Here is a 72,089-nt window from a genome sequence, read left to right on the forward strand (position 1 = left end):
CAAAGTTCCTCTTCTAATCACCTCTCAAGTCATGCTTAATCTTGTTGTAATTCATAAGTTCTCATTCAACCCCTTTCTATTATTACTAGATATGTATTGATTTTATGTAGATTCTTTACATTTTAAAATAAGGAAGCTCTTGGACTCAAGCTATGGAGGAAGGAGTGAAGACAACACAAGTGATGATGGAGCTAATTGGTCAACAAATCACTTGGAAGGAGCTTCTTCATTGGTTGAATGTCCCTAATCAAGCTTCATTTGTACAAATTACACTTGGATCTTAACCTCACTCCTAATCACTCTCTTTCCTATATAAAGAGGCCTTCCCCTTTGTAATTTCAAGCCTCCCTCAGCCCCATTGAGTCTTTGTATCACTCACCATGAGCCCCTAAGCTCATTCATTCACTCTATTTTTCACATTCTAGAGTGCAAATTGTTTCATGCTAGTAACCTCTCCTCCTCTTACTTATTTTAATTAAGATAAATCTTTTATATGTGTGTGAGAGTGCTTCATGTGATCTTGGCTAATCCTTGAGTGGTTGTTTGGTAATCTACATGACTATTTGTGTTGAGAGTGTTTGAAGTCATCCATTCCTTGTACACACACTAAGGTTAATGCTTCATTCATAGTGATCTCTCTCTCTCTCTCTCTCTCTCTCTCTCTCTCTCTCTCTCTCTCTCTCTCTCTCTCTCTCTCTCGTTGTGTAGCGGTCCTAGCCCACGCTTCCAAGACTAGGTGGTGCCCTTATCTCATTTCCTTTGTGGCACAATGGAGTTTGTTTTGGTGTAGAGGCCGCCATTCCAAATTTCCTTCGTCAGCACTTTCAATTCAAAAATGGTGGAGACAACATCTATCTACAGAGAGCATCACAAGAGTGAGCAGATGGTTTAAATGGTGGGAGCAACGAATTTCAAATTGGGGAGGAAACAGATGTAAGTATTTTTATGACAATTGGGGAGGAAACAGATGTAAGTATTTTTATGAAAATTTATATTTTTAGCAAAATTTATAAACTTTGCATACATGAAATTTATAAATTTTAATTCATGTTTGTTTGAATTTCATAGGCTGGTCTAAGTCCGTGGGAGCGAGCACAAATTCCCAATGTTAATTTATTAGAAAGTGTGCATGCCAGTTGGTTAGCGAGTGAAGGTGGAAAGAGAAAAATATCCTTGTATGATGCCAGTGTAACAGATGATATAAACTCATATATTCAATGTGCAAAGCGTTTGGGATATACTAATGGGCGTTATATAGAAACGGGTCCCACAATGGAGACCTTGCTTTCTCGAGTTGAATCTCAAAAAACTCCAACTCCAACCAACGTGACCCATCTATTACATGAAGTTGTTGCAGGGACTCCAATGTATGTGTAACCAATTGTGGATGGAGACAAAGAAATAGTACAACGCAAAAAGAAAGGCAGAATAGGAACAAGTAGCTCCCATCGCCCGGAATATGTGTAACCATATACATGTGGTAGTGATGTGTGTGAACACACTAGGACCGTCGGGGCATTTTTTCCCTCTTTAGGAGGTTTTTTCCCCTGTGCATTGAATATACGCCCATCACTCTAGGGCTATCTATCTTTCCATTGCACACTAAGTAATACACTCTCTATTGTGTGCCTTGAGCTTCCTTCATCTTCTCCAAGCTGTATGTGTTTCCCTGCAACCCTAATTCAAACAATTGGTATCAGAGCAGGTTGCATCCTCCCGGGCTTAGTCGCCAACTACTCCAGTACACGCCTGCTCACTTTCTCCGGATGTACATCAATCAGACATTGTTACTGCTTTCTTGAATGGTGACATATTTGAGGAAGTTTATGTAACGCAGCCTCGCGGTTTTGTCATAAAAGGACAAGACGACAAAGTGTGCAAATGTAACAAGGCTTTGTATGGGTTGAAGCAATCTCCTCGTGCTTGGTATGAGAAAGCTGACACTCATTTGGTCAAACAAGGCTTTCGTAACAGTCCAATCGAAAGCACATTGTATGTAAGGCGTGAGGGTGATGTACTTCTCATTGTGGTTCTTTATGTCGATGATTTGCTGATCAGTGGACCAAATGAGAGACATATTGCTGAATTTAAGGCTGATTTGAATGCTACTTTCAAGATGAAAGATTTGGGGATGTTCCATCATTACTTGGGTATACAGTTTAAGCAGTGTGATGGTGGTATTGCCTTGTGTCAGAAAAGTTACATAGAGACATTACTATGTAAGTTTGGACTTGAGGATTGCAAACCTATTGCCACACCCATGGAAACAGGTTTGAAGTTGAGTCTACATGATGCTGGTGATCCTGCTGATGTCACTCTTTACCAAACTTCTGTTGGCTGCCTCATTTATGTATGCAACACGAGGACGGATATTCAGTTTGCAGTCTCACAGGTCAGCAGATTTATGAATAGCCCAGGGTCTAAGAATTGGCAGGCTGTCAAGAGAATTTTTCTCTACCTTAGTGGCACTTTACATCTTGGCTTGTTTTATCCCAAGGGGGGATCATTGCCGCCAGACTTACATGCTTTTTCGGACTCAGATTGGGCTGGTTGTTTTGACACGCGAGTGTCCACAAGTGGTTTTTGTTTCATGCTTGGCAGTTCATGTATATCATGGTTGAGCAAGAAGCAACCTACTGTGGCCACTTCGAGTTGTGAGGCTGAGTACAGGGCAGTCTTCACAGCTACGGTTGAGTGTGTATGGCTCAGACGCCTTATGGATGATTTGGGTGTTGGACAGGACACTGCCAACACTATCTACACTGACAGTCAGAGTGCATTGGCAGTTGCGAGGAACCCAGTTTTTCATGCTTGCACAAAGCACATTGAGGTGCATTACCACTATGTCAGGGAGAGGCTCTCAATAGGAGAGATCATCTTGGCTTATGTGCCAACACAGGACAACCTTGTAGATCTTTTCACAAAGGCATTGTCTCATGAGAAGCTTGACAAAGCTTTGGGCTTACTCCCCTTTGTGGACTGATCATGTCCTCAGGGCATGGCACTTCCCTTTACTCATGTGCAAGCTCTCGTTCACCGCATCACTCCAGGGGGGATTTGTTACCATATACATGTGGTAGTGATGTGTGTGAACACACTAGGACCGCCAGGGCATTTTTTCCCTCTTTAGGAGGTTTTTTCCCTCGTGCATTGAATATACGCCCATCACTCTAGGGCTATCTATCTTTCCATTGCACACTAAGTAATACACTCTCTATTGTGTGCCTTGAGCTTCCTTCGTCTTCTCCAAGCTGTGTGTTTCTCTACAACCCTAATTCCGACAATATGTAATGGAATCTAAGCAACGAAACCATCACGGTCGACCCAAAATAATCAGGTTTGATACCCAAGGACCAGGTATTCTAATATTCCACTACAAATTAGTGACAGTGATGATGATATTGGATCTCAAAAAGAAAAAACCACACCTTTTTCATCTCAAAGAAACAATGTGTTTGAGAGTGATGTTCCACGCACTCAATGGGCCCTCAGGAGAATGTCCATTCAAAGTCAAAGAAAATGTTTTAAAATAGTAGGGAGAAAAAATTGTGACAATATCTTGTACAGTCACTCAGTTGGTCTGTTGCTCCATGTATATGGTCCAAAAGAATGTTCAAGGGTAAAACAATTGAGCAATGGTTATGGTTTTGTAATCATGATGTTTTGCATACTTGATCAATCAAAAGACAAGTCAAAGATTTACCTCCTGCTCCGCATGTTTGGCTAGTAGCAAGAGGGACAGATATCTCCACACAGGAACTTGCACTGCTGCATCAGAGTGGATTTAGGACAGAGAATTCAATGGTAAATCCACAACCTTCGGCTGGCGACTGTGAAGAAAGTGGTGGCAGCTCAAGGAAGAAAAAGTGGAGGCATGGAATCTCTAAAGAGGCCATGAAGAAATTGGAAGCATGTAATAGTATGACAGTTTTATTTTTGGATGAAGTGAAAAGATATCAAGAGCATTGTAGTTTTCCGAGTTCTCACTGAAAAAAATTATGAGATTCATATAAAAGAGAGTCCAACATGCACATGTCCGGATTTTCAGAAGCGAGAGAATACCAACAAATCCTTTTTGGCATGCAAACATATGTACTGATAGCCGTTTTTTCGGCTATCTGTAATTGCCACAGTGAGTTACCTCACCCTACCAAAATCACCCAAACACTGTGGCTATCCCTACCATTTCACTGTACATAGGCGTGCGTGAGTCACGGGACTTTTCCCTTATCTTCTTAAAAACCCTCAGCTAGCTAGTCACTGGGCTAGGTGAGCCAAAAAAAATAAATAAATAAAATAAAATAAAAAATAAATAAAAGTATATTATGGCCTCTTTGTGTGTAAATATTTCATTGTATATATGGCCTAAATATAAGGATTTTTTATAATTATTTTGGTATTTTATTTAAATATTTCTACTTAGGTGTGTGTTTTATTAAACCTATGTACACCTTCTTTCATCCTCTTACACCATAATTTTTTTTTATTTTTTTTATTTTTTATTTTTGCCAATATGTACATACTCTAACCTCATATTTTTCCTTTATACAAATCACTCCTACATTTTCACCCTCACCCTCGTGAAAACAAAAAATTGATTTCTACTCAATTGTTACTTTTATTATATTATTTACTTGCATACCTTTTCCTCTTTCACCCAAAATAATTCAAGGAGGGACCATATCATATGATTCCAATATCTTTCCATATCCATAACTCCTCCATATTTTTATTATTATTTTTACTCATTATTCTAACACCATGTGCTCATTGAGCTAAAGTCCATGAATAGTCCATACACTAGTCCCACCATGTATATATTTCTTATTTCACCAATAATCCTCCTCCATGCATGGGTCAAGGGCAACTTGAATGCTTTGTATTATGATATGACAAAGGAGGGGCTCACTCTTGGATGCATTGTACAAATTCAACAAAGGAGGGGACCACTAAAAGACTTTTGCAGGCCTAAAAAACAGGCTTTTTGGTGAGAATTTTGGCACCTATCTCCACTCCGAATTTGGAGCGGTGGTCAAAAGAGAAAATGTAGCCCACGCTCTGAATAATCACCCCAACTTTTTTCATGATTTTTGGAGCTACCAACTGTGAGATATGATTTTTTTAGTGGACCCCAGTTTTCCCATGCTATGCAGCCACACTCTCTCTTCCACTTTATCATTTTCCTCTTTCACACACACTTCTCCACTCATCATCCCCATCTCTCTCACCACTCCTCTCTGCACACTACTCACCTTCTCCTCAACCTTGAAGAATAAGAGAAACCATGGTGAACTCATACCTCCCACACACAATTCCATTCCAAAATTGACCACCTAGTCTCATTTTTCCTCCTCCAAATTACCCATATCTATCAAAAAACCACAAAATTCAGCCTCTTCTCTTAAAAGACAGCATCATGGTGGTTGATTACTCAGCTTCAATTACCTTGTCTCTCAAGGAAGGTCAAGAGTGGAGAAAAAATGTACCGTCAAAGCTAGTGGACCCTCAACAAGCGTCAAAATTGGCCCTACTCAAGACACTTGGAGCATCAACCTTGTAAGAAATCCACCTTTTCTTACCTCTTAAAGAGTTTTTCTTCCTTATTTGTATCCTACATGGATACTCCCATTGTAAATATTCAATTCCATTTGTAAATTAATACTAACTCTACTAACACTAACCCACTATGGAAAGTCCTATCACCTCCATTTCTCTCCTCTCTCTTTCCCCACCAACTTCTTGATAATTCCAAGCAAAAGAAATTAGATAAATTGCTGAAAATCTAACCCAACCATGGTTAGAGGAGTAACCCTAGCCTTCAAAATTGCTATAAAAGGAGGGTGTAGCTAGCATAAAAGGGGGGAGCCATAAGCAAGAGCACTATGCTATAGCTTGAGAAGCCAAGCTCAACCTCTCTAGAAGGAGCTCTTGAGTGGAAGCTCATTGTCTTATGCATGTGCATGTGTTGTAATAGGGGATTAGCAAGGGAAATCTATGCCATTGTAAGAGAGAGAGTGATCATTCAATTGAGAGTAGGAAATCTATCATTTCTCCTACTAGTGTAAGCCCAACATTCGCTGAATCAAGGAGGGTGGATTTGGACTAATCTTGGATATTTTGTCTCCCTTCCAACGCGAAGTAATGGACAACAATGATGCGTAAGTGTCTTGGTTTTTTTTTTTTCTTGATATCTTGTCTCTGGTGTTGTCATCAATCTAGCTATAAATCCCACATACTGTAAGAGGGCGACAGGGTGGAGAGGACTCCCCTGGCCTTAAGACAGTGATTGGGGTGGCTTTTTTAGTGATGTGTTGTGGTGAAATTTACGCAAGCTATGTTGAACAAGTACTAATCTCACTTGGCTTTGTCATGACAGATTTGTAAGAAGGTAGTAATGCAACAAGCACCCCCTCCCCCTTTCTCTCTCTTTCTTAAATATATAGTTGTGTTTGCTTGATCATCGCCGATACGTTTCAAAGCAGCCTGAGCACTCTCTCTCTCTCTCTCTATCTATCTCTCTCTCTCTCTATCTATCTCTCTCTCTCTCTCGTGTTTAGTGTGTGAGAGTATTCCATTGGTGTTAGGGTTAGTGTAAATTCCTTGCTTGTTTGTGGGTTGCTCTAACGATTCTCCTCTTTTGCGTCCTAGTTCGCTCTTAAACTAGGTGGTGCCCCTTGTGTAGTTGGGATTTGGTGGTGGGTTTGTTGTTTTGGTTTGTGTTGTGTTGTGCCCCAGCCCCATTGAGCAGCACGGGAGCCTTGAAGGGTGTCTAGAGGCCACTCTTCTTGTTGCCCGCCCCGGACCGCCTCAAATTGGTGCCCCCACTGAGGACGGCTTGTGTATTTTTGTGTAGAATCAACCTTTAGCATAGTCAAGTAGTGTGCATGAATCACGAAGATTTGTATGATCCCTTCATTCCCATTGCAAGGCAAAAGGTACACATAATTGTTAGTACTAAGTTGCAATTTCAACGTGTCATTCGTAGAATTTTAGGTCCTCTTAGGTTGGCCGAGATAAACGCTTCAGTAAATCCTTTTATTTTGCCTCTCATTAGGTACGACCTTAGTTTGGACGTCTATATTTTTGTTTTGTTTTAAGCATTAGGACATGCATAGGCCATGGATAATGGCCCAGGAATAGAGGTTTTTCCCTTTCATTTTACTCCACACATTAGAATAAACGTTGCAATTAGTAGAAAGATCCATTTTCAACAACGAATGGTGTTCATGTTTGGTGCCCAAAGAGCAGGAGAAATTCTTGCATCACCAAACCCTGTCATTCTACCTCTCATCAACTACCACACTTCTTTTGATGTACACGTGTTCATTTTATTTTAAAATGAAGTGCAGCCCGGCAAAGTAGTGTGTATGTTTGTTTTTTCTTTGTCCAAGTTGTTACAAGAAACAAAAAAACGATCATTTGTTCTAACTGGGAATGTGTGTGCAGTGAAAGTTCAATCCTTAGAGATCTAGCTCTATTACCAATTGAGTTGCAGGAGCAAGTAGTAAGGCGTCTCCCTCATAACAAGAGGGTGGTGAAGTTAAGTCGGAAGGTCCTACGCGTTGATTCCATTTTCCTCTTGTTGTTGGGCACTAAGGAAGACCGCGCATTCATCCAACTAGTGTGTGCCCTAAGATTGGTAAATAGAGTGAAATTTGGCGTTTGGCGAGTGCATTTCACCATTGAGGAAGACTCTTCAGGAAACTTGCGGCCAGAGTTCATGCTTCATAGACTCACATTTGGTGAATTTTTCCCTCATTTGCATCTTATTAATAGTCTTCCTTTCGCTTTCAACAAAGGAGATAGGGAGCTATTCAGAGCTTGTCTTAATAAAGAGAGCATAGAGAAGATTGCAAATTTGTATAAATTCTCATCCTTCTCTACTTTCTATGACACTTTGTTCATAGAGACATTGTAAATCTCTTTATGCTTTTGAATGATTTAACCATAATCCTAAGGAGTTTTTGTCCAGGAACTTTGTAGCACAAGTGGAGTCTTTAAATCTTGCAAACTTGATTGGACTTGATGAGGATGTTCTTTATGAAATTGTGAGAAGGTTGCCTCACTCCGACTGTGTGGAACTCGAAGGAAAGGAGCTCCTAGTCAATTGCTACTTTCTCACGGCCTTCGACGAGCATGAAGATCTAGTTTTTATACAAACCGCTTGTGCATTGGGAATTGTAGAGCAAGTGCAATTTATCACTTGGGACGTGGTTGCTCTTTTGGATCCAGAAAAGGAAGATCTAGAGATTTCTGTTTATCGCCTTAGCTTTGAAGAATTTCAACCCTTCTTAGAGCTCATCAATAGTCTACTCTTTTGTTTTGATCAAACAAATCGAGACCTTATTGAAGCTTGGATAGCTGAAGAAGAAAACCTAGAGTGGTATTTTCTCACTTCTTCATTTGCAGGCGAGTGGTTCTAGATCTCTATTGTATCCCTTATTGTAACTCGTATTGTAATCTTTCATAATAATGGAGAGCCAACGCCAAATGTCTGGATATCCTCTTTTCTTTGGAGAGCCTGGAGAGGATGCAGAATTATTTTTAGCAAATTTCAAGATGTCTTGCCGTATCAAGAGGATAGTAACCGATCAAGAACGTGTAGAAATGTTTGAGGTGGTCCTTAGGAAAGATGCTAGTACTTGGTTTGACTCTTTGCCTGAGGAAGTTAAGGGGAATTACACAGAAGTTTTGAATCGTTTTAAGAGATACTTCTTTGATCCCCAAAACACTCAAAAACTATGGCAAGACATTGTTTCTCATAAGCAAAAAGACTTAGATGACTACTACTTGTACAAGCAAGAGTTTCTACGTCTTTGGGCTCTATGGATACGAAATGTTACTAACCCTGGTGATGGTGCAGAATTTTTAAAGAAGGAGAGGTTCATAGCCGGACTCTTTCCTGACCTTAAGGTAAAAGTTGAGGCGGGTGCACCTGCTACTTTTGATGCAGCTGAAACTAGGGCTGCTGAGAAGTATAGGAAACTCAAGTGCTTAAGGGGAGAGGTTCCAATAGAAGGTCTTAGACCCAAAGGTAAGTCACAAGCATCAACATCGAGGGAGCTTCCTGAGGTAACGGCGGAAGTAATTGAGAAGTTAAACGAATCTTTAAGCAGCCTGTCAATTCACCTTGCACAAGCTGTAGGTCCAAAGGGACAAGCAAAGAAGTCTGAAGAGCGAGATCCACGACCTAGGAGAGTCTTGCAATGTTGGAATTGCGGAGAGTCTGGACATGGGATGTATAATTGTCCTTGGCCCCGTGGGGAGCCAGGGAGGCCTAACTTGAATTACCCAGTGATGAATGCAAGTGAAGGAACTGGTCAACAACCAAGGCTTCTACAAAGGCCAAATGGACCAAGACCACCTCCACACGGGGTAGAAGGAGTTCCACCTTTGCCAGATCCAAATGTGCATGTGGTAGAGGTGACAAATTCAAATGAGGTTGACATGGAAGCCAATGGAATTAAGCGTGGCCGAGGAAAAGGTAAAGAGAAAGAAGGAGTCACATCACAGAGTGACCATGGACAAGGCAAGAAGGCAAAGGGAACCAAGGAAACCAAGAGGACTCGACGTCGTATCAACCTCCAAGACTTCCCTCTTGGACATGGTATGGCTCCGTACAACTTGTTGGAAGACATGAGAGGTAAGGGTCCTGATATTTCATGGCCTCAATTTCTTGCATTATGTCCACAAGTTAGGAGGGATTTAACAAGGGCAGTTAGCACTAGGAGAAAGGTAAAAGAGAGTGTGCCTGTTGTAAAAATTGCACAAGCTGAAATGAATGAGGACATTACACCGGTGCTAGACTGTTACATCAAAGGAAGATTGGTTAGGAAAGGTCTAGTGGATGGGGGTGCACAAATTTGCATCATGACAGAGGGACTCATGCAAAGACTAGGCATGCACATCCATGAGACACCTGAAATCAAAGTGAAAATGGCAAACAATAGCAAGGCTAGGTGCGTAGGAATTTGTAAAAACGTTTTTGTGGAGGCCTTTGGCATTAAGAAGGCAGTGGATTTTTATGTTATGTCGACCAAGGGAAGTGGTTATCCATTTATCCTAGGAAGACCATGGCTAATGAAAATGCGAGCTTTGCAGGATTGGGAGAGTGGGAAATTAATTTGCAGGAATGACAATCATAAGAAGGTTGTCTTTGACATGAAGGAGCAACGCCAAGAGGAGCTCCATGAAGAATCATCTCAAAGTGAGACGGAAGAAGGTTGGACCGATATCACTTCAGAAGAAGAAAGTAGCAGCAGCATTACTGAAGAGGAGTCTTCCATCGAAGTCATGGGGGTAAGGTTTAAGCCAAGCAACCAAGAGACCTCTTGTCAAGGCTTGGAGGAGGTAGGTCCTCAAGAGAACGAAGGTGTTCAAGATGAAGGGATGCTGGAAGGTATGCTATCAACAACACTTACAAAGGATGAAAGAGAGGAGTTCAAATGTGTGCTAAGGAAGTTTCCTAGGCTTTTCGCTAAAGACTACACCGACGTGCGTGGGGTAGATGTTGTTCAACACAAGATTGAGTTAAAGCCTGTGGCCACACCTAAAGCTCAGAAGCTACGAAGGCTAGGAGTTATAAAGGAGCAGGCTCTACTCAAGGAGGTAAGAAAGCTTCTAGCAGCAGGTTTCATTTATCCAGTGGAGAATTCATAGTGGGTCTCTCCTGTTGTTGTCACTCCTAAGAAAAACGGAAAGTGGAGGGTGTGTGTGGATTACCGTCCACTCAATGAGGCAACAAAAAGAGATCACTTTCCCCTCCCATTTCAGGATGAGATACTAAATGAGGTAGCTGGTCATGAGAAGTACACTGTGTGTGATGGCTACTCAGGCTACTTTCAAATAGGTATCGCATTGGAAGATCAATTGAAAACAACCTTTATCACTCCTTGGGGTTGTTATGCTTTTAGAGTCATGCCATTTGGTCTGACAAATGCTCCTGCAACATTCCAACGTTTCATGAACATGGTGTTTCAAGCATTCTTTGGAAAGTCAATTAGGGTGTTCATTGATGATTTCTGCATTTATAGCTCAAAATCATTGCATCTACAAAGGGTAGAAGAAGGTTTAAAGAAGCTCTATGACATGGGAGGTCAACTCAACCCCGACAAGTGTCACATAGGTGAGGATGAAGTGATCTTGCTCGGTCACAAGGTTTCCTATAAAGGCATTGAGGTGGATCCTTCAAAGGAAAAGGCTCTTATTGAGCTCCCATCACCGAAGAGTCTTAAGGAAGTCATCTCTTTCATTCAAAAAGTGAAGTATATGTCACGCTTTATTCACTTAGCTTCGGAGTTGCTTCATCCTTTGCAAAAGTTGACACAACAAGTAGAATTTGCATGGTCTGATGAGCTTGAAGAGTACTTTTGTAACATTAAAGTCATTTTGTCGGAGCTACCAACACTCATGCCTCCTTGTTGGGAGTACACATTCTTTGTTAGCTCTAGTGCTTGGAAAGAAACAATTGGTGCTGTGTTGCTACAACAAGATCCCCACAGTACAAGGATGCGACCCATCTACTTTGCTAGTAGGGTCATGAATGCTTTGGAGAGAGACTCATGTTTGCGGTGAGAAAGTTTAGATCCTACCTGCTACCAAAACCTTTTGTAATTCTCACTGCAGAAAATTTGTTCCCTTGGGTGTCATCTCAAATGAATCTTAGTACTAGGATCTCAAAGTGGATTATGGAGTTGCAAGAGTTTCAATACTCTTTCAAGGTAGAAGATAGTGTGCGTGCACAATTGGCAGGGATTCTCACTTATAGGGTGCACGAAAAGGAGATTAAGGTGCCTGAAGTAAAGACCCTACCATTGTCACCACCAAAAAGTATTCCTAATGCTTTTACTTTGTTCTTTGATGGAGCTTTTCGTCGAGCCACAGGAAAAGCAGGGGGAGGGCTAGTGTTGCTCAACCCAAGTGGAGAGGTGGTCATGAAAGAGAAGGTCAATCTACCAAGTTCAGCTAGCAACAATGAAGCAGAATATGACACTCTACTTCATGGTTTGAAGATGTGCATTGGCCAAGGGATACAACGCCTCATGGTAAAGGGAGATGCACTTCTCATTGTTAAACAGATTTTAGGCATTTGGGCATGCAAGAATGAGAGCTTACGGACAAAAGTTCATGCCATTCGTAGATTGTTTAATCAATTTGAAGAAGTGCAACTATATCATATTCCTAGGAAACAGAATGAAGATGCTGATTTACTTGCACAACAAGCCGTTGCATGTGTAAAGAAAGAAGTGCAGGTCATCATGGTGGCGGCTGCTGTGAAGCAACCGAGGTACCAGGGATTGGAGTCATTGGCTCCCATCATTGGCTACATTTTGGAGGGTGAGTTTCCACCAGACTTCACAAAAGCTCAGAAGAGGAGACTCGTGAAGAAGGCAAGCGTATATCTCTTCCTAGAAGGCTCCCTCTATCAAAGAGGGAAGGATCAAGTGTGCAGAAGAGTACCAACTATCGAGGAAATTCCAGCCATTCTAAAAGGTTTGCATGAAGAGGCATGTGGTGGTCATTTTTCCCAAGAATCAACTGTGAAGAAGATTTTGCTTGCGGGGTATGTTTGGCCAAGCTTGCATGTGGATGTTCAACATTGGTGTAAAAGCTGTCACAATTGTCAGATAAATGGAAATAGAAGGTTGGTGCATGGCCCGAGGCAAATAGTGCTTGCAAATGGACCCTTTGAAAAGTGGGGCATTGATGCTATGGGTCCTCTGCCTAGGACAAAAAATGGTAAACTCTACATTCTAGTGGTTGTAGACTATATGACTAGGTGGGTGGAAGCTCAAAGTGTGGCAAGAGTGAATGAGAGGACAGTTAGCAAGTTTGTGTACACTCACATTTGTTGCAGATTTGGCACACCTTTGGAGATTGTTTCTGATAATGGTCCAGGGTTTAGGAAAGGTTTGCTCACAGAAGTTTGTGAAGAGCTTCACATTCTACATCGTCATAGCACACTATACTACCCACAGTCAAATGGTTTGGTGGAGAAGGCTAATGGTGTCATTGCAGGAATCATTAGAAAGATGGTGCAAAACAAGACAAAATTATGGGATGACTTCTTGGATGGTGCCTTGTGGGCATATCGAACCACATATAGGGAAGCCACGGAGTTCACACCATTTCACTTGGTCTATGGTCAAGAGGCTTTGCAGCCTATCGAGCTCAACATTCCAACAATGCGACTTCATGGCAAAGGAGCACAAGATGATCAAGAGGTATGGATGGATCGACTTCTTACGTTAGTGGAGCTTGAGTGGAAAAGAGAAGCAGCATACGAGTGCTACAAGAGGAAAGCCACACAAGCGAAAGAATCGCACGACAAGAAACTGAAGGACAAAGGCATCAAGGAAGGAGAGCTTGTGCTAAGGTATGACAATCGACTTGACAATCGTTTTGATGCCAAGTTTGAAACAAGATGGCAAGGGCCATACATAGTCAAGAAGGCTTTCAATTCAAGTTACTATCAGCTTATGGACTTGAATGGTAAAGAGCACTCCAGGAAAGTAAACGGGTATCGCTTGAAGCCCTATTTGAGTCGCCTTCTACCAAAGGATCTACCAAAGAACTGTCCAAAGGCCTCTGTCTCATGTAAGTATTGTTACATGAAGCATGAGTGTAACTCCAGCCAAAATTCTGAGGGGCTAAACAATGAAGATCTCATCATGGGCTCTGAAGCACTCTCTTTGGAAAAGATGCTCTACGATGGTACATGAATATACCATCATCCAGGGGGAGGGCTAATGATAGCCGTTTTTTCGGCTATCTGTAATTGCCACAGTGAGTTACCTCACCCTACCAAAATCACCCAAACACTGTGGCTATCCCTACCATTTCACTGTACATAGGCGTGCGTGAGTCACGGGACTTTTCCCTTATCTTCTTAAAAACCCTCAGCTAGCTAGTCACTGGGCTAGGTGAGCCAAAAAAAATAAATAAATAAAATAAAATAAAAAATAAATAAAAGTATATTATGGCCTCTTTGTGTGTAAATATTTCATTGTATATATGGCCTAAATATAAGGATTTTTTATAATTATTTTGGTATTTTATTTAAATATTTCTACTTAGGTGTGTCTTTTATTAAACCTATGTACACCTTCTTTCATCCTCTTACACCATAATTTTTTTTATTTTTTATTTTTGCCAATATGTACATACTCTAACCTCATATTTTTCCTTTATACAAATCACTCCTACATTTTCACCCTCACCCTCGTGAAAACAAAAAATTGATTTCTACTCAATTGTTACTTTTATTATATTATTTACTTGCATACCTTTTCCTCTTTCACCCAAAATAATTCAAGGAGGGACCATATCATATGATTCCAATATCTTTCCATATCCATAACTCCTCCATATTTTTATTATTATTTTTACTCATTATTCTAACACCATGTGCTCATTGAGCTAAAGTCCATGAATAGTCCATACACTAGTCCCACCATGTATATATTTCTTATTTCACCAATAATCCTCCTCCATGCATGGGTCAAGGGCAACTTGAATGCTTTGTATTATGATATGACAAAGGAGGGGCTCACTCTTGGATGCATTGTACAAATTCAACAAAGGAGGGGACCACTAAAAGACTTTTGCAGGCCTAAAAAACAGGCTTTTTGGTGAGAATTTTGGCACCTATCTCCACTCCGAATTTGGAGCGGTGGTCAAAAGAGAAAATGTAGCCCACGCTCTGAATAATCACCCCAACTTTTTTCATGATTTTTGGAGCTACCAACTGTGAGATATGATTTTTTTAGTGGACCCCAGTTTTCCCATGCTATGCAGCCACACTCTCTCTTCCACTTTATCATTTTCCTCTTTCACACACACTTCTCCACTCATCATCCCCATCTCTCTCACCACTCCTCTCTGCACACTACTCACCTTCTCCTCAACCTTGAAGAATAAGAGAAACCATGGTGAACTCATACCTCCCACACACAATTCCATTCCAAAATTGACCACCTAGTCTCATTTTTCCTCCTCCAAATTACCCATATCTATCAAAAAACCACAAAATTCAGCCTCTTCTCTTAAAAGACAGCATCATGGTGGTTGATTACTCAGCTTCAATTACCTTGTCTCTCAAGGAAGGTCAAGAGTGGAGAAAAAATGTACCGTCAAAGCTAGTGGACCCTCAACAAGCGTCAAAATTGGCCCTACTCAAGACACTTGGAGCATCAACCTTGTAAGAAATCCACCTTTTCTTACCTCTTAAAGAGTTTTTCTTCCTTATTTGTATCCTAGATGGATACTCCCATTGTAAATATTCAATTCCATTTGTAAATTAATACTAACTCTACTAACACTAACCCACTATGGAAAGTCCTATCACCTCCATTTCTCTCCTCTCTCTTTCCCCACCAACTTCTTGATAATTCCAAGCAAAAGAAATTAGATAAATTGCTGAAAATCTAACCCAACCATGGTTAGAGGAGTAACCCTAGCCTTCAAAATTGCTATAAAAGGAGGGTGTAGCTAGCATAAAAGGGGGGAGCCATAAGCAAGAGCACTATGCTATAGCTTGAGAAGCCAAGCTCAACCTCTCTAGAAGGAGCTCTTGAGTGGAAGCTCATTGTCTTATGCATGTGCATGTGTTGTAATAGGGGATTAGCAAGGGAAATCTATGCCATTGTAAGAGAGAGAGTGATCATTCAATTGAGAGTAGGAAATCTATCATTTCTCCTACTAGTGTAAGCCCAACATTCGCTGAATCAAGGAGGGTGGATTTGGACTAATCTTGGATATTTTGTCTCCCTTCCAACGCGAAGTAATGGACAACAATGATGCGTAAGTGTCTTGGTTTTTTTTTTTTCTTGATAGCTTGTCTCTGGTGTTGTCATCAATCTAGCCATAAATCCCACATACTGTAAGAGGGCGACAGGGTGGAGAGGACTCCCCTGGCCTTAAGACAGTGATTGGGGTGGCTTTTTTAGTGATGTGTTGTGGTGAAATTTACGCAAGCTATGTTGAACAAGTACTAATCTCACTTGGCTTTGTCATGACAGATTTGTAAGAAGGTATTAATGCAACAAGCACCCCCTCCCCCTTTCTCTCTCTTTCTTAAATATATAGTTGTGTTTGCTTGATCATCGCCGATACGTTTCAAAGCAGCCCGAGCACTCTCTCTCTCTCTCTCTCTCTCTCTCTCTCTCTCTCTCTCTCTCTCTCTCTCTCTCTCTCTCTCTCTATCCATCTCTCTCTCTCTCTATCTATCTCTCTCTCTCTCTCGTGTTTAGTGTGTGAGAGTATTCCATTGGTGTTAGGGTTAGTGTAAATTCCTTGCTTGTTTGTGGGTTGCTCTAACGATTCTCCTCTTTTGCGTCCTAGTTCGCTCTTAAACTAGGTGGTGCCCCTTGTGTAGTTGGGATTTGGTGGTGGGTTTGTTGTTTTGGTTTGTGTTGTGTTGTGCCCCAGCCCCATTGAGCAGTACGGGAGCCTTGAAGGGTGTCTAGAGGCCACTCTTCTTGTTGCCCGCCCCGGACCGCCTCAGTACTATGTGTACACAAAAGTGCTCGGACTTGAATCTAAGGAGCACATGATTATTCATCAGCCACACCTATCATCAATGGACATTGCCTTTATTCTTGGACAACTAAGGAGAATTTCTCCCTCCATTTGATTACAGCTGGTTTGGTATGCATCTTTCACTAAACTAGAATATTGTTCTATGGTATTAAAGTGTTTTTTTACATTTATTTTGGTTTATTTCACTTGTGATTATGTATCTTGAATTCACATTGTTTATGCAGCACAAGATTTCAAATTTCAAGCACTAGATAGGAGCAACTTGCAAGCTATTTGAGAGAAAATTACTTGCCTTTTAAAGTGACCATTACATTTATGGCGACTATTCCTTTTTTGTACTCTAAGTTTTGTCTTATCCTGTGGTAGTTTACGAATGTACTTACATCTTCAAAATTATGTTGTTTCAAAAAGCTCAAGCTTGGGAAAAATAGTATTGTCTCTATTTGGCATAATTTTTGACTTTATCGCATTTATATATGTTGTGGATTCTTTAACTCTGAAAATAGTAATGTCTCTATTTGGCATGATTTTTTACTTTATCGCATGTATCTATGTTGTGGATTATTTGACTCTGATGACATGGACTGCAAACATATTTGACTCTAATGGCATGAGTTGTGGAATTGGAGCTGATCTCTTTAGATAGCTGATTCCAGCGTTATGAGTTTACCGCTACTGGTGATTCATTAGTCAATCACTAGAACATGGAGGAAAAGATAGAAATTGAGCTAGAACAGTTACATGAACTAGAATACATCTGATGAGAAATAGACAAGCTGAATGACTGGAATTATTATTCAGATTCAGATTCAGTTCATATTCAAATTCAAATTCAGTTCAGATTCAGATTTAATTCAAATTCAAATTCAAATTCACTTCAGATTCACATTCAGATTTAGTTCAAATTCAAATTCAAATTCAGATTCAGAAGGAATGGATACAAAGCTTATCTGGCTGGAGTATACTCGACTACTATATTAGGAATTATAGAGTAAAAGTACAAGTGGGGATAATGTAGCTTAGGAACAGCTTCATGACTACAACCACACACTAAGAGTAGGAAGTCAAAAGATAAAACAGCCCAAAAGTATAGCCAACAATTGCCAACCCGATTACAATGTAATGGCTCCTATTTATAGCCTCTTGGAGTTACTGTGGTAACCATCATGGCAATTACTGAATAATCCGCTGCTCGACTTTCCATGAGCTTGTCTCTAGCTCCTATATTCCTCCAAATGACCTGTTAAGTGTCACATCTGACATACACATCTCTGTGAGACCTGCTCCAAAATGCATCTGAGTCCTGCCAAACTTCGATACCATCAACTTGTCTGATGTCCTGCACCACCTGCTGGCTTCTCCCCGTGTCGACACAAACTAGGTGCACCATCATTGCCCACCCCCTCGTTGAGCATTCATGCTCAATCGTAGCATTATTTAGATAATATATCATTACATAAGAAGAGAACTGGTAGATATTATTTACATAAGCATTAGATAGATAGAGAGAGACTTTCACTGGGTGTAGCACCCGCCCGGATCAAATGGAAAGCCATAGGCTCTCCCAAGCATAGTGTAAACTCCACCTGGATCAAAAATATGGCATTGATCATCAACATCCATCTGTAAAACTGATACAAACCACCGCAGGGTTGCACTTGTAAACCTGTAAGCCATTCATATATGTAGCTCTAGACAGCATAACCCTTCAAAAAACTATACACATGAACCTTCTCCACACATAAAACAACCCTGTACACCTTGCAAACCTTTTACATCATCTGTTTCCCAGCCATCGGCTAGAGAGCTCGCCATAGCATGATTATCTTCAAACAAGATAACCTGTAGCAATCAGCATAGAGGCACTTGCATAGCAACCTTCAACAACATATCCGTCAGTAGTGAGGCGGTCCGGGGCGGGCAACAAGAGAGGCGACCTCTAAACACCCCTCAAGGCTCCCGTGCTGCTCAATTGGGGCTGGGGCAACCACAAGCACAACACAACAACAAACCAACAGCCAAACCAAAACAAGATAGGGGCACCACCTAGTTATGGTATGCGAACTAGGACGCAAGAGAGATTTTTGCACAACCAAGAAGATGCACCACACAACACACACAAACAACCTCACACCAAGACACACATGAAATGGACCAGAGAGAGCTAGAGCAAGGGAAGAGAGAGAGGGAAGGATCTTGCGTAATACCTTATTTGTGACTTGCAAATGGAGATGGTTCGTTATGATGCTATCGTAGAACTTGTACAAAACTCACTCAATGCTTAGTGATTGCTAATCATTGCCAAAACACACACACACTGTCTTAGGGTGTGGGAGACCTCTCACCACAATACCCTCTTACAATGGACACAAAACTGGCAATGGAAAACACACTAAAACACTTTCTCAAATCAAGATCAACCGATAAAACTCAAAATACACAAGTCACCTTGAATTTAACAAACCGTATTGCACAAATGGAAGGACGAAGATTTAAACGTCGAATCACGCCTTTGATGCACCAAACCTCAATTTATTGATGATGAAGGAGCATGTAAAATAGTGGTTTTGAGATTTGTGGAACTCACGCTCTCTCACTTGCAATGTGTAGCTTGAAGGCTTCTCTCACACCAAGAGTGAAGCTCACAAGTGGTTGCTACACCTAAGTCTCTCCTCACGCATAGAGTGTTGGGGTGCTATGTGAGATGTTGGAGGTTGTTTTACAAGAAGGAGAGGGGCCTATTTATAGGTTGGAGACCCCTCATAAAGATTATTGGAAATCCTAATTTACAAGCTAACAAATCAAGATTATGATTTTTTTGAATATCAAAACATTGCGGGCCTTCTTTGTTTGCTTGAGTCATGGGTGTGGGCTCAAAAGAGAGCATTATTGATGGTAAATAAGGTGAAAGTCAGTAAGGAGAGAGAAAGAGAGAGAGAGAGAGAGTGTGTGTTACTATACACATGTCTTGAGGTGAGGTGTCTTTTATGGTTAGGTCAATGCTATTTTGTGTTAGCATGTTAGTCGTTAGTAATCACTAGAAAGTTAATGTTACATTTACAATGGGTAGAGTGATTTGATTTGATGAAGGAAGAGGGGTGAATTAAAAGAGAATCATTGAGATGGTGAAGCTTTGAAGAAGCTTGAACTCACCCTTGTGTACATTGTGGAAAAAATGACCGCTGGTCTTCTTCTTCTTCTTCGCTTCTTTACGCCGCCGCTGCCAAGGTTGATCATCGTGATGAAAATGGTAATTCCGTTGATGAGATCTTTTGATTTGCAGAGGTTAAGCATGGTACACATGCTGAATTTATGTATATATATAAGGAGTAAGATGGAATTGTACTTTAGAGATAATAGAGAGAGGCATAGAGATGGTGTATGTACATGGAGAGCTCATATGAGAGCTATGGGAGTAAGTGGGGAGGTTAATGGTGAAGAAGGTGAGAGAAACCATTGAAGGTGCAGGTTTGAGTGAGGGATTGAGAGAAATGTGTGTGTGTGTGTGTGTGTGTGTGTAGAAGTGTGGAAAGAGGTGAGAGAAGACTAGGGGCTACTTGTGAAAAAAGTGGGCAGACTGGGGTCCACTCAAAAAATCATAGCTCACCGCTGGTAGCTCCAAAAATCATGAAAAAATTTGAGGTGATTATTCAAAGCGTGGGCTACATTTTCTCTTTTGACCACTGCTCCAAATTCGGAGTGGAGATAGGTGCCAAAATTCTCACCAAAAAGCCTGTTTTTATGCTTGCAAAAGTCTTTTAGTGGACCCCTCCTTTGTTGAATTTGTACAATGCATCCAAGAGTGAACCCCTCCTTTGTCATATCATAATACAAAGCATCCAAGTTGCCCTTGACACATGCATGGAGGAGGATTATTGGTGAATAAAGAAATATATACATGGTGGGACTAGTGTATGGACTATTCATGGACTTTAGCTCAATGAGCACATGGTGTTAGAATAATGAGTAAAAATAATAATAAAAATATGGAGGAGTTATGGATATGGAAAGATATTGGAATCATATGATATGATCCCTCCTTGAATTATTTTGGGTGAAAGAGGAAAAGGTATGCAAGTAAATAATATAATAAAAGTAACCAATGAGTAGAAATCAATTTTTTGTTTTCACGAGGGTGAGGGTGAAAATGTGGGAGTGATTTGTATAAAGGAAAAATATGAGGTTAGAGTATGTACATATTGGCAAAAAATATAATTATGGTGTAAGAGGATGAAAGAAGGTGTACATAGGTTTAATAAAACACACACCTAAGTAGAAATATTTAAATAAAATACCAAAATAATTATAAAAAATCCCTATATTTAGGCCATATATACAATGAAATATTTACACACAAAGAGGCCATAATATACTTTTATTTTTTATTTTTTCTATTTTTTTTGGCTCACCTAGCCCAGTGACTAGCTAGCTGAGGGTTTTTAAGAAAAATATAGGAAAAGCCCCCTAACTCACACACGCCTATTTGCAGTGAAATGGTAGGGATAGCCATAGTGTTTGGGTGATTTTGGTAGGGTGGAGTAACTTAGTATAGCAATTATGGAGAGCCGAAAAACGGCTATCATTAGCCCTCCCCCAGGATGATGGTATATTCATGTACCATCATAGAGCATCTTTTCCAAAGAGAGTGCTTTAGAGTCCTTGACGAGATCTTCATTGTTTGGCCCCTCAGAATTTTGGCTGGAGTTACACTCATGCTTCATGTAACAATACTTACATGAGACAGAGGCCTTTGGACAGATCTTTGGTAGATCCTTTGGTAGAAGGCGACTCAAATAGGGCTTCAAGCGATACCCGTTTACCTTCCTGGAGTGCTCTTTACCATTCAAGTCCATAAGCTGATAGTATGTCATAATAATCAATATCTAATTCTCCTAAATGATTTTCTCATATTAAACTGATCATTTAATGTGGGGAAGTGCCAAGGGAGAAAAAGCTAGAATATTGGTTAAGTTAGCAGACCGGCCACAGTAGCGATCCAAAGGAGGGAAAATAGGGATCCAAAGGGGGGGGCCATCTACAAAAGAGCCATGTAAAACAACGGGCTAAAAAGACCCTAAGGTTCAGCCCATTAAGACTTCCAAAATGCTAAGGTTCCAAAATTCAAAGGTTGTGTCCAAAGGTCAACCTTAGGGAAAATTGGATGCTTAGTGTGTGCCCAAAAAGTCTTTCTACATCCCTACATGGGAGGGGGCGAGCCCCAAAGCTAGGGGATGAGAGAGAAAGCCACACACACACACACACAGGCTCCCTTTACACAAAGGGAATGAGGGACACATGTCAGCTCCCTAGGCCAGATACCCACAAGGTATGCCCAATTCCTATTGGAAGACCCTTGAAGTGGACCAATGAGAATTAGGCTAGAGTAAATCTAGTTTAATTAATTTAAAAACATTTAATAAAAGAAACCAATAAGAATTAAGTGTCCTAGAAGACTATTGGGCAGTCTCCCAAGGGGTCCAATGAGCATTCAGGAGCCCCATGGCTTGCCTGATTCCTATTGGCCAGGAGGCAAAGGGGTCCAATGAGAGTTTAGTTTAATTATTTAATTATCTAAAGCTCTCACAAAAGGGGAAAGGGGGACACATGTCAGAAGGCTATCACTTATGCTGCTTAATCCCTATTGGCTTGACCTGGGGAGGTCCAATGAGGCAAAAGCCAGACTAACTTAGCAGCTAGGGCTCGCCCAAGAGAGAGAGGGGGCTGATTTTTGCTTGGCATGGACACACACACTCTCACACTTGACCATGTGTGAAGGAAAAATACTCTATCTCCTCCCAAGCTTTAATGGAGAGCTCATCACCTACTCCAAGCTTGTGAGATAGAAGCCTACATCAACACTCTCTTGGCATGTGGATGCAAATCCAACCAAGAGCCAAGCTTCAATGCATGCTCATCTTCTCTACCAAGCTAATTACTAAGCTAAGCTATGCTAATATGAGTGATTATGTGAGGAGATGTACTTCTTTCTCGTAAGATACTTCTTTTTCCTCTCAATCTACTCTCATACCCTGCTAGCTCTCACCATCTTCGAAGGTGTGTGAGGTCTTGGGTCTGAGAACGGGGATAATTCCAGTTGTGTTTGATTAAGTGATTTTCTTGGTGTATGAAGCTTCCATCTTCATTGCACTAGCTCGTCTTGAAGGAACACAAAGAATTGTATTGTACAATGTCTCTCTTGATGGGAGAAACCATAATACAAAGCCTTTTGGAGGGGGGACCGGCTCCATACAAATCCGGTCCTCAACTGTTGTCAATAGCTTAATTGCTCTCTCTTTTGAAAGTATTTTCGATGCTATCTAACTAGGTGTTATGCTTTTTGTTGCTCTCTCCACCCAAGCACTCTTGTAATTCTCATTAGGAATCAACTCTAATGAAATGCCCACTATGTTCATGCTAAATTCCGCTACACAAAAGATTTTAGGCCATTAAATGTTACATAGTAACTAGAATTGAAAGCCTTCTTGACTATGTATGGCCCTTGCCATCTTGTTTCAAACTTGGCATCAAAACGATTGTCAAGTCGATTGTCATACCTTAGCACAAGCTCTCCTTCCTTGATGCCTTTGTCCTTCAGTTTCTTGTCGTGCGATTCTTTCGCTTGTGTGGCTTTCCTCTTGTAGCACTCGTATGCTGCTTCTCTTTTCCACTCAAGCTCCACTAACGTAAGAAGTCGATCCATCCATACCTCTTGATCATCTTGTGCTCCTTTGCCATGAAGTCGCATTGTTGGAATGTTGAGCTCGATAGGCTGCAAAGCCTCTTGACCATAGACCAAGTGAAATGGTGTGAACTCCGTGGCTTCCCTATATGTGGTTCGATATGCCCACAAGGCACCATCCAAGAAGTCATCCCATAATTTTGTCTTGTTTTGCACCATCTTTCTAATGATTCCTGCAATGACACCATTAGCCTTCTCCACCAAACCATTTGACTGTGGGTAGTATGGTGTGCTATGACGATGTAGAATGTGAAGCTCTTCACAAACTTCTGTGAGCAAGCCCTTCCTAAACCCTGGGCCATTATCAGAAACAATCTCCAAAGGTGTGCCAAATCTGCAACAAATGTGAGTGTACACAAACTTGCTAACCGTCCTCTCATTCACTCTTGCCACACTTTGAGCTTCCACCCACCTAGTCATATAGTCTACAGCCACTAGAATGTAGAGTTTACCATTTTTTGTCCTAGGCAGAGGACCCATAGCATCAATGCCCCACTTTTCAAAGGGTCCATTTGCAAGCACTATTTGCCTCGGGCCATGCACCAACCTTCTATTTCCATTTATCTGACAATTGTGACAGCTTTTACACCAATGTTGAACATCCACATGCAAGCTTGGCCAAACATACCCCGCAAGCAAAATCTTCTTCACAGTTGATTCTTGGGCAAAATGACCACCACATGCCTCTTCATGCAAACCTTTTAGAATGGCTAGAATTTCCTCAATAGTTGGTACTCTTCTGCATACTTGATCCTTCCCTTTTTGATAGAGGGAGCCTCCTAGGAAGAGATATACGCTTGCCTTCTTCATGAGTCTCCTCTTCTGAGCTTTTGTGAAGTCTGGTGGAAACTCACCCTCCAAAATGTAGCCAATGATGGGAGCCAATGACTCCAATCCCTGGTACCTCGGTTGCTTCACAGTAGCCGCCACCATGATGACCTGCACTTCTTTCTTTACACATGTAACTGCTTGTTGTGCAAGTAAATCGGCATCTTCATTTGGTTTCCTCGGAATATGATATAGTTGCACTTCTTCAAACTGATTAAGCATCTTACGAATGGCATGAACTTTTGTCCTTAAGCTTTCATTCTTGCATGCCCAAATGCCTAAAATCTGTTTAACAATGAGAAGTGCATCTCCCTTTACCATGAGACGTTTTATCCCTTGGCCAATGCACATCTTCAAACCATGAAGTAGTGTGTCGTATTCTGCTTCATTGTTGCTAGTTGAACCTGGTAGATTGACCTTCTCTTTCATGACCACTTCTCCACTTGGGTTGAGCAACACTAGCCCTCCCCCTGCTTTTCCTGTGGCTCGTCGAAAAGCTCCATCAAAGAACAAGGTAAAAGCATTGGGAATACTTTTTGGTGGTGGCAATGGTAGGGTCTTTACTTGAGGCACCTTAATTTCCTTCTCGTGTACCCTATAAGTGAGAATCCCTGCCAATTGTGCACGCACACTATCTTCTACCTTGAAAGAGTATTGGAACTCTTGCAACTCCATAATCCACTTTGAGATCCTAGTACTAAGATTCATTTGAGATGACACCCAAGGGAACAAATTTTCTGCAGTGAGAATTACAAAAGGTTTTGGTAGCAGGTAGGATCTAAACTTTCTCACCGCAAACCTGAGAGAAAGCATCATGAGTTCTGCTTCTGTGTAGTCTCTCTCCAAAGCATTCATGACCCTACTAGAAAAGTAGATGGGTCGCATCCTTGTACTGTGGGGATCTTGTTGTAGCAACACAGCACCAATTGTTTCCCTTCCAACACTAGAGCTAACAAAGAATGTGTACTCCCAACAAGGAGGCATGAGTGTTGGTAGCTCTGACAAAATGACTTTAATGTTACAAAAATACTCTTCAAGCTCATCAGACCATGCAAATTCTACTTGTTGTGTCAACTTTTGCAAAGGATGAAGCAACTCCGAGGCTAAGTGAATGAAGCGTGACATATACTTCACCTTCTGAATGAATGAGATGACCTCCTTAAGACTCTTGGGTGATGGTAGCTCAATAAGAGCCTTTGCCTTCGAAGGATCCACTTCAATGCCTTTGTAAGAAACTTTATGACCAAGCAAGATTACTTCATCCTCACCTATATGGCACTTGTCGGGGTTGAGTTGACCTCCCATGTCGTAGAGCTTCTTTAAACCTTGTTCTACCCTTTGTAGATGCAATGATTTTGAGCTATAAATACAGAAATCATCAATGAACACCCTAATTGACTTTCCAAAGAATGCTTGAAACACCATATTCATGAAACGTTGGAATGTTGCAGGAGCATTTGTCAGACCAAATGGCATGACTCTAAAAGCATAACAACCCCAAGGAGTGATAAAGGTTGTTTTCAATTGATCCTCCAGTGCAATCCCTATTTGAAAGTAAACTGAGTAACCATCGCACACAGTGTACTTCTCATGACCAGCTACCTCATTTAGTATCTCATCCTGGAATGGGAGGGGAAAGTGATCTCTCTTTGTTGCCTCATTGAGTGGACGGTAATCCACACACACCCTCCACTTTCCGTTCTTCTTAGGAGTGACAACAACAGGAGAGACCCACTCTGAATTCTCCACTGGATAAATGAACCCTGCTGCTAGAAGCTTTCTTACCTCCTTGAGTAAAGCCTGCTCCTTGATGACTCCTAGCCTTCGTAGCTTCTGAGCCTTAGGTGTGGCCTCTGGCTTCAACTCAATTTTGTGTTGAACAGCATCTACTCCACGCACATCGGTGTAGTCTTTAGCAAAAAGCCTAGGAAACTTCCTTAGCACACATTTGAACTCCTCTCTTTCATCCTTTGTAAGTGTTGTTGATAGCATACCTTCCAGCATCCCTTCATCTTGATATTCACCTTCGTTCTCTTGAGGACCTACCTCCTCCAAGCCTTGACAAGAGGTCTCTTGGTTGCTTGGCTTAAACCTTACCCCCATGACTTCGATGGAAGACTCCTCTTCAGTAATGCTGCCGCTACTTTCTTCTTCTGAAGTGCTATCGGTCCAACCTTCTTCCGTCTCACTTTGAGATGATTCTTCATGGAGATCCTCTTGGCGTTGCTCCTTCATGTCAAAGACAACCTTCTTATGATTGTCATTCCTGCAAATTAATTTCCCACTTTCCCAATCCTGCAAAGCTCGCATTTTCATTAGCCATGGTCTCCCTAGGATAAATGGGTAACCATTTCCTTTGGTAGACATGACATAGAAATCCACTGCCTTCTTAATGCCAAAGGCCTCCACAAAAACATTTTAACAAATGCCTACGCACCTAGCCTTGCTATTGTTTGCCATCTTGACCTTAATTTCCGGTGTCTCATGGATGTGCATGCCTAGTTTTTGCATGAGTCCCTCTGTCATGATGCAAATTTGTGCACCCCCATCCACTAGACCTTTCCTAACCAATCTTCCTTTGATGTAACAGTCTAGCACCGGTGTAATGTCCTCATTCATTTCAGCTTGTGCAATTTTTACAACAGGCACACTCTCTTTTACCTTTCTCTCCTAGTGCTAACTGCCCTTGTTAAATCCCTCCTAACTTGTGGACATAATGCAAGAAATTGAGGCCATGAAATATCAGGACCCTTACCTCTCATGTCTTCCAACAAGTTGTACGGAGCCATACCATGTCCAAGAGGGAAGTCTTGGAGGTTGATACGACGTCGAGTCCTCTTGGTTTCCTTGGTTTCCTTTGCCTTCTTGCCTTGTCCATGGTCACTCTGTGATGTGACTCCTTCTTTCTCTTTACCTTTCGTCGGCCACGCTTAATGCCATTGGCTTCCATGTCAACCTTATTTGAATTTGTCACCTCTACCACATGCACATTTGGATCTGCTGCAAAGGTGGAACTCCTTCTACCCCTTGTGGAGGTGGTCTTGGTCCATTTGGCCTTTGTAGAAGCCTTGGTTGTTGACCAGCTCCTTCTCCTGCATTCATCACTGGTAATTCAAGTTAGGCCCTCCCTGGCTCCCCACGGGGCCAAGGACAATTATACATCCCATGTCCAGACTCTCCGCAATTCCAACATTGCAAGACTCTCCTAGGTCGTGGATCTCGCTCTTCAGACTTCTTTGCTTGTCCCTTTGGACCTACAGCTTGTGCAAGGTGAATTGACAGGCTGCTTAAAGATTCGTTTAACTTCTCAATCACTTCGCCGTTACCTCAGGAAGCTCCCTCGATGTTGATGCTTGTGACTTACCTTTGGGTCTAAGACCGTCTATTGGAACCTCTCCCCTTAAGCACTTGAGTTTCCTATATTTCTCAGCAGCCCTAGTTTCAGCTGCATCAAAAGTAGCAGGTGCACCCGCCTCAACTTTTACCTAAGGTCAGGAAGAGTCCGGCTATGAACCTCTCCTTCTTTAAAAATTCTGCACCATCACCAGGGTTAGTAACATTTCGTATCCATAGAGCCCAAAGACGTAGAAACTCTTGCTTGTACAAGTAGTAGTCATCTAAGTCTTTTTGCTTATGAGAAACAATGTCTTGCCATAGTTTTTGAGTGTTTTGGGGATCAAAGAAGTATCTCTTAAAACGATTCAAAACTTCTGTGTAATTCCCCTTAACTTCCTCAGGCAAAGAGTCAAACCAAGTACTAGCATCTTTCCTAAGGACCACCTCAAACATTTCTACACGTTCTTGATCAGTTACTATCCTCTTGATACGGCAAGACATCTTGAAATTCGCTAGAAATAATTCTGCATCCTCTCCAGGCTCTCCAAAGAAAAGAGGATATCTAGACATTTGGCGTTGGCTCTCCATTGAATTAATTTCAAAGTGACGCGTTTTTGTTTTTTTCTTTCTTTAAAAGATTTACACAATAATATTTTCTAAATTGCAATCTATTCTACAACAAAATAAAAATATTCACATTCAAATGACCTATGATAATCAATAAGAGGTAGAATGACAGGGTTTGGTGATGCGAGAATTTCTCCTACTCTTTGGGGCACCAAACATGGAATACCATACGTTGTTGAAAATGGATTTTTTCTACTAATTGCAATGTTTATTCTAATGTGTGGAGTGAAATGGAAGGGGAAAACCTCTATTCCTGGGCCATTATCCATTGTCTATGCATGACCTAATACTCAAAACAAAACAAAAATATAGACGTCCAAACTAAGGTCGTACCTAATCAGAAGCAAAATAAAAGGGTTTACTGAAGCGTTTATCTCGGCCAACCTAAGAGGACCTAAAATCCTAAGAATTACTCGCTGAAATTGCAACTTAGTACTAACAATTATGTGTACCTTTTGCCTTGCAATGGGAATGAAGGGATCATACAAAGCTTCGTGATTCATGCAAACTACTTGACTATGCTAAAGGTTGATTCTACACAAAAATACACAAGCCGTCCTCCGTTGGGGCACCAAAAATTGAGGCGGTCCGGCGGGGCAACAAGAGAGGCGACCTCTAAACACCCCTCAAGGCTCCCGTGCTGCTCAATTGGGGCTGGGGCAACCACAAGCACAACACAACAACAAACCCACAGCCAAACCAAAACAAGATAGGGGCACCACCTAGTTATGGTATGCGAACTAGGACGCAAGAGAGATTTTTGCACAACCAAGAAGATGCACCACACAACACACACAAACAACCTCACACCAAGACACACATGAAATGACCAGAGAGAGCTAGAGCAAGGGAAGAGAGAGAGGGAAGGATCTTGCGTAATACCTTATTTGTGACTTGCAAATGGAGATGGTTCGTTATGATGCTATCGTAGAACTTTGTACAAAACTCACTCAATGCTTAGTGATTGCTAATCATTGCCAAAACACACACACACTGTCTTAGGGTGTGGGAGACCTCTCACCACAATACCCTCTTACAATGGACACAAAACTGGCAATGGAAAACACACTAAAACACTTTCTCAAATCAAGATCAACCGATAAAACTCAAAATACACAAGTCACCTTGAATTTAACAAACCGTATTGCACAAATGGAAGGACGAAGATTTAAACGTCGAATCACGCCTTTGATGCACCAAACCTCAATTTATTGATGATGAAGGAGCATGTAAAATAGTGGTTTTGAGATTTGTGGAACTCACGCTCTCTCACTTGCAATGTGTAGCTTGAAGGCTTCTCTCACACCAAGAGTGAAGCTCACAAGTGGTTGCTACACCTAAGTCTCTCCTCACGCATAGAGTGTTGGGGTGCTATGTGAGATGTTGGAGGTTGTTTTACAAGAAGGAGAGGGGCCTATTTATAGGTTGGAGACCCCTCATAAAGATTATTGGAAATCCTAATTTACAAGCTAACAAATCAAGATTATGATTTTTTTGAATATCAAAACATTGCGGGCCTTCTTTGTCTGCTTGAGTCATGGGTGTGGGCTCAAAAGAGAGCATTATTGATGGTAAATAAGGTGAAAGTCAGTAAGGAGAGAGAAAGAGAGAGAGAGAGAGTGTGTGTGTTACTATACACATGTCTTGAGGTGAGGTGTCTTTTATGGTTAGGTCAATGCTATTTTGTGTTAGCATGTTAGTCGTTAGTAATCACTAGAAAGTTAATGTTACATTTACAATGGGTAGAGTGATTTGATTTGATGAAGAAAGAGGGGTGAATTAAAAGAGAATCATTGAGATGGTGAAGCTTTGAAGAAGCTTGAACTCACCCTTGTGTACATTGTAGAAAAAATGACCGCTGGTCTTCTTCTTCTTCTTCGCTTCTTTACGCCGCCGCTGCCAAGGTTGATCATCGTGATGAAAATGGTAATTCCGTTGATGAGATCTTTTGATTTGCAGAGGTTAAGCATGGTACACATGCTGAATTTATGTATATATATAAGGAGTAAGATGGAATTGTACTTTGGAGATAATAGAGAGAGGCATAGAGATGGTGTATGTACATGGAGAGCTCATATGAGAGCTATGGGAGTAAGTGGGGAGGTTAATGGTGAAGAAGGTGAGAGAAACCATTGAAGGTGCAGGTTTGAGTGAGGGATTGAGAGAAATGTGTGTGTGTGTGTGTGTGTGTGTGTGTGTGTGTGTGTGTGTGTGTGTGTGTGTGTGTAGAAGTGTGGAAAGAGGTGAGAGAAGACTAGGGGCTACTTGTGAAAAAAGTGGGCAGACTGGGGTCCACTCAAAAAATCATAGCTCATCGCTGGTAGCTCCAAAAATCATGAAAAAATTTGAGGTTATTATTCAAAGCGTGAGCTACATTTTCTCTTTTGACCACTGCTCCAAATTCGGAGTGGAGATAGGTGCCAAAATTCTCACCAAAAAGCCTGTTTTTATGCTTGCAAAAGTCTTTTAGTGGACCCCTCCTTTGTTGAATTTGTACAATGCATCCAAGAGTGAGCCCCTCCTTTGTCATATCATAATACAAAGCATCCAAGTTGCCCTTGACACATGCATGGAGGAGGATTATTGGTGAATAAAGAAATATATACATGGTGGGACTAGTGTATGGACTATTCATGGACTTTAGCTCAATGAGCACATGGTGTTAGAATAATGAGTAAAAATAATAATAAAAATATGGAGGAGTTATGGATATGGAAAGATATTGGAATCATATGATATGATCCCTCCTTGAATTATTTTGGGTGAAAGAGGAAAAGGTATGCAAGTAAATAATATAATAAAAGTAACCAATGAGTAGAAATCAATTTTTTGTTTTCACGAGGGTGAGGGTGAAAATGTGGGAGTGATTTGTATAAAGGAAAAATATGAGGTTAGAGTATATACATATTGGCAAAAAATATAATTATGGTGTAAGAGGATGAAAGAAGGTGTACATAGGTTTAATAAAACACACACCTAAGTAGAAATATTTAAATAAAATACCAAAATAATTATAAAAAATCCCTATATTTAGGCCATATATACAATGAAATATTTACACACAAAGAGGCCATAATATACTTTTATTTTTTATTTTTTCTATTTTTTTTGGCTCACCTAGCCCAGTGACTAGCTAGCTGAGGGTTTTTAAGAAAAATATAGGAAAAGCCCCCTAACTCACACACGCCTATTTGCAGTGAAATGGTAGGGATAGCCATAGTGTTTGGGTGATTTTGGTAGGGTGGAGTAACTTAGTATAGCAATTATGGAGAGCCGAAAAACGGCTATCATTAGCATGGCATCCACCTGTGGTAATTGATTCTCCAAAGCAAACACCGGCATACCTTCACCTGTAGTCCCTTCAAACAGCACTGAAAAAGGCGGAAAGCCTTGCATACCTTGTATTCTTGCCATAGCTTTAGCAACCAAAACATGCGACTCATCATCTACATCGACCACGGGATCATGGAACCCCCAGTCTGCTTCATCAAAGCACTCTTCTTCAATCAACATGGCCTTACCATCACAAGGCAAGAGAGAGGGTTGTCCAACCCCCTGCTCCACACAAAATATCTCTTCACCTGCAATTTGTTGCTCTTTGACCACCTTATCGATATGCATAACATCATATGTCTCATACCTTGAGAAAGCAGACTCCGTTTCCCATGTGCTATCCATATCCAACGCACTGCTATAGCTCGAATACACTTCGGATTTCTCCACAAAACTCACCGGCTTTGGCACTTCAGCTATCTTCTCCACTACTTGCTTTTCGGAAGTCACTTGGTCAAGCACATCAGGTGGTACTCGGTAGACTCCTCTCTGCAGCTGCTAAGGCCTCATAGGCCCACACGATATCGTCTCTACTCTGTCATCACGCCTATCCACTGCTACCACATGTGCATCAACAAAGGGTCGGATTACCTAAAGCTCTTCCCTAGCAATTGGCCTTGGCATCAATGGACTCGCCAGAACCTGCTTTGCATGTTGCTTCTTTAAAACCTTCTTCGTCCTGCTCTGCGCATAGGCTACTGCCTCCTCGTACATGCACGGTCCATCTATCTCGATTTTATCCCGCACTTTTACATGCAAGTAGTCCACAAACTTGGTCATCTTCAAAAAAATTGCATTCTCTATAGCAGTTACCTTAGCCAACTTGCTCCATATGGCCTCACTCAAACTCCCACACGAATGCTCAGAAATCACAGTCAAGGCTTTGCTTTAGGTTGTCCATCATCTCCTTCACTTCACTCCACTGCGTGTTGACCACATATCAGCTTCGGAATGCTGCTTCCAATGTGGTCCAATCCAGCTTTTCTTCAGCCTATAAGCCATCATACCATGTTTTGGCCTTTCAACGAACCAGGAGTGGGAACGCCTAAGCCACTCCCTCTTCTTTTGACAAGCCGCTCTCTAGCAAAAATAGACCATAGTCCTGTAGCCACACTTCTGCATCTTCAACACCTGTAAAAGTCAAAAAACCCAACCATATCTTGCTTAGCAGCACTTGCTCTTTGAAACATGTATCACCGCAACACCGTCTTCGACTTCACCGAGAAGCAATCAATAGTTCCTCAGTGGGGGTATCACTGATGGAAAGGGGGAAGGGGGAACAAACCCAGCACACTCCTAACTTGCCTCTCTATAGCCAGGGATTAACCCGCACCCCTATCCACACAGAATCACATACAAACGCACACTATCTGCCAATCACCAATGCACCGACTCGCCTACGAGCAATCCCGGCTACACACACTTGACCATAACCGCAAACACTTATCAACAACCCACCGTCACCCTTGGTTACCTCTTCTCACCCACAATCAATGGGAGGCTACACAAGCCTCAACTGTACACAAACTGCTCATGCATCCACCAAGCTCACACTATCTCTCTCCCTCCCTCTCAGCACACGCACACACACTATCTGAGCCACACGCTCTCAGGAGTTTTTTGGAGCAAGGGATTGCGCATATGTACATATACATGCATGGTGCATCGAATAAAGGATTGCCCAATTTCCATAGCCAGGTGGTTACATGGGGCCCACATGTGTACAGGTGGGACAGCATGTACATAGTGCAGCGTTTTTCACTATCACCAGTACCAGTATGTTTTTTCTACAATAATGAGGAGTTTATAGCGCCTAAAACTTCTTGAGGAAGCTATCCGTGGGCCGACGACATGAGGTAAGCAGGTGCGTCAGATGGCATCTAGTGGCGTCAGGAGGGCGAACAGGGTCAATACTTGCACGCGGAGAAGTACGCACACAACGTGGGTGTTTTCTTGTGAGAGTTATGCAGAAAGGTCATCATTAGGACCACTTTTTGGGGCCACTTCACGTGGTGGCGAGATGCATTATTGGAAAAAAGCTGAGTGCCAGGTGTGCGAATGATGCAAAAAGGTGACAACTATGCACTGCGAGGTCATTTTTTGGCATGTTCGGGGTCTGTTTGAGGTCATCTAAAAGGCCAAGGGTGCCCAACTAATAAATCAAAGTGTGGGAACTGAAAAAAGAGAGAGAAGACCAGAAAAAACGTGGAGAAGAGAGGAGGAACAGCCGCAGGTGTGTTTTTTGGGTTTTTGGAGCCTGTTTTGGCCGTAAACTGCTCATCCGAGGTCGGATTTGAGCACTTTGACATTGTAGACTGGGGTTTTGGGCCGTTCCGGACGCGATGGCGCTGTCCATTTTGCCAAATTCCTCCCTCTTTTTCTGTTGTTTTTCTGTGTAATCTTCTCCGGTGAGTGAAGCTTCTTCTCCAATTTGTGATTGTATCTGGTATCTTTTACCCATATTGTGTGAGCTGTTTGCCCCATTGGTGTTGGCCCAAGCTCATTTGTATCTAAACATCAGAAGTTCTCCTCTTTTGAGCTGATTTTGTGTGTGTGTGTGTGTGTGTGTGTGTGTGTCTCTGTGTGGAGTGGGCAAGTGGATAGTCTCTCTCCTCTCACTCCAGAGGTGTGTTCCCTGTCTCGGCGAGGTGTGTTGTCTAAGCCGAGTGGTGCCCCATAGTGTGTGTGTGTGTGTGTGTGTGTGTGTATCTTCCCAAGAGTGTGTGTCGGGTCGTTATAGAGGCGCTGTGTGTGTTTTCATCCCGCTCACAACGCTACCACGGATTTACTCGTACAAGACAAGACGAAAGAGACAAGAGAACTCGAATAAGTGAACAAGACCCTAGACAAGCAGGATATCACAAAGGCGTATGTACAATGATGGCGGAAATCGATTCGGTGCAATCTGGCACCCTTCCTCAGCTAAAGGAAACCCGCACTGGTGGTCTCACTTTCTACTTCACGGGTCCTTGTCAAAAAATTCTCAAGGCCACCCTCGTTGGCGGCTCTCTTGCTCTGCACCGCCGCCCCTCTTGCCTCTTCAATTGCTGCCCATGCAGCCCTTGGCTCCTTAAAAACCCCCCAACGGCTTCTACTCACCCACTTGCTCACGATACCTTTTTCCCTCATATATGCCATCCATGGTAGTCCCCTGTAGTGCCCTTCAACACTTTTCCTCAATGCCAGTTCTGCAACGGATCCCATCTCTGCTCGGCCTTCTCTCGCCTTCAAAACCTGCCACGGGCCGTGCCTCCTTATATATCTGTAGAGCCATCTCTTGGCCGTCCTCCACCTACTATGGCCACTTTGCACAACAACCCCCCCTCGTGCCAAAAATGGCCCTCTGGTCACGGCCTAGCTCCCCCACTTGTCGGTTTCCTCTTACCTTCTTAGCGTAGTGCCCCTTCCATGCAGCTTGCGACACCCACTTTGGCAGATCCGCTTATTGCAATCGAGCCCCTCCTCTCTCTCACCAATACTGGTTGCGCTTCAGTCTCCCCTCAGGTCCTCTCCTTTGATGGCGTCCCTCTCAGCCCAAGTCGGCTACTATTCCTGGCAGCTCATCCCCTCACTCTAAAGCCCCGGATCTGCTCACCGCCAGCCTTCTAGTGCTCTCCATGCCGGACCACCCAACACCCTTTGTATAGCAACCCCTTGTGCTCGCAACATCCGGCTCTGCTCATGCAACCATACATATGGTGCTCCGTTCTTTCCTTGCATGCCCCCTTATCCATCTAGATGGCGTCGCCACCCTCTGTAAATTGCAATCATGCCGCCATGCAGTCCAACGTTTTCTTTTTCAAATCAAGCTTTAACTTTAAAAAGGTCTTAAGTTTGGCCTCCTTTCACACACCATTGATGGTCGACTTGAAAACACTTGTGCGCAGTTTCCTTTTGTACCGCTCGCCAGCAGACACTCTTCATCATGGTGAAGAAAACTTCTCCTTCCTCAACAATCAACTGTACATCACATGATGCCCGTAAAAAAAACCTCCTCTTGTACTATCCATGGTCCATGGCCGACAATCGGATCCAGTTCTTTGCATAATAGGTCTCGGACCAAAAGCATCACACCAAGAGTGGTATGATTGACATGTCACCCAATTAGAGAGTTGCCAAATACCGACCTTCAAGCTCTCAAAAACCTTTGAACTCGCCCAGATTTAGCACCCGTGTTCTACATGCACCATGGCACCACCACTTAGGGCAATGGTTGGCAGACTACTATATTCCTCCAAATGACCTGTTAAGTGTCACATCTGACATACACATCTTTGTGAGACCTGCTCCAAAATGCATCTAAGTCCTACCAAAGTTCGATACCATCAACTTGCCTAATGTCGTGCACGAGCTGCTGTCTTCTCCCGTGTCGACACAAACTAGGTGCACCAAGGTCATCACCGATGTACAAAGGCAAGTGCAGGAGTTGAAAGAAAAAGCTGAACAACATCAGCTCGCAAGGGATAAGCAACAAAAAGAAATGGAGGAGCTTGGAGATTTGCTTACAAAACTGTCAGATGCATGCGAAGCAAAAGATGAGCAACTGATAGAAGTTACAAATGAACTTCTAAGTACAACCCTCTCAGTTCAAAAAATTCTAGTACAGCTAGATGTGGCCAATGCTTCGCTACCGTACTCAAAACAAAGAATAAATGATCAAGCAATATTCTTGCGGCAAATACAAGAGAATCCAGCCGTGGCCTCGATCAAAGGAATAGACAAGGTCTAGAAGGCATTAAAGAAGAAAAATAAAGACCTTGAGCTAGAGCTTAAGTTGGAGCATTCTCAACACAGAGACCTGGCTTTAATGCGGGTCCAACGAGAAGACAAGCTGCTGAAGGAAATAGTTGAACTCAAAAGAGTCAACCAGCTATTGAGAGAGGGACGATCGGAAACACACGAAGAGGTAGGCACTTTAGAGCAACCTCAGATAGAAATCCCTCATTTTCATTCGCTGAGATGGAGACACAGCCAACTGAAGAGCTAAGTGATGAGGAGGAGTTTCAAGTACACATTATAGAAGTAGACACAGTGCCAATGGTCTAGCTCTCAAAGGCTGAGGAAGATGCACTGAAGGAAAAAGTTACACAAGAGGTAGATGAGCAGTGAAAGGCAGCAATGGATTAGGAGCTGAGAGTACTTCATTCCGTCAATATCACACAACTCACTCCCAATCAAATCAATGCGCAATGGCACCAACAATCCCTGCCCTATCCTTTGGGGTCAAAGCATGGTTTGGTGGTACAAAAAGTAGTGTCCTTGACACAACATATGCTTGGTGATTCTTGTGTGTAAAAACCATGGGTATTTTTTTGGAATTGGGGAGGGAAAATAAACTTCTTTTTTAAGTGGACATTTTTTTAACTTTAGAAGCATGCAATCCTAAGAAGAGGTGGGGGTGACAGCGGGGCCGGGGGGTGGGGTTACGGTTGGGAGCTTTCACTCCAGCACCTCTCTCTCTCTCTCTCTCTCTCTCTCTCTCTCTCTCTCTCTCTCTCTCTCTCTCTCTCTCTCTCTCTCCCCCCCTCGCACGTCCCTCTCCCTGTGTGTCTCTCTCAGTTTTGAACCCTCTCGCCTTCCTTGCCGCCTCCATAGCCACCGAACTGCTGTGTTCGAGCTCTCTCTCTCTCTCTCTCTCTCTCTCTCTCTCTCTCTCTCTCTCTCTCTCTCTCTCTCTCTCTCTCTCTCTCTCTCTCTCTCTCTCTCTGCAAATGAATAGTAGCGCAGGAGATTATTGTCTTGGTGATGCTCAAAACCTTTCTTTCGATGACATAGAAGGTGATGCTCAGGACCTCTCTTTCAACGAGGTAGAAGGTGATGCACAGCTCCTCTCTATCGATGAGATGGAAGGTGACGCACAGTTCCTCTCTTTTGACGAGGTACAAGGTGGCCCAAGCAATGTTCAGCAGATGCACATCAATTCCATTAGCACTAGTATTCCAACCGGTAATCAGGCTTTTCTTCGTGATTATTGGGCTGCAAAGAAACGCGCACAGAGAAGCAAGGAAAGACATCCTACGTATGCTCTTGGATTATGGGAAGCCAGGTCAAGAAAGAACATTTGTGCAGTGGTGGCTCGATGTTGGCGCAAGAAAACAGTAGGGATTGCAAAGAATGAGCAGAAGGAAGTATTCCGGCAACTCCTGGACCACCAAACATTTTCCTTGCTGCAACCATCAAATTTCAGCAAAGTCAAAGACACTGTTGTATCGGGTGTGCACAACACTTTGACTCAAATCAAGGTCCCTCATTCAACAAGTGAACTTTTTGTAAAGAGAAGCTCTTTGGCAATGATTCTGAACAATAGTACAAACTCACAATCAGTAAACCAATCCAGAATGGCTAGTATCTTGGGGATCCATTGAAGGAATATAGCTGCAGCAAGCTCACGGCTAGAGAATAAAGATGAAGATGAAGTGTTGCCATTGAGTGCTTGTGAGAGACAATTGCCACGAGGAACCGTTATTACCAATTAAACAAGAGATTTGGTATATGCCTTTTGGACATCAGAGAGCAGAGTTTCACCCAACAAGAAAGACATATGCAAGATGAGAATTGGAATGAAAAGTGTCGTCAAACATCCTATACATCTACTCGACGAATCTCAGGTACCAACAACTTCTAGTAATTGTACATCTTGTTTGGTGCTACTTAAGGCTTATTTGGTCTAGACAGTACCAAATTTGGTAGTCTGTTGTACGGCAGAGGGTGTTTACAGTACCAAAGAATATCCATAAAGTACCAAATCCTAGCTATCGACTGCCAAAGCCTATCCATAGAGTTTAAAACTCTCTCAATAGAGTACCAAAACCTAATTATCCAGTACCAATGCCTATGTATAGAGAACCAAAAGTCTATTTACAGAGTACCAAACTCAACGGATACCACCAAAGCCTCTCTGTAGAGTACCAAATCCTATCACTATAGGACCAGGATCTATTTACAGGGTACCCCACACTTCTGATAGTACGAAAGCCTATATGTAGAGCACCAAATCATGTCTATCGAGTACCAAAGGCTATCTATGGAGTACCAAAGCACATCTGTAGAGTATCAAATCCGGTGTATCTAGTACCAAATCATATGTATGGAGTACCAAAGCAGATCTGTAGAGTACCAAATCCGGTATATCGAGTACAAAATCCTAGCTATCGAGTGCCAAAGCCTATCCATAGAGTTTCAAACCCTCTCGATAGAGTACCAATACCTATTTATCCAGTACCAATGCCTATGTATAGAGAACCAAAAACTATTTACAGAGTACCAAACTCATCGGATACCACCAAAGACTATCTGTAGAGTACCAAATATTCTCTGTAGAGTACCAAATTCTATATGTAGAGTACCAAAGCCTATCACTATAGGACCAAAGTCTATTTATAGGGTACCCCACACTTCTGATAGTACCAAAGCCTATATGTAGAGTACCAAATAATGTCTATCGAGTACCAAAGGCTATCTATAAAGTACCAAAGCACATATGTAGGGTACCAAATCCGATATATCGAGTACCAACTCAGATCTGTAGAGTACCAAATCCGGTATATCGAGTACCAAATCCTAGTGATCGAGTGCCAAAGCCTATCCATAGAGTTTCAAATCCTCTCGATAGAGTACCAAAACCTATTTATCTAGTACGAAAGCCTATCCATAGAGTTTCAAATCCTCTCGACAGAGTACCAAAACCTATTTATCCAGTACCAATGCCTATGTATAGAGAACCAAAGTCTATTTACAGAGTACTAAACTCATTGGATACCACCAAAGACTATCTGTAGAGTACCAAATCCGCTCTGAAGAGTACCAGATCCTATTTGTAGAGTACCAAAGCCTACCACTATAGGACCAAAGTCTATTTAGAGGGTACCCCACACTTCTGATAGTACCAAAGCCTATATGTAGAGTACCAAACTCATCGGATACCACCAAAGACTATCTGTAGAGTACCAAATCCTCTCTGAAGTGTACCAGATCCTATCTGTAGAGTACCAAAGCCTACCACTATAGGACCAAAGTATATTTACAGGGTACCCCACATTTCTGATAGTACCAAAGCCTATATGTAGAGTACCAAATAATATCTATAGGGTACCAAAGCCTACCGACAGCACCAAATCTACGATACCATATTTGGAACTTTTTGGTACTGTTGAACTTGGGTGCACGTCTGTCCACTATTACAGTACCAAATTTCGTACTTTTGGGTACTGTTGAACTTGGGTGCACGTCTATCCACTATTATAGTACCATATTTGGAACTGTCGAAAGCCAGTTTTGGCACTACTGCAGTAGTGAAATTTTACCAGTACCATGATGTTGGTTTTTTTCTGAATCGTTTTGTTTTTGTGCCATAGGTTGAGCTGTACCAAAGATTCAAGAAGGCTCACCCAACAGTGGTAGTGTCTCTTAGATGCTTCGAGGCATTGAAGCCATACTTTGTACGGAAGTTGAAGGACAGAAATACTTGCTACTGTGTGGTTCATGTGCAGATGCTCTATTTCAAAGAGGCCCTTAATCAAATGTGGAAGAACAAGTTCGGGCACCACGGGAAAGTTCACCTTTGCACTTGCTCCGTTTGTTGCAAAGGTGATGAGAGAGGAACATGTTTTGCAAACCAAGCAGTGTGTCAGCACATCACCATTATGTGGGAATCCATCATGTGCCCAAAGCCTCCAAATTGTGAATAGCATGCAAAGAAATGCTTGATGGGGGATTGCTCACAATGTGGAGTACGGAGGTTGACATTTTGTCCCGATGAGATAGCAAAGGATAGCAAGGAGGTTTCTGTGAAGGTTTTCATGGAGGTTGGAACAGGACAGGTTCACGAAGGTGGGAGTGAGAAGAAGAGAAAGGACTTGATTGTGCAACGGATGAAAAGTGGGACTTTTCTTAGCCTATTTTCAGCCCATCTGATAGGCTTCATCAGGCACAACTTTGTCTTCCGCTGGCAAACCCAACAATTCAAGGAATGTTTGCAGAATTTTCCTAGCAACGTTGTAGTATCTGTTATTGACTTTGCGGAGAATTATTCCTTTAAAGTTCAGAATGAAATTCAGTCAATGCATTGGTGGTCTACCCAAGTCACAATACTTGTGCACATCACTTATTTAAGAAATGTAGCAGGTGGTACACAAAAGACGCTACACTTCTACATATCGGATGACAAGCAGCATGACACATTGTTTGTACAACATTGTTTCTTGCTGCATGACAAGTGGCTGAAAGAACGAGGACATTCTCTGCAACAACATTGGGTTTGGTCAGATGGTGCTACTTCACAATTCAAGGCCCGTAGACCTTACTATTTTGTGGCCAGGTACTATCAAATGACAGGCTTGCACATGATGCATAACTTCTCTGCATCCGGCCATGGAAAAGGTGAACATGATGGGGCTGGGGCAGTCATCAAGAGAACTTTGACGCATGAGGAATTGAAACCAGATGGCTGGCGTATGAAGTGTGCAGCCGATGTTGTCAACTTTTTGAAAGCAACTTTTCAGCCAAGAGAACAGTCTCAGAGGTGTAATACGCAAAGAGTCTTTTGGCTTATTGGCGTGAATGAAGTGCAGCGCAATCTGCAATGGGACTGTGAGCGCATCGTTGGCTCTTGCTCATTTCATTGTGATGATGGCTATTCACGGGACAACCGCACCGCCATACGCTTTCGAGCACTTTCATGCTTTTGTGATCCGTGTATGCGTGGGTTGTGGAGAAGATGCAGGAACAGAATGCACATTGAAGAATGGAAATATGTTTGCATCAAACCCTTGCCAAAGTACGGGGATACAATTAGGGATGACGAATCAAATGACGAGGAGGAGGGTGGAGATTCAACATCGATTCCGATGAGCCAAGTGTCCAACCTGCCACTATATGAAGGATGCCCTGAAATGTTAAGTGGCATGCTGTCCATAGGGGATAATTTTGCAATAAAAGCAGCTGAGGCAAATGAAGACTTCTACATTATCAAATGCACAGAAGTGTTGTACCAAACGGTGAAAGCACAAAAGAATAAGTGGCATAACAAAATTGTTAGAGGAGGGAAGGTTGTTGAAGGCTTTTTTTATGGCCAAGTTGAAGGAAAAGCTGATACATACCGGCTATTGGATCACACATCTCCGGTAATGATCTACTCACATCTTGTTAGGGCCATACGTTTCCCGATGGAGCCTATTGCAGGATCCCTAGGTCAAATTTTACAATACAAGTTGTCTACTGAAGTATATGAGAGGATATACAATAGCATGCCATATCATGATGATGAGAGTGACGAAGGTGCGTCCATGTTACTTGAGGGCAATGAGAAGCCCTGATTGAACAACTGAATCCGGTAGTCAATAGTACCAAATCTGGTAGTCAACAGTACCAAGTGTATTCTGCACTATGTGCTTTTTAGTGACTGAGTCAACTTGATTTTTTGGCCCTGAGCTTTATCTGTTCTCTCTATCTAGTTCTGTGTTGGTATGTTACCTTTCATTACATTACTGTTTCAGTTGTCCTCACTATATGTGCATTTGGTACATTTTGGTACTGTTGAACTTGGGTACTTCTCTGTCCACTATTACAGTACCAAATTTGGTACTTTTTGGTATTGTGTTGAACTTGGGTGCACTCCTGTCCACTATTACAGTACCAAATTTGGTACAATTTGGTACTCCTTGAACTTGCTGTATCACTTATGGTTTACTTTATTTCTTGGTATTTTTCAGTTTGTCTATTCGTATTTGATACGACCACCTTGAGCAATGTCTAGAACTATGTTGATAACATGAAAGGTATGCCAAACATAGATGCTATCTGCCTCAAAAATTAAAATGTTGGTCAACCTGGTTAGCTCCAAGAGGTTTCAACAGAATTAGTCAGGGGTTTCAACAGTAGAGATCAAGATACCAAGACAGTCTGAACAAGAGAAGTGGTTTCCCATTATGTATAGTATCGGGTTACAAAATTCCACTATTTACATGATTATGGCAATGTGCTACCTCGGGGGATCAAATTTATAGGAGTACCCCTCCATCTGTATGAAGTAATCAGTAATGTACCCAGAAATATCGTCTTCAGTGTCAAAGACTAGGTTTTTGCGAGTGTACGCTGTTGGGTACCGATCCCTTATCCACCCGAACAACCAAGGCAAAACAAAATCCAGCAAGTAAAACGGGTAATCGGTTCCTACTACCATGGGATCATATGATTGGATTGCCATACATTTTTCATAGTCATTTTTAAGAGACTTGTATCTACAATCATCTACAAGAATAGTGTTGCTGGCATCGTACTTCGGGTGCCTTGCCCACAGCGTCCGTAGGTTCTTCAAGAAAATGGGCTTATCGCCCATGTGTTTGGGCACAACCGGCACCTCCGACATACGGGCCCGCCATATTTCACAGTCCTCTTGGGAGAGAATATGTGCTAATGCCAAAAAACGAGGTTAAGAGGTATGCGTAACTTATGTCCTGCAACATTCAAAGCGGGCATGCTTTACCTGCAAAATATTTTTGCCTTCTATGGTTTGGGAAGCACGCGTTCACCATGTGTGACAGTTTTTCCCTTCTACAGCAGGACCACAACACTAGGCTGGCTTTCTGTTTAAGCCGTAGGATGAACTGCTCCGCATCCGGCCTTACAAGACAAATTACATTCCCTCTGAGATGGACTACCCGTGGCGTGTGCTCCTTTGGCAGGCACTCAAGTTCCTCAGGGATTTCGCTGCAGCTGGTTAGTAGCACGCCATTAAGATCAAGCACAATCATCCGCCCGCGTCTAGCAGCCACATCAGGCTACAACAATGTGCTTGCCGGTGTCTCGTCTAGCCACCAACTTACTACAGCACCAACAAACATAATGAGTGGGGACAAATACACAGTGCAAACATCATATCTAAAACAGAAAACTGGTCCAAAAACTACCAAATTTGGTACTGTATTGCACAAGTGATAAGGACTATCCGAAATCGCAAGTTCAAGAAGTACCAAATTGGTACTGTAATAGTGGACAGACGTGCACCCAAGTTCAACAGTACCAAAAAGTACCAAATTTGGTATTGTAATGCACATATAGTGAGGACAACTGAAACAGTAATGTAACGAAAGGTAACATACCAACACAGAACTAGATAGAGAGAAAAGATAAAGCTCAGGGCCAAAAAATCAAGTTGACTCAGTCACTAAAACGCACAAAGTGCAGAATAAATAGATTCTCACTGGCTACAGTTTTCATGCACGGGATAATTCATCATGGGCGTGATTGCGCTTCTTTCTCTGCAAACAGAAAAGTTCCTGCAGGGTCACGGAATCAGGGGAATCACCTCTCCGCTTCGAAACAGCATCGGCAGCAGTAGGGTCAATGCCCCCGTCGGTGCTGTCCACAACAGTATCGTTCGCAAGTACTTCTTCCTGCTCATCCTCGGCCTCCCTCCAATCTTTGTTGCCTTTCGATCCCTCTTTGACCTCCCCTTCACTCCCCTTTGTGGTTTCCACCCCCTCCCCAACACCCCCCTTTGTGGGTTCTTCCTCTCCCTTCTTGGCCGTTGCTTCATCAAGCTTTGTGTTGGCAGCATCCTAGCTTTCCTCCGCATCCAGCTCCACAACAACAGGGACTTTACATTCCTCCTTGTCCTTGGTCTTTTTACCATCTCTGGCCTCCTCCTCAATTTTCCTTTCGCTGTCACCTGTCTTTTTATCATCTCTGGCCTCCTCCTCACTTTTACTTTCGCTATCACCTGTTGCCTCACATCTTTGTCCCGTCACATTGTCTTTCCCTACAGAATTACCTTGCTTCACATCGTGGAGAACATCTGATATCTCCCTTGTCACCTCATCCACGTCCCATATTCGACTTGCAGCCGACTTTGTGGTGTGCTGGTCAGCAACTGCAGCATCTTGCTCCTCTGCAAACACAAAGAAAGACAGCACATACTAACTTGTATGAAAACCTCACTGAGTTGCAAGTGCGCATATGTATTCAAAAATGAACACATACTTACTCTTGACAACTTGAAGCCCACTAGCCCAGGACTTTGCCAAATCAGAGATTACCATATTACAACCCGGCTTGACACACTGATCCCTGCTTTGTAACAGAGCACTGAAGCACAAGGGATGATACTGGTGTCGGCACTCTAGCATGAAGGTTCCGACTACATGTGCGCACTCCAAGGGCTCACCGCATGCAACACACATACCAAACACCGGGATCACATTTACCGAATCATTAACCTGGGGCCTAGGATATAGTAGGAACCTCTTCCCAAGCCTGATATCCGACAACATCTCCTTCACAAATAGGGTATGCTCTTGACCTTCCTTCCATTTTTTCTCCAGAGTGTCATACTCAGCCTGTTAACAACCAGCGGTCCCAATTAGTTTCAAAAACTACCAAGAAGTCATACCGAGATTGGTACTTCTAAGTATTGTACTACGAAACAGAACCCAAACTACCAAAACCACCAAAACTACCAAAAACTACCAAACTCGGGAATCATATAGTACCAAAAACATATAAATACCCTCAATGCAGAACTAAACTACCCAAACCTTATCAAAACTACCAAAAGCCACTTTTTGCAGCACTTTCAAATAGTACCTAAAAGTACCAAAACTACCAAAATCAAACTACCAAAAGCCACTTTTTGAAGCACTTTCAAATAGTACCTAAAAGTACCAAAACTACCAAAATCAAACTACCAAACAAGATTTTTGCATCACTCTCAAATAGTACCTAAAAGTAGCCAAAACTACCAAAGAAGCTTTTTGTAGCACTTTCAAATAGTACCTAAAAGTACCCAAAACTACCAAAATCAAACTACCAAAAAAGCTTTTTGCAGCACTTTCAAATAGTACCTAAAAGTACCAAAACTACCAAAATTGAACTACCAAACCCACTTTTTGCAGCACTTTCAAATAGTACGTAAAAGTACCAAAAATACCAAAACTACCAAATCAAACTACAGAAGCCACTTTTTGCAGCACTTTCAAATAGTACCTAAAAGTACCAAAAGTACCAAAACTCCCAAAATCAAACTTTCAAATAGTACCAAAACTACCAAGACTACCAAAGAAAATCTTTTTGCAGCACTTTCAAAAACTACCAAGACTACCAAAATTACCAAAATCAAACTACCAATTACACTTTTGCAGCACTTTCAAATAGTACCTAAAAGTACCAAAACTAGCAAAACTACCAAAGCTATCAGAATAAAACTACCATAACACGTTTTGCAGCACTTTCAAAAAGTACCTTAAAGTACCAAAACTTCTTCATAGTAACAGAAATACCAAACCATAAGACAGAAGGAAACCATAAACTACCTAGAATAAAAACAGTTCTACCATGAGTACCTAATACTACCAATCCCACCAAACCAAGCATAAACAGTTCTATCAAAGGTACCTAACACTACCAATCCCACCAAACCAAGCATTAACAGTTCTACCAAAGGTACCTAACACTACCAATCCAACCAAACCAAGCATAAACAGCTCTACCAAAAACTCCCAAAACTACCAGCACCTGTTGCTCTAGAATCTCCTTGTCGAGCAATGACGTATCTTCACTGATTCCGTATCGACGTAGCATCCTTCGACTGGCAGCCAAATCAGCTTCTATCACATTTCTGCGTCATCACCAATGTTGGCCTCTCACAGTGTTTCCAGTTGGGTCTCATATTCCTTGATGTCGTCCATAATCTGCTTGACAAGTTTATTGGAACCCTCTGCCCTCAAGAGTGTTTCCTTCTTCTACTTCAGAGACATTTTCAGCTCTTTCAGCCTATCGGCTACCCCGACACATGTCCGAGGGACTCTCCCAACCATAGCTTCAAGGTCCGCAATATAATCAGGTGTCTTCTCCTCATGACGCTGTGGGGGGACTTTCTGTGTAGGGGGCATACTATCGACTGGCATAAGTCGGGGCTTCTTGGTATTTGATGGGTGGCCTCCTTGGGACGCACCGTTTGCCTTTCGTCAATTCTCAACCTTCTTTTCCAAGCCTCCTGGTCGGGAGGAACACATGTTGAGTACACTCTCACCAAACCTGGCCCATGCAACCCTATGGCCCCCAAGGTCCTTTGTGGCTGCATGACACTTCTCATATGCAAAACAGCGGGCAAATTTTGTAGTGATCTCCCCACATGATGGTGGGGCTTGGTACACCTTATGGAACAGGAACCTGCATTCATCCTGAAGCCATGGTTGCACGTGATTTAAGTAAATCTTTGTCTTCTTCTGGCTGGAATGCCTGAATACAGTGAGCCACTGGTCATCGGGGATGTCATCTTCTGTAAGATCCTTTGGCAGCACCCCCTCCATGCTCAAACCATACTCATCATGAAGCTCTTGTGCTGTATAGCAGAACTTTGTCAAGATAGGGTACTCCTCCATCTTGTTTTTTCCTGCGATGTGGAAACAACACGCAAGTAAAGACATGCCCTCATTATATGCCTCATTTCAGTTGTGGAAAACAAAACACATGGAATGAAATGAATGTATGTCATTCAGGTGACAATTGCAAAATTCAGTTGTGTACAAAGCCAATTTTGGTTGTGGTTAGTATCAAATTTGGTACTGGTTAGTACCAAATTTGGTTATGCTGACATCCCTACTGAGCTTCAACTTTGTGCTATGCTCATGCACAACATATACTGATTTTTTCACTTGCATGCATGCAAGTTAGCAATCAAAAGAGCGGCTTATACATGTAACTTTGTAACTTTCCTAAACCCTAAATTCCTAAGAAGATCCCAAACATGCACATGTACTTGCTGCATGCAAAAAAAGCAAATGCAGACCTCATCAAATAAAAGACATGCAGAAGCTTGCATGCATGGAAAAGAAAATGGTAAATCACCAGAAAACGCACAACTCTCATAGCACCTACCTTTAGATGTTGTAGATGATCGTGGAGTCTCATCATCGGCAAAAAGAGGCCCAGGCTTAAATGAAGTCTCAATGGACACAGCAGGTTTCTCCCTCTCCACAAAGGAGGCCCCCTTGCTAGCCGTCGTATTTGGGGTGTCGATGTTCCGAGGGGATTTTGCATCCATTGTCCTCTTCTTCTTTTTTCCATTGTCCGGTGAGGCTTTGGCTGCTGATTTCCTCGCTGGCGTCCTCATCTTCCTGATTGTGAGTAGCCGAGGAGCTTGTTACCTGCAACTGTAGTGGTTTGCAGAAGGCGATGTAGTAAGAGAGCAAGGCGGAAGCTGGAAAATGTGTTGAGCAACTGCGCCACTCACAAACGCAATCTGTGATGGGACTTTTGGCACGGTTTCAAAACACCACTCCCATTACTTATTGCCCCACCCACGTTTTCTTTCACGGAAAGTTTAAATCATACAAATTTCCCTCCTACCATTCTTTAACATAGATGAAAAAAAAGGTTCCCTCCAAAGTGTGGACATATGTACAAGTACTAACCAGGTAGAAGCAAAATAGCTCCTTTTTTTGTACCACCAAACCATGCTTTCACCCTTTGATTAAAGTGGAGTTTCTACAAGTAAAAGAAAGGCTTTACACCGACATGAAAGTCGAGGATGCAGATCAAGATCACCTAAAGTGGAGGCTGAGCTGGTTGAACAAGAATCCAAGGTACTTGATTTTGTTCACAAGAGCACCTGCGACCCTGCAAAGGGATCCTGCTTTCTATCATGTACCAAGAGTAAGGACCTGGATAGCACATGAGACACTACTAAAGAAGCGGCCAACTTGGCTGAATTGCCCCAGATTGCCTGCTCTAGACAAGGGACCACCGACGGAGGAGTACATGGTGAAAACCCTAACGGGTGCCATGTCCTTCTGCATAAGTCTATCAGATTTATCATGTGGAATGTTATACAAAATCTTCTGAATGCTGCTCACTTGCATCGAAGTCTTCCATGATCCAGAGCAAGCAGGCACCCCGTGGATGTCATTCCTTGAGGGTAACAAAGGGTTGTGCTATGATCTCAGTGGCCAAACTTTCGAAGAAGTCCTCTATGGCTTCTATGCCAGATGCATGTTTTTACCGTCTCACAATATGTTGGCGTTCGAGGAAGCATTCTATGCAGGGTTCTTCACTTGGCGAACAAAAATATTTGGACCAGTTGATTAGCAACCTAACATCACGCTTTGTAGGCTACTCAACAGTGGAGCTGAAGAACAAAGTCACCATGCAGTTTTTGCAAGTGCCTGATAAAGAGAGAAAGATCAGATACCAAAAGGCACTCAATGCAATTAAAGACCACCTCACCATCCATCAACCCAAAGACTACTTCAGCCCATAAAGTTGTGTCAAGGGACGAGACAGGTGAGGAGGGGGGGAATGTTAGCAGCAAGCTAACACGGACACCACGGATACCATTTTTGGGAGCTCTCATTGTAAAAACACTTATTATTTTGATAAATCGAGAATATTGTAACTCCTATTTTTTGGATAAAACTTGTAATTGATGAGCCGGAGTTTACAAGCTTCTAGATTGTATCAACCTCTCATTGCCTATTTTTAGTTAGAGCTCCCATATTATTAGTTTTGACCACCAAAAACCTTATCAATGAAATACACAGCGTGAGCTAACGATGCTCACTTCTCTCCTTCTCGTGCTTCCTACTCCCTTCCTGGTTGTCACATTGCAGTTGCGTTTATTGCATTGCAACCGCAGGTAAGAGCTCTATGCATTGACGTAAGCACATCACAGTATTTTGTAACTTTTGGCGTCGCCGACCCGCGGCCTAATTTCATCATAAGTAGGAATTTATACTTCAAAATAAAAAACTACACATAGGTGGGGTATTGGGGCATCATTGCTAAGCATTTAGGTGCATTATGGGTTTAAAACAACTAGGTCAAAAATCCAATGTTGTTAATAATCACGATTTTGGCACTTGACTTAAAATGGGGTTTAAGACCATAAGCATGTTGGAATTAGGGTTGCAGAGAAACACACACAGCTTGGAGAAGACGAAGGAAGCTCAAGGCACACAATAGAGAGTGTGTTACTTAGTGTGCAATGGAAAGATAGATAGCCCTAGAGTGATGGGCGTATATATAATGCACGGGGGAAAAAACCTCCTAAAGAGGGAAAAAATGCCCCGGCGGTCCTAGTGTGTTCACACACATCACTACCACATGTATATGGTAACAAATCCCCCATGGAGTGATGCGGTGAATGAGAGCTGGCACATGAGTAAAGGGAAGTCCCATGCCCTGAGGACAGGATCAGTCCACAAAGGGGAGTAAGCCCAAAGCTTTGCGGAAAGCTTCAAGCTTCTCCTGAGACAATGCCTTTGTGAAAAGATCTGCAAGGTTGTCCTGTGTTGGCACATAAGCCAAGCTGATCTCTCCTGCTGAGAGCCTCTCCCTGACATAGTGGTAATGCACCTCAATGTGCTTTGTGCGAGCATGAAAAACTGGGTTCCTCACAACTGCCAATGCGCTCTTACTGTTAGTGTAGATAGTGTTGGCATGTGGTAAACCCAAATGCACCTCTACCACATGCACCTGAAATTAAAGTCAAGATGGCAAACAATAGCAAAGCTAGGTGTGTAGGCATTTGTAAAAATGTTTTTGTAGAGGCCTTTGGCATTAAGAAGGCGGTGGATTTTTATGTTATGTCTACCAAAGGAAATGGTTACCCATTTATCCTAGGGAGACCATGTCTAATGAAAATGCAAGCTTTGCAGGATTGGGAGAGTGGAAAGCTAATTTGCAGAAATGAAAATCATAAGATGGTTGTCTTTGACATGGAGGAGCAACGCCAAGAGGAGCTCCATGAAGAATCATCTCGAAGTGAGACGGAGGAAGGCTGGACCGATAGCACTTCAGAGGGAGAAAGTAGCGGCAGCATTACTGAAGAGGAGTCTTCCATCGAAGTCATGGGGGTAAGGTTTAAGCCAAACAACCAAGAGACCTCTTGCCCAGGTTTGGAAGAGGTAGGTTCCCAAGAAAACCAAAATGTGGAAGGTGAAGGAATGTTAGAAGGTATGTTATCTACAACACTTACAAAGGATGAAAGAGAGGAGTTCAAAGGTGTGTTAAGGAAATTTCCTAGTCTTTTTGCTAAAGACTACACCGATGTGCGTGGAGTAGATGTTGTTCAACACAAAATTGAGTTGAAGCCAGAGGCCACACCTAAGGCTCAGAAACTACGAAGGCTAGGAGTCATCAAGGAGCAGGCTTTACTCAAGGAGGTAAGAAAGCTTCTAGCAGCAAGTTTCATTTATCCAGTGGAGAATTCAGAGTGGGTCTCTCCCGTTGTTGTCACTCCCAAGAAGAACAGCAAGTGGAGGGTGTGTGTGGATTACCGTCCACTCAATGAGGCAACAAAAAGAGATCACCTTCCCCTCCCATTTCAGGATGAGATACTAAATGAGGTAGCTGGTCATGAAAAGTACATTGTGTGTGATGGCTACTCGGGTTACTTTCAAATAGGTATCGCATTGGAAGATCGTTTGAAAACAACCTTCATCACTCCTTGGGGTTGTTATGCTTTTAGAGTCATGCCATTTGGACTGACAAATGCTCCTGCAACTTTCCAACGCTTCATGAACATGGTATTTCAAGCATTCTTTAGAAAGTCCATTAGGCTTTTTATTGATGATTTTTGCATTTATAGCTCAAAATCATTGCATCTACAAAGGGTAGAAGAAGGTTTAAAGAAGCTCTATGACATGGGAGGTCAACTCAACCCCGACAAGTGTCACATAGGTGAGGATGAAGTGATCTTGCTTGGTCACAAGGTTTCCTATAAAGGCATTGAGGTGGATCCTTCAAAGGCAAAGGCTCTTATTGAGCTCCCATCACCCAAGAATCTCAAAGAGGTCATCTCATTCATTCAAAAGGTGAAGTATATGTCACGCTTTATTCACTTAGCTTCGGAGTTGCTTCATCCTTTGCAAAAGTTGACACAACAAGTAGAATTTGCATGGTCTTATGAGCTTGAAGAGTACTTTTGTAACATTAAATTCATCCTGTCAGAGCTACCAACACTCATGCCTCCTTGTTGGGAGTACACATTCTTTGTTAGCTCTAGTGTTGGGAAAGAAACAATTGGAGCGGTTTTGCTACAACAAGATCCCCATAGTACCCGGATGCGACCCATCTACTTTGCTAGTAGGGTCATGAATGCTTTGGAGAGAGGCTACATGGAGGCAGAACTCATGATGCTTTCTCTCATGTTTGCGGTGAAAAAGTTTAGATCCTACTTGCTACCAAAACCTTTTGTAATTCTCACTGCAAAAAATTTGTTTCCTTGGGTGTCATCTCAAATGAATCTTAGCACTAGGATCTCAAAGTGGATTATGGAATTGCAAGAGTTCCAATACTCTTTCAAGGAAGAAGATAGTGTGCGTGCACAGTTGGCAGGGATCCTTACTTATAGGGTACATGAGAAGGAGATTAAGGTGCCTGAAGTAAAGACCCTACCATTGCCACCACCTAAAAGTATTCCTAATTCTTTTACCTTGTTCTTTGATGGAGCTTTTCGACGAGTCACGGAAAAGCAGGGGGAGAGCTAGTATTGCTCAACCCAAGTGGAGAGGTGGTCATGAAAGAGAAGGTCAATCTACCAGGTTCAACTAGCAACAATGAAGCAGAATATGACACACTGCTTCATGGTTTAAAGATATGCATTGGCCAAGGTATACAACGTCTCATGGTAAAAGGGGATGCACTTCTCATTGTGAAGCAAATTTTAGGCATTTGGGCATGCAAGAATGAAAGCCTAAGGACAAAATTTCATGCCATTCGTAGGATGTTTAATCAATTTGAAGAAGTGCAACTATATCATATTCCTAGGAAACAAAATGAAGATGCCGATTTACTTGCACAACAAGCAGTTACATGTGTTGAGAAAGAAGTGCAGGTCATCATGGTGGCAGCAACTATCAAGCAACCGAGATACCAGAGATTGGAGTCATTGACTCCCATTATTAGCTACATTTTGGAGGGTGAGTTTCCACAAGACTTCACGAAGACTCAAAAGAGGAGACTCATGAAAAAGACAAGCGCGTATCTCTTCCTAGAAGGATCTCTCTATCAAAGAGGGAAGGATCAAGTGTGCAGAAGAGTACCAACTATCAAGGAAATTCCAGCCATTCTAAAAGGTTTGCATGAAGAGGCATGTGGTGGTCATTTTGCCCAAGAGTTAACTGTGAAGAAGATTTTTCTCGCCGGGTATGTTTGGCCAAGTCTGCATGTGGATGTCCAACATTGGTGTAAAAGGTGTCACAATTGTCAGATAAATGGGAATAGAAGATTGGTTTATGGTCCAAGGCAAATCGTGCTTGCAAATGGACCCTTTGAAAAGTGGGGCATTGATGCTATGGGCCCTCTCCCTAGTACAAAAAAAGGTAAACTCTACATTCTAGTGGCTATAGACTATATGACTAGGTGGGTGGAAGCACAAAGTGTGGCAAGGGTAAATGAGAGGACACTGAGCAAATTTGTCTACACTCACATTTGTTGTAGATTTGGCACACCTTTGGAGATTGTTTCTGATAATGGTCCAGGGTTTAGAAAGGGCTTGCTCACAGAAGTCTGTGAAGAACTTCACATTCTACATCGTCATAGTACACCCTACTATCCCCAATCAAATGGTTTGGTAGAAAAAGCTAATGGTGTCATTGCAGGCATCATTAGAAAGATGGTGAGAAACAAGACAAAGTTGTGGGATGACTTCTTGGATGGTGCCTTGTGGGCGTATCGAACCACATATAGGGAAGCCACGGAGTTTACACCATTTCACTTGGTCTATGGTCAAGAAGCTTTACAACCAATTGAGCTCAACATTCCAACAATGCGACTTCATGGCAAAGCAGCACAAGATGATCAAGAAGCATGGATGGATCGACTTCTTACCTTAGCTGAGCTTGAGTGGAAAAGAGAAGCAGCATACGAGTGCTACAAGAGGAAAGCCACACAGATGAAGGAAAATCTTGACAAGAAACTGAAGGACAAAGGCATCAATGAAGGAGATCTTGTGCTAAGGTATGACAATCGACTCGATAATCGTTTTGATGCCAAGTTTGAAACTAGATGGCAGGGGCCATACATAGTCAAGAAGGCTTTCAATTCAAGTTACTATCAACTTATGGACTTGAATGGGAAAGAGCACTCCAGGAAGGTAAACGGGTATCGTTTGAAGCCTTATTTGAGTCGCCTTGTACTTTGGCACTTCAAGCCCTAATTGTTACTCCTCTTTACCTTCAAAGATAACCACTCAAGCATCTTTACCCGTGGCTCAAATATTATTAATTGCAAGGAATAGAAAAGAGGGTTTAATAGAGCCAAGACACCACCGGTTCCTATCAAGCTTCTAATAGCTCAATAATGGTTAAGCCATAGGTAAGCCCCGTATGACTCCATTATTAAGACCATAGCTCTCAATGGTATCCACATTAACTGCATAAAGCAGGCGTGCTTCAAGGATGAAAATTCCCTATTCTACTTACTCTTTTGCAATTAATAACACCAACCATTTGTAGCAAGCTTGAGGACCTCTCTTCTTGAGCAAGAAAAGAGAAACCAATAGCTCTGATACCAGTGTAACATTAAATGCACCAGTAACTTGTGTGTAGCGGAAAATGATAACATAGTGAGCATTTTCTTAAGAAGAAGTTCCTAATGAGCATAGAGAGAGTAAGTTTGAGAAAGCAATGTAGCAATTTACACCTAGCTAGTTTGGCATAGACAATACTTGAAAACAGAGAGAAATAGAACAATTGACAACAGTTGAGGACCGGATTTACATGGAGCCGGTCCCCCCTCCAAAAAGGCTTTGTATTATAGCTTCTCCCATCAAAGGAGACTTTTGCAAAATACAATCTTTGTGCTCCTTGACAAACCTTGTTTGTGCAGCTGAGTCTATAACCAACTTCCATAAATAGTTTGAGGGATTTGAGATGACCTTAGAGGGCAAAGCTTTAACCTGGTTCCATACCATACCTCCTGGGTTGATAACCAATCTACCAACTTTGGCAATGCGATTTGTTGATCCTTGTTCTAAAAAGGGAATAAAGCATATTACGATGGCACAAATCTATAGTTTCAAACAAAAACAAGGAGTGACTGTCAGAGATAGCGTGAGTCGGATTAGACAATATATAGACAGATGTCGGGAGTTGGAGATTCCAATCAAGGAAATACTTGTCTCACTATTTTTAGAGGGACTATTAAACAAATATTTTCATGCTATTTTGTATAGCAAGAAACACATAACTTGGGAAGCGTGTAGTCTAGATGCGATCGACTTAAGTGGTAATTGCAAGATCTTCAAAGAGGAAAGCAAAGCTAAAGATACACAGAGCAAATGAACTACATCCACAATACCAACACAAGTAGGACCAGTTGTTGCACCTCCTGCCAATGCTATAGAGGACATGCTTAATCGCATGATGATATGATGACCAACATGCAAAGGATGCCAATGAGATGCCCGAGACGGGGACCAAATCATGGACAACAAAGACAATTGAAATGGTGTGCCACTCAAGGAAAATGGACAAATCACGAGAAAAATGAATGCTACTACTACAAGCCTAAATATGATGGAAATGTCCAGTACGTGCCATTGAGTCCACAAGGGAAACTCATGTATAGATACCCTCCAAATGTGGCACCAATGCAATGATTTCCAATGAATATGGAGAAACCACATCCACTATTAGGTCATTAACCACCACTCCCAAGAACAATGCTATAGCAATCAAGTATATGTTGCCTGAGGGACAAGTAGATCAAAAGGCTCTAGTACTTATTACTCCATACCCTGAGACGATTCATGTAACTATGGGGGTAGAAGAGGAATGGTATAATCAACCGACACTAGCACTAGTAGAGACAATGTACTAGGCACTTGCGGATACAACACTTGTTTACTTCATTGCAAATCAAGGAGCTAGGCCACCTATGATCAAGCCAATTGCCAAACAAAATTTTTGAAAATTGTCATAAATGTGGATTGGATGACCATTGGAAAAATGAATGTCATGAACCATATAATAATGTAAGACCAATAGAGGCAAATTGGGGAGCTTCTGGATACAAGGGTGGACACTTTCGTGACCACTGCTCTAGAAATCCAGCAAACAAGGGCAAAACCGCTATAAATGTGCTTCAAGTCGTGCCAAGTAGTTTATGAGAAGGGGAACCAACAATTTGTGTTTGAGTAATAACTAGAGCACGAGCCAAGGGAAACAAACAATAATAATAATGAATCTGACAAATCCAACAATTTCTCCAAAAACTCCAAGAAATAAAGACACAAACGATATGAACTTAAGAGACAAAACCTACGGAAGGAAGTTGAAGAAAACATATAGAAGGAGATTAAGGAAAAGATGCAGAGTCTTTCAACAAATTTTAAGGAGCCTGCATAGAAATCGGTTGGATCAGTCTTGGTCAATAAAATTACAAACCAATCAACGTAGCCTTAAAAGTTTTCCAAGCTGGATTAAAAGCTGGTCAAAGGTTGGAAGACAAATGGAAAAACTATGTAACCCCTGATTTGGAAGCAGCCAAATAAGAAGCCTACAAAAACCTGGTGCAATTCATGCAAACCATGCTGGAAAAACAAAAACCTCAGTTAGAAATCATAGGAGAACTAGTAGAACCTAAAATCAAAGTCATGAGAGAAAAAGCTCACAAAAAGGGTGAATTAGGAACCTAGGAGAACAATGACACACAAGCACCTACACTGATAGTTCTTGATAGTGAAGAAGGATGGGGCGGAGTGCCCATAGTCGAGGAAGATTGGCCAAACCACTTGGGGAAAAGAGTTAGAGAAAAAAAAGACGGGAGTTTCACATTGAAATCAGCACCAATTGAAGAAGTTTGTCTTGATAAACCACCCATAGAACAAGAGGAAGAGTCCTTGTATGGAGGTTGGAGATCAGAGCAATCTGGCTCTACAAAAGCTAGAACACTACGAACCTTACTTTCTTACTTAGGTGAGAGTGAAGAGAAATCAATGGTCTGCAAAATGACAAAACTAAACCGGCAAAACAAACATTAGATGTGGCTAATTTGCAATCTATTATGTCAACACCAATTTAGTGCACAATCACTTTGGGTGAGTTACTAAAGCTACAACCACACCTATGTGGAGATTTAAAAACCACCATGGAAATGATGGGACGAAAGGGAGCATCCCAAATGAACTTGGAAAGATTTCAAAACAAAGAGGCACGAACTAAGCTTGTCAATTTTGTGCCTATGAACAAGGTAGGGGACTACTGTGAAGGGAATGAGGGAAACACTACCCTTCTAGTGCAATAAAACAATGTAACAACCATGAAAATTTTAGATAGTGGAGTAGGCATTGCCATAGCGAGCAAAGCTGTCTAGGAAGCCTGAGGAAAGCCAACAATCATGCAAACAAGAATGAAACTATAAATGGATGATGGACACATAAGAAACCAATGGGATTACTAGAGAATGTGATATTCAACTCCTATGGGATTGATTACCAACACACTTTTGCCATTGTAGACTTTAAAAAGAAACTCAACTATGAAATCATTTTGGGAAGACCGTTCATGAAACAGATATAATTAATCCAAGATTGGGACAATGATTATCTCTACCTGAAACAAGTAGGGGTGATTACCCAAGTGAACTTGAAAGACCATTCTTACAAGGCTTTCCTCCTATACAAAAATTAGACTATGAGACCTCTGCAGGGACTGAATTGTCATCATGGATACATAAAGACACTCCAATTTGGATGTGCGGGGCTTCTGAATCAAGTAGTTTACGATGATAAGACTGTGTCCTAGAGACAAAAAAGTGAATGATGAAGATTATGTACGTGAACCATGCCCCAAACATGTGTTCAAACCTTTTGAGTGGACCCAAATTGTGGCCACAATGTATGTGTGCATTAATGAACCTACACCTACACACTTTTGCGATGAAGAGGGCTATGAGATAGTGCCAATCCAAATGGAATTTATCGAAATAATCGAGGAGCAACAAGTCTTCTATGATCACTACTATGATGCCATGGAGGAGCTGGAAGACCAAACGATTACAATGGAGGAATAAAAGTCGGAAAAAGAGCACGTAAGAGCCAAACTTCTACTCAGGGGATGAGAAAAAAAAAATTGAGTTTCCAAACCAACACGTAAGACGCCAACAAAGATATCACAAAAAACGACACAAAAACTTAAGGAAGAAAACCACAAAACTTGCATTGGAAAGCAAAACTCAATTGTTCATGAAAGTAGATACAACGGACTGCATAAAAGACAATATCACCGGAAGATATCTAGACGCAAAGCATTCAGAGCAACAAAACCAAAGTTGCTCAAGCCTGATAAGACCAAAAGCAAAGAACCTCTTGTCATAAAATCTAATATCTAACCAACCCAAATGATTTTCTCATATTAAACTGATCATTTAATGTGGGAGAATAATGGAAACAAGGGTTAGGATATAGACATGTGCTTATAGATCTATCTCAACACGGGGCCAATGGTAATGGGGGCCAAATGAGAGATGGTCTATCAAAGAGCAAGGCTAACCAATGGAGCATACAGAATTTACGGTTAGCTTCATTGAAGACCTCCAATAGTTAGTGTAAAAGTCCTTTGACCTTACGTAAGCTAGGGCTGAGCTTGAGGTGGGAACCCGGCCCAGCCTTAAGGTGCTTCAAGTCTCTTTAATTTCCGCTACTCTCAAGTTAATAGGCCAATTCCATTACATTGGTATCAGATCATTTGGTTTCTCTTCTCTTGCTTAAGAAGAGAGGTCCTTAAGTAGCCTATAAATGGTTGATTTTCTTTATTATTTTAGGGTAAGTGGAATTGGGATCTATTATCGGTTTTGTTGAGCCCACTATGTGGGATATGGTGCACACCTTGGGAAATTTGGACTTAATAATGGAGTCTTTTTAGACTTGCCTACGGCTTTACCATTATTGAGCCATAAGAAGTCTGAAAGGAGCTAGCCCTCGGCAACTCTGCTATGTTAGACTTACTCCACTACTCTCTATAATTAACCACTTCGATCCGTGGGTGTAGATACTTAGGAGCCAATTTTCAAAGGCTAAGAGGAGTGGAAACTAAGGTTTTGAATTGCCAAAGCATACACTAAGTAAGTACACAAATGTTGTTAACATGGCTGACAATAACCAAGAGAGTAGAATGAACATTGATAGCTTTGATTTTGCACATGAAGGTGCTAATGATGATGCCCCCATGTTTGTCAATTATCTTGTTACTAGGTTGCAGCAAGCTATAAGCAACCTTGCTTTGCAAGCCAAAGTTACTCAACAACTTCGCACTTATGGGATTTCCCTTCCTCTTCAAGAGGAGAGAGAGAGTTTAGGATGCCTCTTGAGAAGACCCCCAAAAGAAGACTCTCTCCCATACGAGAGGAGGATTCCAAAGAGCAAGAAAGCAATGAAATTTTAAGTTCCTCTGAAGATGTGGCTCCATGAAGACGGTGATCTAGACGATCGCCAACTCCTCTCAAGAGGAGAAGATCAACACACAGTCCTTCTCCTCATCATTCCAAAAGGGAAGAAGGGAAACAAAGGAAGGAAAGGGCAAGAAGGAGGTCACCCTCTTCTCCTTCTTCTTTACCTTCCTCCTCTTCCAATGAAAGCTATGGCTATTCTCCTAGAGAATACAAGAGGGGAGGACATTGCAAATCATACCCTGCATGGAGAAGGTCACAAAAGCTAAAGAAGTTCAAAGAGGGAGGAAAGAGTATCTCTTTTCTCATCTATGAGGGCACCTTTGGTGCTACCAATGAATTGTTGGCCTTCATCTAGCAATTTTATGCGGCCTTTGGAGATGCGGGCTTCACAAAGTCCACCAAGCTACACCATGTAGCTATGCAATTCCAAAAGTCAGCTTGTCAATGGTGGGCTAGCCTTCGTGGCAATGGTGAAGCCCAAAAGACATGGAAAACTCTATGAATTTCCATCATGAAGCAATTCCTTCCAAGCGATACAAAGGGTAAAGTGCTCACTAAATGGCGCAGCTTGAAGCTTCTCTCTCATGAGTCTATCCACAAGTATGTAGTCAAGTTTTGGGATTAACATCTCAAGACTACTTTCTTTCAAAAGATAGACTTTGCCGAGAAAAAGCAACAATCATATGCAGGGATTACTTGAAGAGATGGCCGAATACATCAACTCTCAACGGCTTGGTTCTATCACCAAAGTAATCCATCGCACCATGGTTGCTTCATGCATCAATTTCCATAAAGAGGCTAGAAGGAATGTCAAGCCCATGGAAAACAAAGACAAAAATTGATGCAAAGGGGAAAACCAATCCTCAAAATTCTTCCCAAGGCACTTCCAACAACAACAACAACAACAATCGGTCCAAGGAGAAGGGAGTTTATAAAGGCAAAAAAAAACTCTCTTTTGAAGAGCTTAAAGCTTTTTGCAAGGACCATAAGTGTTTCAAGTGTGGGGAGCAAGGACATGGCAATCGTTCTTTCCCCAAGAAGAATGCTCGCAATGAGACTCCTAGGGCTTCCACCATCGAAGCTCCAAAAGAGGATGCTCATTGCAAAGGATCATCACTTTCCTATGCTTGGGGAAAGGTAAGAGAGCATGATGCCTTTCTCGTGTTTGTAACATTTAATGGTCTAGTAACTTGTGTCTAGCGGAAAATAAAACATAGACATAGTGAGCATTACATTAAGAATAGATTCCTAATGAGCATAGCAAGAGTGCTTGGAGGGAGAGAGCAACAAATGCATAACACCTAGTTAGATAGGCATGAACAATACTTCAAAAAGAGAGAGAAATTAAGTTATTGACAACAATTGAGGACCGGATTTACATGGATCCCCGGTCCCCCCTCCAAAAGGCTTTGTATTATAGGTTTCCCCCATCAAGGGAGACATTTTACAATACAATACTTTGTGTTCCTTCAATAACTTGCTTGTGCAATGAAGATGGAAGATTCAAGCACCAAGATTACACTTGAAAACACAACATCAATTCCCTCATGGTCTCAGACCCAAGATCTCACACACCTTTGAAGATGGTGAGAGCTAGCGGGTATGAGAGTAGATCTAGAGGAAGAAGAAGTATTCTTATGAGAAAGTAGTATTTCTCCTCACATAATCACTCTTAATAGCTTAGCATAGCTTAGTAATTAGCATGGTAGAGGAGATGAGCATGCATTGGAGCTTGGCTCTTGGTTGGGTTTGCATCACAAAGCCAAGAGTCGTTGGTGTAGGCCTCTCTTCTCACAAGCTTGGAGTAGATGATGAGTTTTCCATTAAAGCTTGAGAAGTAGATAGTCTTGTTTACTTCACACATGAGTTTGTGTGAGTGTGTGTGCAATAATGCCTTGCAAAAATCAGCCCCCCTCTCTCTCTTGGTCGACCCCTCTTGCTATTTGCTCATGCTGGCATCCTATCGGCCCCTACAAAGCTTAGCCAATGACAATTTAGAAGCATAAGTGATAGCCTTGTGACATGTGTCCCCCTTTCCGCTTTTGTGAGAGTTTTAGGTATTTAAATAATGCAATTAAAATCTCATTGGACCTCTTAGTCTTCTAGCCAATAGGAATCAGACAAGCCATTGGGTTGTTGAATGCTCATTGGACCCCTTGGGAGACTGTCCAATAGTCTTCTACAGATCTTAATTTCTATTGGTTCTTTGATCAATGTTTTTAAACGAATTAAACTAAATTTACTCTAGTCTAATTCTCATTGGTCCACCTCTATGGCCATCCAATAGGATTTGAATGCACCTTGGGGGCAACTGGGATAGGAAGCTGACATGTGTCCACTATGCGCTTTGTGTAAAGGGAGTTTGGAAGAGTGTGTGTTTTTCTCTTTCATCCCCCACAAATATGGCTTGCCCCCTCCTTGATAGGGATGTGGAAGTCTTTTGAGTCTTCCCACAAGCATCCAAATTTACCTAGAGTTTGACCATTGAACATTTCATTTAATTTTGGAACCTGAGCTTTTTGGAAGTCTTAATGGGCTGAACCTTAGGGTCTTTGAATCCCATTGTTGCACATTTCTCTTTTGCATATGGCCCCCCCTTTGGATCCCTATTTTCCCTCCTTTGGATCCCTACTATGATCGGCGGTCTGCCAACCTAACCAATATTCTAGCTTTTTCTCCCCTAGAACTTTCCCATATTAAATGATCAAATTAACATGAGAAAATCATTTAGAAGAATTAGATATTAGTTATCATGACATTGTTTGACCCTGGCTCTACTCACAACTTCATATCAACGAAGTTGGCCACCAAGTTGGGCATTCAAGATTTTGAGATGGGAGATATGATAACAGTTGACATAGCTTTCAAGGGACAACAAGCCTCCGTTACTCCCTTGATTGGTAATTTGAGGCTACATGTGCAAAGCTATGTCCACAAAGAAGACTTTTTCATGTCTCCTCTCCAACATGAGGATGCTATCCTAGGGGCACCATGGTTTGATCGCATGGCTGCCAATATGAAGTTCCCTGAAATGAGAATCTACTTCATCTAGCCAGGAGAAGGAACCATGGATTTTTCTATCTCCTATGCTAGCCGACAATTAAACCTAGCAAAAAAGAACTATACAACAATTGAAAGGGAAGCTCTTGATATGGTGTATTCAATCACAAATTTTCAACACTACATGCTAGCTAACAAGTTTGTCTTTTTCGTTGACTATCAAGCCTTACTCTAACTGGTGAATAAATCGTGCAATATAGGAAGGATAGTAAGATGGTTCATCATCTTACTCAAATTTGACTTTATCGTGTAGTAAAAAAAGGCACTACACACCAAAGAGTAGATCATCTGTCACGACTCACCACCAAGGAAGCACCTAAAGGGATAAAAGATGACTTACCAGATGCATATCTATTCTCTATGGAAATGATTCCAAGATGGTCAGAAGATCTTGTGTCCTTAATGACCATAGCGCAGGTAGATTCCCAAATACCAATCCCTATTACACCATGATTGATTGAGCAATCTGCCCCATATCAATTGCTAGCTGGAAGGTTGTATCACAAAAATAAGGACGGAATCATGCTCTTGTGTGTCAATCTTGAGGAACAAGAAGCCTACTTGAATCAAGCTCATACCACAATAGTTGGTCTACATTTTGCATAAGATCAAACCTTAAAAAGGTTAACTTGGTTGGGAGTTTACTGGCCTCCCATGAAGAGGGACACTCATCAGTATGTGAATGATTGTTCTCAATGTAAAGATAGAGCCTCCATACCCCATGCCACGTTATTTCAGATTTCAATGACACCACAATGGAATAGGTACCTAGTAAAGAATCGGACTAACAGAATGTTTTCAAAATAGACGAAGAAGGGCAATAGAGACTGAGGCAACCAACTATGCAATGATTGGGCATTAGGAAGAGAATAGGGTCTAGGAGGGCCTCTTTATTTGGCACTTTAAGGGAGTCAAACCTCTAGCATAAAGGAAGCAAATAAAGAAAAAAATTTGAATTCAAATACGCAAAAAGGCTAGTCTATTTGAATTCAAAGTTCCCCCCAAAATGAAACATATGACGGAAAGAGCTCGGCCTGTAGATTAAAAATCTATAATCTTTGTTCAAATTGGACATTGTATGTAGGAGTTATGGAAGAAAATCATAAATTTGTTTATCCCCTTTTTTGGGGGGAAAGTGCATCCTTTGACCACTCTGACACCTCTCTTACACACCCACCATTCTTGCACACATGGCATGCATCTATTTGTTAAAATTTTAATCACCTCCATAATCTCATGGAAAATAAAGAGGCCCTCCTAGACCTCATCCTCTTCCTAATAATGAATCAGCTCTATTGACGAGGAAAAGATCAGTAGCTTAGACTATCTGCCAATGGACATGTAGTATCTTCCTATCTTAGAATAGGCACACGCAGGTCTAGCAAGGGGACACTTCTCTCATGAAACCACAGCCAAAGCTATACTGATGACACGCATTTTGTGGACAAATTTGTTTGCATATGCAAAAGAATTTGTTCAACAATGCAATGCATGTCAACGAGCAAAAATGCCAGGAAAAATTGATAATATGTCGTTGTGATCGATGATGGGAGAACAGGCATTTGCTAAATGGGGTATAGACTTTGTGGGTCCAATACAACCATCAATGTACAAAGCTCGAACACAATACATCATTGTTTGGCACAGACCGGAGGCTATGCAGGTTCAGAGGGAGTGGATGTCGTGCAGCTCCGCTGCCATGTAGAGAAAAAGAGCACAGAAATGCAAGCTAAGCTTCTTTGAAGCCTACACATTAAGTGAGCAGTGATCAAGGCTTGATAACAAGCCAAGCTTAATGATTAATGTATGCCAGATGCGGCTTAGAAGGGCCAACAGATGCCTCAATGATGCCAAAAATGAGTATGCTTGTAGTGACCACAGATGAGAGATTATGATCTAGAGCTGTAGTGCTTGAAGTGCTCTACCGGCCTGTCTTTACGGCTCGTCGATTGGAGCTACGGTGAAGAAGTTACGGCAGTTTAAAGTTCAAGTTGATTGCAGATCCGTACCGGATTGGGCAACTGCAGCTAAGGTGACAGAGATGAAAGGAATGCATGGCGTGAAGTGCTCTACTTCTGGAGAGCGTCGGTCTTTTCAGATTGGTGATTGGAGTTCCGATCGCCAAGATATTGGCCGATAAAGATTCACCGGGGGCCGGTTCTGTACCACTCCGGCGACTCGACCGGTGTGCCATCTGGGAATTTTGGCCTCCTCAACAGGGTTTGTATGCGCTCTATGTAGTTTCAGAAGTATAAAGGGATTTACGGCTTGTTAGGCAGAGTCCGGCTTGATCAGATAATATGGCTTGAGGCCGGTGACAGTTGTCGGCACTGCTGAGCTGGGTAATTTTGGCATTATTTAAGATGTCGGTATGGACAATAAAATTCACGAATATATTGATAGTCAAGGACTGCTAGGGGAAGATGTGGTGCTTGGCGATACTTTAGTCGTCATGTATGCCCGAATGTGGTGCCCTTACAAGGCATAAGCCTGCCCAAAAGAAAAAGCAACAAGGCTGGATGCCGCCCATACTCAAGGTCTACCCATGGCCAATGGTCGCCCACACGAGTAATTAAGTGGCTGCCTACCGGTTAAGTGGCCGCCCAAATTGATTGACCGGTGTGCTTGGCAGTGCTTTGCTAGGCATGTATGCCAAATGTGATGCCCTTTACAAAGGCCGCCTACCCAAAAGCCATTAAATGGAATGGCCGCCCATTGGGCAAAATAAACTAGGGCTTTTAAGTGTGGAAGCAAAGGGGAAAAGAGAAAAAATAAGGGGAGATGGCGGGGATGGCAGGAAGCGAGCAGTGCAGGCGGAGAAAGGACATCGCGCTGGGCTATAGAGAGCTCGGTTAAGCACAGCCAAGAAGGAGGAAATGCGTAGCTCGCCAGCGCGCTCAAGTTTGGTGCCAGAATCGCCGGGTTTCGTGCTGCTCGACCTTGCCGAGTGCCACGTCATCAACCCCGCTCCCACGCCACGTCAGTCACGGCGTCGTGACTGCGTGGTGGGGGGGCAAAATTGGAGAGGGCTATTAATAAAAGAGGAGGGCATTGCATGCGGGGGAGAAATTGGAGGCATAACAAGGAGAAACGAGGCAAGGTAAGGAGAGGATTTCAGGCCAACGAGAGGCTTCAAGGAAGGGAACGAATGCAAGGCCAAGAGAGGGAGCCGGAGCCTTGAAGAGAAAAACGAGCAAGACTAGGGAGAGCTTCCTCTCGATCTCCTCAATCTCCATCAAAGAGAGGGCTTGCCTCCTTGAATGCCATCAAGGCAAGCCTCCTTGGACTCCATCGAAGCTAGGGCTCCTCCTTGATTGCCATCGAAGCTAAGCAAGAGGGGAAGCTAAGCAGGGTTTTTTTTTCTCTCTTGACCTTCAATCTAATCCAAGCAAAAGTGAATCTCTCTCTCTCGACTGTGGAGAGCAGGCTCGAGGATTGAAGCCGGTGAAGCACTAAGGAAGGGAAAGCTTGGACAACCAAAGCAAGAAAGGCTTGTCGAAGTCGAAGCAACCAAGGGAGTAAACGTAAAACAGGCAGGAAGAGAGTTGGAGCTCGGCAAGGAAATCTGACTTGAAGCTCGTAAGCGGCGGTAATTAAGGCAGAGTAAAGCATATAAAGCAGGAAGCATGAAAATTGAAGCAACGAATAGAATTGAAACTTGCAGATAACTCAAAGACAGTATAAAGCAACAGGAGGACATTTCCACAACCGTCATGATATAGAGATTGAATTAACATTCTTTTTAATCCGGTGTCATTAACGGCCCGGTTAATTCTATATAGCGGGAGCCTAAACTCCTCGATTACAGATGATCCAAGTGACGGCGCTGTTAACAGTCCACCTTGGCGTAAGGACTAAGTTGTACGCGAACATATTAATCAATTAACTGATGATTACGGTGATTTTCAGATTCAGTTGCATCTGTTGTTCTTGTTCTCTCTCTTTCACACCTCCCACAGCCAAAGGCCCGACGCCTGCCCGGCTCACGTAGCGAACACATATCCCCCGAGAGCGCCGAAGATGAAGGGGCCAGATCTGGACCAAACTTTTAATAATGTGTTGGGACCATCATGTTAGGAAACTATGGAGAATTAGGGGTGCATTGGAGTCCTAGTCATCAGTATAGGGAAAAATGACAATATCATTACCGCAAAGTGACATGTTACACCACAATACAAAATATTCCATTTGACCTCAAACAAAGGGGGCACTCTATACAATACATTGGACCTTTACCAACCTTTAGTTGGGCACACAACTAGTGATTAATGACTCCAAGTCAAGCTCGGCTCAAAAGAGGATTGTCAACCTCATCGGGGACAACACCAAGTGCAAGAAACACAAGCAAGGGCTTCAACCTTCCTAACTAACCTAGTAGAAGCTTGATGGGGCAAGATTAGGGCCCAAGTTACAATAAATTGTAAAGTTTATCTTAGGCGTGTCAAAGATTATTTGCTAGGTTAAGAGGATTTTTTGCACACATTTTCACAATTGGCATGATCCCCCTACCCATCACAAAGCCTACATCACATTGTTACTCTTCTTTCATGCGCATAAATACTTTCAAATGCACTTTACCATGCCAAAGAGCTAAAAGTGGCCAAAATTGACTGCTAGCTTGGCAAGTGAGACCAAACTTCATCAAACACCAAGAATCAACACTCCACAGCGAGCATCACATACTGACCCAAGATCAGACATATTTGTCTTAGATGCACCTAAGATAGAAATGATAAAGGGAGGACCTGATATGACCTTTAAGGACACATATATGTTTACAAGGGTCAAGTAAAGCACCTTGACAAGTTTCATCAGGTTTGGCACAACATAACTCCATCATTCACCCAAAAGCTCTGAAAGCGGGCCTATAACTCTTACCACAAGTGTCCAAAAGCTATCAAAATTTTTGCATATCACCTGCAACTCATACACTTCCTATGCATTCAAGTTGGCACCTATTTGCATGCATAGACACCCATCTGCATCTTAGATGCGCCTAAGATAAAGTTTGCCTGTAAGGACATGGGTCCTACGGGCAAGGCCACCGGCACGGTCGGACAGTGTGTAAGCTAGGGGGAGGCTATAAGATAGCACAGTTGGATGTAGACTAGCACACGCATCACCACCGCCCTTTCACTGGTATCTGAGCTATTTTTGGAAAAGGGAAAAAGCGGGTTGCATGTGCATGCGACGCGCTGCTTCTCTCCCACGACCCGCAGACAGCGACGTCTCCGCTGTGTAGCAAAAAGAAGGCATGTAATTTAAAGTTTTCTATGTGTAGCACACATAGGCAAACAATGGTAGCCCTGAAAAGCGCTCGACCAAGGAGAACTCAACAACATCGAGGCTCCGAAGGCTTTTGTTGGCATTGTTGACTACGTGCATAGGAAGGCCCGCTTAACCCTTGCATGAAGAAGGGTTGAACCCACCCCATGGAGGGAAGAGGCCAACACTTTACCATCAAGCTATTGAGCTTTGTTGTGTATATTGAGGAAAGATAGCATACTTCTGTTGAAAAAAAAGCTAGAAGGAAAGGGAAAGCTTCAAACTTCAAGGAAGTAGTTTCACCCTTCCTTTTCACTTCTTGGAGGAAGGCAAATTTTCCTCCAAAAATGCTTTTTTTCTCAAAGAGGTAGCTTCAAACAAAGTAAACAAAAGCCTTCACAAAAACGACTAGTTTTTGTGAAGAATCAACAAAGGTGTTCTTACAACAAACGACACGTGAAGCGCTACAATTTCCGCAAGGCAAGGTTCACATGCAATGCGAATCGTGGAGCCTAAAAAACACAAAGACTTCAAGCTTCACAAGATACAAGTTGACATTTTTTTCTCTTTTTACATTAGTGTGTGTTTACCATGGCCAGTGAGGATATCCCACCTAACATACTTTTGGTTTTGAGCACATAGATCAAAATCAAGGCACCACGGATGCTGCTCACACTAATATGCATGACGATGATGATCTAGGAGATCATGTCCTTGTAGGTATGGCTGCTTTCAATAATTTGGAAAATCGCCAAAGCGTACTTGAATGCAACCTCTCTGCACTCAATGCAAATGTTACAAATCTTACGGAGCTACTTGTGAAATTTATGAATTCACAGACGGCTCAAGGAGCCACAAGTGGCACAATTCAAGGAAACCAAACTCGCACGACTCAAGTGCTTTACAAGATGTAGAAGGTAGCAATGCATTACTTAAAAATATCACCATGCTTGAGTTTCACGGGAAAGAGCGTGATCGCAACAAGGATTCGGTGAATACATTCTTACACAAATGGAGTGGTATTCATAGATTGAGACACACCTCGGATATAAAGACGGCTGTGGAAACAAGTATATCTCTTAAAGGCAAGGCCTATAAGTGGTGGATGACATTTCCAATAGATGCTCGTCCTCCATCTTGGGCTACGTTTCAAGCTTCTTTCTCCAAAGAGTTTGTGGACTCCAATGAAGAAGATAAGAATTGGTTAGCATGGGATGCATGCCGCATGTCTGGCCTCTCTCTCACACAGTACCTTTCAAAGCATTGGGAAATCATATCTAAACTAGAAGGTCTAGATGAATTCCAAAAGACACGGGGTTTTAATAGGGGTCTTGACAAAGAGTATCGTCTTCATGTCAAGACCCAATATCCAAAAACTTTGGAAGAAGCCATCATTCATGCCCAAAGATATAATGATGACCAAGAGAGGAAGGGAAATGTTCCCTACTCTAAGAATAATTTTGCTAAGAGCAATGTGGCTAAGAGCCAATGGCGAGGTAGATCTCCCACATGTTCCAAGAGGAATAAGAGACAATCTACCTCTCCACGCCCACTTAGAAGCCTAAGCAATCACGAGATACTCCACGTGGATCTCTCAGCACTGTTGATTTTGAGTGTGTAAAGAAACACAATTTGTGTTTTAGATGTCTTTCGAACCAACATAACAAGAAAGATTGTCCTCTTTTGCAAGAAGGCAAAGAAAAGGCCATGCACACAGTACAACACCTCACATTAGATTCATCTCCTAAATATTGTGCTGTAGAGGTTCTTCATATGGAAGAAAAGCACAAGTGTTGTGTGTTGCTTCAATGTGGCAGCCCACCTTTGGCCCCCATTATTTGATATGCATGCATGGCACTATTAAAGGACAACGTGTTCGTATTTTAGTGGATGATGGTGCAGCTCATAACTTCTTGAACTATAAGCTAGTCAAGAAATTGAAGCTTACACAGACTCCCTTCTCTCACAAGTATGTGATCAAACAAATGTCTGGCAATGATAAAGAAGTATGGGACACGTTAGTTCAAGGGATTGAGCTAATTGTTCAAGATCATGCGATGACCCTTAACTTTCAAGTTATGAACATGGACTGTACTGATGTCGTTTTAGGACAGGAGTGGCTGCATGGTTTAGGAAACACATTGCACACTAGTTATGAACACAACTCCTTATCCTTTATGGCCAATGGTAAACATGTGCTTTTGCTTGGTGAGAAAAATATACTATCTGCACCTCTTATATGTACAGTTGAACTTTCTATTTTGCAAAAAGCAAATTTAATAGATGAAGTCTTTTTGTGTTATTGCTTGTTTCCAAGTCTTGTGAATTCTCAAGAGCAAAGTGCAGTGAATTCTAGTAATGGTATGCAAAGTGCAATGAATTCTAATGATAAGAAAAGTGTTAACAAATCTAAGGAGAAAAGTGCTCTCAATTTTAATTCTATAGAACAATGTGCAACTATTATAAAACAAACATTACAAGAATTACAAGATTCTCCATCCCAGCATAACTCTAGTTTACTTTCTCCTTTTGCACGGCAAAAGATGACTCACTTACTCACGGAGTATAGTGATGTATTCTCAAGTGATTTACCACCGGATTTACCCCCTACACGTGATGTGCACCATGGCATAGATATCTTGCCAAGCACTAAACCGATGAGTAAACCACCTTATCGTAGAGTGCTAAAGAAGCCAAGGATATTGAGAGTCAGTTGGCTGATTACCTCGCCTATGGTTTCATTAGACCTAGCACTTCGCCTTGGACATCACCGATTCTATTGGTAAAAAAGAAAGATGGTACTATGCGCATGTGTGTAGATTATCGTGGATTAAACACGATAACCATCAAGAACAAGTATCCTCTGCCTCGAGTGGATGAGTTATTTGATCAACTCCATGGGGCAAGATACTATACAAAGATAGATCTTCATTCAGGATGCCACCAGGTGCATATCTTTTTGCAAGATATCTCCAAAACTGCCTTTAGAACACGGTTCAGGCATTTTGAATTTTTGGTTATGCCTTTTGGTTTAACCAATGCTCCAGTTACATTTATGACACTCATGGATAGTGTCTTACATCCCTATCTTGGAAAATTTGTTGTGGTTTTCCTTGATGACATTCTCATTTACAATAAGATTGAAGATGAACGCATAGAACACTTACAATTAGTGTTCGAATAGCTACGACTCATACTCTGTATGCTAAGCAAAGCAAGTACGATTTCTTTAAAATAGAGATACATTATCTCAATCATGTGATCTCTTGGGGATCTCTTATTGTGGCATCAAGATGGACACTGACAAGGTTGTTGCCATTCTTTGATGGCCACATCCCAACACGGTTGAGGAGCTTCAAATATTTCTAGGCATGGCTGGATTTTATCGACAATATATCCGTGATTATGCCAAAATTGATGTTCCTATGACGGATCAACTTAAAGCAAAATGTAAGACATTTTCTTGGAAAGAAGCCCAAAAATTCAGTTATGAACAACTCAAGGTAGCTATAGCCACTGCTCCCATCCTAGCAATCATTAACCCACTTAAGCCGTTTGTGGTGGAGACTGATGCTAGTGATAAAGCAATTGTTGCGATACTTCTCCACAAGGAAATACCTATAGCCTTTGAAAGTAAAAAGTTAGATAGAGCTCAGCATAATTATTTTGTCTATGAGAGAGAGCTCTATGCCATAATTCACGCTTTAAGTGGCAACACTATTTATATGGTGCCGAGTTTGAAGTAGTTTTTGACCATGAGAGTATCAAATGGTTTACTACTCAAACGAACTTGATGGGCCGTAAAGCTAGATGGGCAAAAATCCTTTGAGCTTATAATTGTAAGCTACAATATCACAAGGGGCGATATAATGTAGTAGCGGATGCATGAAGTCGGATGCCTCATATTAATTCACTTACTTTCATGGAAGTAAAGAGTGGATTTTTGGAGTCATTACGTGGCAAGTGTGCACAAGATCAATCATATGCTAAAGTGTGGAGTATAGTTTTAAAATGGGATCCCCCACACTCACATGTCTTTGTACAGCCAGATCAACATGTCTCTGCATGCATAGATAAAAACATTAACACATAGAGCTCCACCGGTACTCAGGAAGAGCTTAAGTGATGCAAGAAATTTAAGATTGATGATGGCTACTTACTCCACAAGGGTAGAGTATGTGTGCCAAAGGTCTCAGACACTGCCAAATCTTATTTGAGTGTCACGATAGTCAAAGTACTGGTCATCCAGGTATACATAAGACATGTGCCTTAGTTCGACGGCAATTTTATTGGCCGGGCTTACATTTGATGTTCAAGAGTATGTACTAAACTGCCAACAATGCCAAGTTAATAAGGCAAAGTGCCTCAAGGTAGGTGGCCTTTTACATCCTTTAGGGATTCCACAAGGTAAGTGGGAGAGCATCTCTATGGATTTTGTAGTAGGACTACCTGCTACAAATCATGGCCATGATGCCATATGGGTAATTGTAGACCGTCTCACAAAGATAGGTCAATTCATACCCACTAAGACTATAGTTAAGACACCAGAATTAGCACGACTATTTGTAGAGCATATATATAGACTCTACGGTCTTCCAGCTAGTATCATTAGTGACACGGATCGAAAGTTTGATAATCACTTCTAGAGAGCTGTATTTCAAAAGTTGGAAACTAAACTTAATCTAAGTACGACTGATCATCCAAAAATAGATGGTCAAACCGAAAGAGTTAATCAAGTGCTAGAGGATATGCTACGAGCGTACGTTAGCAAGAAGCAAATCAATTGGGAAGACTACTTACCTATATTGGAATTTTCTTATAATAGTTCAAAGCATGTGACTACAAGGTTTAGTCCATTTATGCTTTTATATGGATTTCAACTTAGATCACCCGTTACGGTGGGGTTGGCTAAAGAGAAGATACAACAAGCCAAGGATTTTCTCCAAGACCATTTTGACATGCTTCGAGTTGCTTG

At 42.1% G+C, this 72,089-nt stretch overlaps 1 pseudogene; it reads right to left on the reverse strand.

Moving 5' to 3' along the window:
- Positions 1-17,570: 17,570 nt before the first annotated feature.
- LOC147425691 (uncharacterized) lies at positions 17,571-31,912 on the reverse strand (annotated as a pseudogene).
- Positions 31,913-72,089: the final 40,177 nt, after the last annotated feature.

The sequence above is a fragment of the Adiantum capillus-veneris genome, chromosome 25 (assembly GCF_014529385.1).
Source record: "Adiantum capillus-veneris isolate H3 chromosome 25, ASM1452938v2, whole genome shotgun sequence".
NCBI classification, from domain to species: Eukaryota; Viridiplantae; Streptophyta; class Polypodiopsida; order Polypodiales; family Pteridaceae; genus Adiantum; species Adiantum capillus-veneris.